This window comes from Pyrgilauda ruficollis, unplaced genomic scaffold (genome assembly GCF_017590135.1).
Source record: "Pyrgilauda ruficollis isolate IOZ18807 unplaced genomic scaffold, ASM1759013v1 scaffold27, whole genome shotgun sequence".
NCBI classification, from domain to species: domain Eukaryota; kingdom Metazoa; phylum Chordata; class Aves; order Passeriformes; family Passeridae; genus Pyrgilauda; species Pyrgilauda ruficollis.
This window is the reverse complement of record NW_024524044.1, coordinates 6944437-7016525: the sequence shown is the minus strand read 5'-3', so window position 1 is coordinate 7016525 and position 72089 is coordinate 6944437. Positions and strand designations below refer to the sequence as shown.

The window sequence follows — 72089 nt, the reverse complement described above, 5'->3', positions numbered from 1 at the left end:
GAAGAGAAAAACTGACATGTCATGGTTGACAACAGCACTGCTTGTCCCCTGCTGCTTCATCCACATGGTTCAGAGGTGAAATGCAGTAACAACTTTCCTAACATAGTTGAGTCTATTCCATCTTCTTTCCTCTATGTTTAGATGCTCAAAAGCCCTGCTGATCAGGTCCTGGTAAGAAAGGCTTGTCTTACACAAAAACATGCACTAAGAAGGCAGCTTTCAGGCCACCAAAAGTCTTAGATAGTATTTAGGCACAGGAATCTACAGGATGCTGTGGTAAGGGCTTTTTGTCAGACAAGTATATATTTCAGGAGTTCTGCACAGGACAGTACTTGGTTCTGCATTGCTCGATATTTTCATTGCTGGTCTGGAGTCATGCAGGAAATAATTGCTGACAGAGAGTACTGATGCTGCCCAGCACTGGGGAAGGGATCTTTGGTGATGGAGAAAGGAAGACTCATATGCAGTCAAGTGAATCATTTGTCAACATTTAGCCCTGAAACCAAACATTTTTGGCAGAGAAAAAAAATTGAGATCCTGTATGCAACTGTTTCATGTTTGGTTTTAATTTTTATGTAACGAATTTTGCATTGAAAAATGGCTACTTTCAATAGAAATTGTTCATTTACTTAGTCCAGTTCCTCCAAATGTTTGTAGACATTTGAGGGAATGGTGTTATTACCATTCCTTTTCATCCACTAGCTCAGGCACTTGTTCATTGCTTGAGAGACCAAGGATCAAACCTTTCTGCCTGAAGGGATCTGAACTCACATCTGCCACACACCAATAAATTACTAGCAGTCTGTTAGTGCTGCTGTGCTTGGTGTAAACTATTTAAAATTCAGTGAACCATGGTGTGAGGGGGTGAATTATTTCCCTAACTGGCTTGATCTGCTGGGCACTCTCACAGGATGTTGGACATTTCCATTCCAGTCCGTGCTCCAGTGAGTCTTTCAATATCAATATGAAACACCATATGACCAACAAGACAGAGGAAGGACACCTCAGAGTAGAATGATGCTATTTGCACTAACATGGTATGGATTTAGGAAAGCTTCCTACATATAGTGGTTCAGATCTGCTCAAGAATAAACGAGAAATGAACAGGAGCCTTGGTCTTGCTGAGGATTTTGCTAGCCCTTAGAAACTGGATAAAAGAAATCAATGGCTAAAATATCATTAATTCTAGTTCCTCATTGTATTGCTTGTCATTTAAGTGTCTGAAAATCAAATATTCAGTTATGCCCAATGTAATGCTTCAGTAAACACATGACTATTTCTCACTTGTTTTCTAATTTGGCATAGACAAAGCAAACAAAAAAAGAAAATTTTTTTGAACTAAATGAATTTTCATTGATTACTTTATTCAGCTGATGAAGAGAAAATAAATGTTCAGTGATCTTTAATTGGATTCATTTTAGGGTATAAGATCCTTAGTACTGGATTCAATTGTCACCTAAAAACTTTATCAAGCCTTTAATGTGCACTTACTGAAGCCTGAATAATTGTTTTGGTGGTGACTGAAAACTTATTAGGTGATTTTAATTACTAAGAGGACAATCAATCTACATTCCCTGCAGCTATAACTGCAAATTTCTATTTAGTGCCCATTTACCTCATTTTCTTTTTGGGTAATGGAAAATTGACTAGCATGAGTTTTTCCTCTACTGGTAAAAATACCTATATTTCATTTTGGGGTTTACTTTGATTTGCCTTACATAAGCAAGAAGAGTACCTAAATGCAGTGCATTACCCAATATCAGTTTAAGGAACAACATTCGGCAATATCTTTCTATTTGCTTGTTCAAAGCTTTGTTTTGAGCAAGCAGGTTCACTGGCTGGATGGCTTCTTGCATAGTTGATTTTTGCAACCAGATAATCTAACATCAAAAGGGTGTTGCTCACTGTGACCTATCTGGGCAGGGAGAAAAATGTTTTTTCAGTTGTAGATTCTGAAAAGCTTATCCCCTTTACCAATTAGTTATCTACAGCTGAGGATGTCAACAGGAAAAGGATGGGAAGGCTGGAACTCATCATAAATCTCTCTGACAAAGTGATATGTGCTGTATGACTGTAAAGCAAATGTAAACTGAAAGTCTGATTTTTTTTTTTCAGTTCTACTTCAAGTCAATCTGCTATAAATTAAATCAGAGCCCAAGATAATCCAACTCTTTCCCTACATAATAACCTTGTTGCCACGTATTCTTTCATCTCCCTATTCTGCAACCACTTTCATAAGTGCCTGACTGAATTCAGTGGGACCACTCTTGCCTAAATTCCTTTCTTTTGTAATCCTCAACTAAACCAGGATCAAAAGATCATACCACTAACTCCCTCTGCAGTACTATCTCACTGCCTGGAAATAACATATCCAAATCTTCTGTCTAAGCTGATTCCTGCTAGTTATTTGACATGTCCATTTTTTGTCAGATCATGTAGCATTTAGACCTACCAACCAAGTAATTTCATCTGAGCAAGTTTCCCTGTTCCCACTGTTGTTAATGAGGGAGAGTAGCAGTGAAAGTCTTTCCACCTGGACACTTTCTCTGGGCTATGATAATAAAGAGGATCTAGCTGATTTGCTTAGACCTTTAAATAACTAATAGTAGTTGAGCTGAATTCCATATGGCATTTGAATTGATGAAGCCTATTTCTAATCAGAATTACGGTTTAGAAATTTTGCTGTTCTTCAGGCTTCATGATCTGGCCATTTTTACATTCCTATATATTAATGAAAATAATTCACTAATACCTGGCATGGCTACCTTTAAATGATATGCAGGACAAAACTTTTGATTTTATGGATGACAATAATTTAAACAATTCCAAAGGCTATAACTTATTCCTTCTGTCCAGGGGATTACTTGCTCAGTAATGAATGAATAAAGTATAAAATGAACACAAGGATGTTTCATTTTTCCATCCTGGTAAATGTCTATTGCCAATTTTATATGTCTTGCACCTTTATTTTTATCAAATCAACATATAAAATCTGTTGAAAGGCAGAAATAGATCAAAGGCCACTTTGGCTTAGGAGTCTCATCAACACATTTCTGGCTTCATTTTATTACAGAGAATACTTTGACAAGCAGGAGATTGCAAAACCTTGTTAAAAGTTTTGTGGAGTTTTGAAATGTTACAAAGGTTAGTCACTAAGATTCATTCCTTGTTGGTACTATTTGCCTTTCCAAGGAATTATTACTTTAAAATCCTTCTATAGTAAAAAAAATGCGGTTACTGATGTTCCTTTCTTGTGAGCAGCAGAAGAGGAAAAAAAAATATGAAGAATCAAGATAAATATGCAGAAAACTATTCTGCAGATTCTGATCTTTCTGTATTAATGGCCAACTTTTTAGAGGATACTTTATATACTGCACTAGCATACACTTTTTCATTTGTACTTTTACTGGCTGTAACATCACAGTTTTTCCAGTTTCATCTCACTGATTTTCATTTCCAGATCTTGCAGCTGAGCTTATTTGAGAGTAAGAGAGGAGGAAAGAGAAAAGATAGTATAGAAAGAAATTAGCCTGGGAGAAATTGCAGGAACATAATCTGAAAATATAATCCAAGCTGTCACCATGATTAATATTTCTGACCTTCTTCTCATCTTCTACTCATCAAGGCTCCTTTTACCTGTGGTCTTGAAGCTAGCAATATCACTTTGATTTTACTTTACCTCCAGGGCTTTTACCCTTTTGCTCCATCCATCCAAAATTTTGCCTTGCTCTTTTTTGCTCTTATACTCTCCCCCTTTCCATGACCCACAGGCTATTCTGGCAAGTTTGTTCTTCAACACCATCCACCTGAGAGAGAAAGGTGGATTGAGTTAACCACTCACTGTCACCAGAGGCTCTCTGCTCAGCTCAGCCTCAGGTGATTATTTCCCTACTTATGCACAAAACCCACACCACTTTCCCAGACAACATTTCTGCAGAAAGTTGACCCTCAAAGTCTCACCCTGCTCTGAGTAAATGTATTCCTATCAACTAAAATGCACTCAAGACTAAACACAAAGCTGAACACAGCCTTGGGGGGGTTAAATCTAATTTCTCTGATTTTTATCTAATTAATTCTACTTTGGTAAATAAGGAAGATGATAGAGAAAGAAAGATTCCAATCAAATGTAAGTAAGTTGCAGATCTGCTCTACAGATAAAACCAAAATCAGTTTTATGGAAAAACAATAGCAAAGTTCAGACCTGCTCTAAGCACAGCACAAGAATACAGAATAGCTTGACTGATGGAATATTTCCTAATGCAAATTTTAAAGTTTGGTTGGTTGTAGCATTTATGTTAGAATGATATGTCAGAGCTTTGACATAAAGGAATCTCAACTGATTATTGCACTCCAAACAGCAGAGTGGAGAAATGTAATCTGAAGGATTTACTTTTGAAATTTACTACTTTTAGTTTTCTTAAGTTATTTCAACATTTAAAGCATGAAACTCAGCAATATGCCAGCCTGTCCTCCATCAGCTGTTGTACCCTAGAATAATTTCTGATTAAGCATGCTACTACACAGTGAAAAATGTGGATGATCCAAAAATTTCATCTACTTGCATCCATAATTAGTAGTAAGGAACTAATCTCTTAAAATAATTCAACCTATAGATAGACATAAACACTTACCAGAATTCAGTATTGCTACCAATCACTACAGGAGATTAGGAAAAAAAAGAGTGGAATAACTTACCTAAAGAACAGAAAATATGACAAAAATAAACTTCTGTTGGTACTATGTGCTTCACACAATCAATTTTTGCTTTGTCTCTGAGAGATTTTCTTCCTGAAAAATCTGAAGTGTAGCGAGTGCTAGGTTATGTCCTACAGCTGAATCAGCTGTGTCACCAATTCATCTGGAAGATTCACCAATTCAATCTGGAAGATTGTTCACATCATTTATTTGCTTGCTAAAATAGCTAAAAACCAAGTTTTTACTTGAAGGGATTATCTACAGATGTTCCCTCTGATACAAGACGTGTATGTGTTTCCCAGGAGCCCTCTCATGACTTAAACAGGGCTGTATCGAAAGCTGTGCATTGAAATCTGAGTGCTCAGCCATAGATTGTCATGTCATTCTGGCTGGAAGAAAATGCTACCAGCTGTGCTGAATAACACTGCAACTGAATACCAAGTAGTAGAAGAAAACAGGAATTAGGTTTTCCTTTTTTTGTTGTTTTGGGTTTGGTTTTGGAATTGATTTTTTTCTAATAGAAGTCCAGCCAAAACAAATTTCTTACATCTTCCTGTATTAAAGAGCTTTCCTTGACACTAGAACAACATATAACTGGACTGATTCCATAATGTAGTATTTTCCTTGTGTTCCAGGAAGATACTCTATTCTGTGAAATCATGGCACATTTCATGCAGCACATCCATCTCTCTCCATACTTCTGTGTCCCAGTGGGTACACTGAACTCAGCCCTAGCTGGCATCCTCTGACAGGGTGGGGGCCAGCAGATTAAATCAGGAAGAGAAAATTAGGGATAGGATTCTTTTGAGTAGTTCAAGTCTTGACTTTGAATATGGCTTCCTGTTAGCCTGGATGAGGGGAAGCAGAGAAGCTGTTTTCCAGCCCTCCTCATGTAACTGCCCAAACTCTTGCCTAGTCAATGGAGAAAAAAATTAGCCAATCTACCTTGTTGACGTGGTGCTTAGGGACATGATTTTGTGGCGGAGCTAAGATTATTAGGTTTATGGTTGGACTTGATTATCTTAAAGATCATTTCCAACCTAAATGATCCTGTGATTCTGTGAAAAGGTTCTCTCTCCTCCAATGAGTTACACAACAGAACAGAGCAAGTCCTTTTGCTTAGATTTGCAAACTACCCCTCTCACAAAGAGTACAAGTAATTCAAATGGAAATACTAGACCTTCATCTGCCCAGCAGTCCATTTGAAGGGCTCTGCCTTACAAAGATAACTGGAAAATATCAAAGGGGATGATGGTAGCACTTGAAAAACGCATTACTTGACGTCTCCCCAAGGAAAGAATACCTTTGGTCAGGCTGAGGAAGATTGTGTCCATGTGTCTCCAGTTCCACATGACCTTCACCTCTGAGGCATGGGATACTCAGGGTGAGAGCAATCATTCCCTGTATCCCTCAGGAGGTACCACTAGACGGGGAGGATCCCATGCCGTGACAGCAAAATTTCAGAGAGAGAGGGGAGTCAAACTCAATACTAGGGAAAGTGCATATGGTTACAAAAACCTTCATATGTTTTTAGGAAATAAAAACTAAAAAACAAAAAACCTTTTTTTTTTTTAAGCAAGAATAATCTTTATAAAGAAAGGAAAATGCTTCTTTCAACTTCCCTATCCTTCTCCAAGTAAGTCTTAAACCAGCATCTTTTTACCTCTTAGCTGGTCTCCCTTTGCCCTGGCATTGCCATGCTTTTCAGTATACATTAAAGGATGAGAAAAATATATAAAATGTAGGAGAAAGGAACTTCAGCCTGTAAAACCTGCCTGGCAGAAACACCTAGAGACAAACTTTAGGAAAGTAGAAGAGTACCTGTCTGGACAAGAAGAAGAAGAAGAAGAAGAAGAAGAAGAAGAAGAGAAAAGAAGTTGTTAATGGTTTGCTTCACACTAGCGCTGACACCTCTGGCCAAAACAGAGCTGAAGAGGTGCCTCTGTTTTAGCAGGTTATCCATCTTTTCACTTTGAGTGTGCAGCTGCATGCATGTTTGGCTACAAATGCATGGTCATGTTTTGATTCCTTTACATTTTTCATTCCAGGCCTCTTGACTAGTTATTTGAAGCAAATATGTTTATGGTTGTCATAACTCCTGGAAGCAAAATGTCCTCTGACAGCTAAAATCTTTTAGAACTCACAGAGCAGGAAATGGCAACACTTCACACTTTCTGACTAAATTACAATGAATGAAAAAGTAATAATCCTTTCAAAAAGTGCAAAAATCAAGTGTACACACTACAGAAGTTAAAACTCTCTCCATTAATATGATTTTCAATTTCTTCTCTCTAGTGATCTGAAATTATCACTCACTTAGCTTTCATGTTCAGATAAATAAAAATCCTGGTGTTCACCACACACCTCACAATGTCAAGGGAGACCTGCAGGCCAATGGAAACTGAGAAAAAGACCTCTCTTTGACAAAAAAGGGACAAAAGAGCCTAAATTACCTTCAATAGAACTAAAACGTATTTATGAGAGAAGAAGCTTTTGAGCTGCTTTCATTCAGCATGACAAGACAATTGGGAACTGTAAGTTTCAGCTGCCCTTGGATTGTAGCCCTTGGCTCTGCTCTCGTGTAAAATGAGGTAGTCTCATGCCAGTAAGGTTAAAAATGTCAGTCCAATCACTTGTGCCTTAATGATTTCTGATGCATAATCTATAGGTCTGAAATGCTCCATACTGCGTGTTTCTTCCTCTATCCTTTGCTCTCTCCTCAGAGGGTGGGAACTTGGAGGTGGAGGCTGGAGAGAGTGGAATTATACAGATAGGCTGGCAGATGAAAAGAAGAAAACTTAAGGGGCATGAAAACAAATCACAGTGGTCTTATGGAGCAATGTCCATTTTTTTCCTATGGAAATCATGAAGCCCACATAAAGTGAAGCCAATTAATCAAAGCTGCACAGAATACATTAAAATTTGGGTCTGAAGACAGCAAAGGCTCATATGAATGCACATTGGTTTTGGGTTAAATGGAACAAAAAATCAAGGGACTTGTTTAAAGAATTTCTGTGTTTGAAATGCTCATCCAAACTTCCCCAAACTCTTCAGTCTTCACGTTCAGCTCTTGGGTGTTGTGAAAAAAATGTCCCTTAGATGATGTGGGTTTTTTTCTGAGAAGGTTATGAGATCTGCTTTGCCTTTCTACTACAGGTGGTGGAAATGTTGGTCATTCCTCTCCTGGCAAACCAAATCCAGCAGAATGCCATCACCCTTTCTTGCTTCTTTAATATGATGATGAAGGATTCTCATAAAGGTTTCTTCTGCCACTTAGATTATAGCTTTACTACCATAACCCAAATCCAATGACTCTGTGAATCGTGCTTCATTCTCTTATCTGCTAATCAGAAAATGCCTTAATAAACCCCCAGTTCTTTAAATCATGCTATTTTATTAATATCATACAGTAATTATTCTTATGAGATTTGGGTGACTTTTCTTCACTGAATAATATGAGCAGATGAGATATTTGAGGTATCAAGCAGTTTGTATCTATTAGATTCTAGAAGACGAACTCTTCAGTTCCTTCAAGTAAAGAGTTGAATTTCAGCTTATTCATTGGAAACAAGTATTCCAACTAGTAGCTAACTAAATCTATAGTTGAGCAAAACCTGTTTGACAGTAGCTGAATAAAATACTTATGCTCCCTCAGCAATGATAAATCCAGCTCTGTCTCTATTGGTGATGTGAGAAGTACTTGGAAACAAAACACTGAGGGGGAGAGCTGACTGAACAGAGTATTTCATCCAGCATGAATTAGTAGATCACTGAATTTTTTTGGGTTTTTTGCAAGGAAAAAAATAATTTCTTTTTTGCATTCAGTTAGAACTGAATTATTCACTTTCTCTTCTCCATTAAATGGGGAAAAAAATCACATGGAAGGTATTATTTAATGAGATTAAAGCTTTAAAAAAAGAGGATATTTTTTAAAAATTACCAAGGGATAAACATTGGTCCGGCATAAGTGAAGTCAGGCACATCAGGGGGAAGAAATGTAATATGTGAGGACTTGAAGAAGTGAGGATTTGAAGAAGTCATGTATAGCATAAGACTGAAGTGAGGTGTTCTGGGATTCCATAAATTCCTGAGCATTTTGTAAATAGTCTGAGAAAAGACAGAAATGTCATGATAACTGAAGAAGAAGCAGTTACCAAAAGCTGTACAGATGTAAGGAAAACCAAGACAAAGACATCAGTGTTTTCAATGGGTTGATGATCTTATTACAGACTCTAATTTGTGTTTTGTTAGAATAACCTGGCCACCCATTTCAATATTTTCAATGTGTGTGAAGATATAACTTTGTTACAATTTAGGTATGACAAATAGCTACTTTCCTCACATTATATGTTGCTATCTGCTAATACAACACAAAAGACAGGATCTTTAATTTTTAAAAGGCATTCCATGTAACTAATTTGTTTTATTATTTATCACAAATTGTAAGAACCTCTTCTGCAGTACCACTGTTTAACTGGGTACCCCAAAGGCCACACCTGCCTATTGACTCATAGTTCTCCTATGTGAAATTTTCAGAAGGAACAATTCCCCTGCTGAGATACTGATGATCACACAGATGACTGGAGTTAGAAAATAATTCCAAGTTAAACTTTACCCTGAATGCAATTTCTCTATCTAAGTCACTTCTGATTTCCTTTCATTCCCCAGCTTTACCTGACACTCAAGCAGTATGATTATCTATATTGTTGTACACTTTTAAAGCTCGGTAAAGTCATGAGACTCTCCTCTAGCTGAAGTGAGCATTGGATCAGGATTCACATGGGTCAGCATAACATCACCAAGGGATTATTTTCTTATATGGAGACTTCTATTTCATGATCTGCCAAGAGAAATGAAGAATAGCACTTATGGGGTAAAGTTTTCCCTGCAAAGGAGATTAATACTTCTGTAGAAAATGGTGCTAATAACACCAAGGTTGTGCATTCAGTCCCTGTCTGAGCCATTTACTTAAGAGCTGGACTTGATGATTCTTCCCTTCCATCTCAAAATATTATGTGAATCTGTGAATCCGCTGAGACTTTCTTTTTAATGGAGACAGCACATCTAATCCAGCATAAATAACATGAAGCAAACATACTCAGTTTACAGTCTTCAGTTAACAGTCTTGCCCTCTCTGCGTTTATTGCACGCCCCTATAACAAAGTGGAGATGGAAAATACCCAAAGTGCTAAATGGTACTGGGAAGGCTCTGGGATTGACTGGTGGGCTGCACACAGTATCTGTGCGTAAAAGAGGCCAAAGGCTGACAGCTAGAGGAATGGCACCCAATCAGCCATAAATGTTTCTCTTCTTTCTTGATTTCAAATGGTTCCTTATTCTCAAAACAGTTGTATGCTCTTGCTACTGGGAGTGCATGATGCTCTCTGTGAATTCTAAAGCTGGCCTGACTTGCTGCCCCAAAAGAATGGGCAGTGCAAACAGATAAAAGGGAGGCAAAGTGCGTGGCCAGAAATCACCAGAAGGCTGGACACAGGATTCAGGTTGTCTCAATCCTACACCACTGCCCAATACATTGCACTGGTTTGCCTTTCAACATTTACGCTCCCAAATCTTCAGCCTTTAAAAAAATACTGTTTATCTAACAAATTACCAAAGTGTAGGCTGCACGATCCTTAGTCCCTTTACGTACACTTCCCCCTAGTGTTAGAAGGTAGCAACTCAGCATGTTCCCAGGAGCTATTAGCTTGTCTGATGGTCACACTTACTGTGAACATCAAATACCTCTCTGCAGTAAAATAACATCAAAATAAATAGCACCTTAAGTGTTACAGAAAAAAAAAATCCTATCACTTTCTGTCCTTCAAGAGATACTGCAAGTCATGAGAGGAATCACAAAGTCAAATAAAAGATTCAGAGCCATAACATATTCATTAAATTCTGTCAGGTATTTGTGCTCTACAGCTGTGTATTAATATTGGACCTGACTTTCAATCATTACCTAAGACAGTACTGCTGATATTAGGAGTATTACAAAGTAGAATATGTTTTTGTCTGGGTGTGTGAAAGGACATACTGACAAGTAATGCCTTTCAGCATGATTACTGTGTCAAGACAAATTCAGAGGGCATGCTCTGAAAGTCTCTTATTCTAGCCATGGTCAAGGAAGTCAATGAGTTTGTTAAGCCATATATTGGCTTAAAATTTGAAATACTGTAAGAGGATAGTTATGCTAAATTATAAACATGGAGGAAAAAGAAATCCTTGTTAACCAGACTGCACATTTGAAGAAATTTGAATATTGTGAATGGAGCCATTAAGCTAAAGGAACATCCATCTGAAAGCAGAAAAATCTTCTAGTAGGTTAAAAAAAATCATCCAAGAAGAACAAAATTTTCATAATATATATAAAAAAAATAAGTCTTCATGCCTGAACAAGTGGGTGTATTTTGTCTGGTCACTTCCTGAAGACGTTTCTCCTTGGTAATCGTATTTCAATTAACTAACATGAGAAAAGTATCACCTTAGCTACTCTAAACACTATCTTGATGCAGCTTGTCCTATCTTTTTATGTGTTAATAAAAAAAAGGGTTCTAGATAAACCCTTTAAAAACTGTCCATGGGTGCCTTTGTAAGCAATATGAAGGCTCCTGAAACTTGCCACAGTAACATTAGCATGAATTTTCCAATGTCCTCGTGCTTCTTCCTAAACAACCTTTTCAGCTCCTATTTGGATCCCCCATCACCTTTCATCCCTGCAGACGAAGGAGCTGATGCAAATGAGTGCAAACTGTTACTGTTCTGATTAGCTAGTGCTTGCTCCAATTACTTCATAGAGGGCTAACATCCAAAGGAGAACAAAAGCACAAGAGATTTAGCTTCCCTATTCACAGGGCTGTGCTATGTTATATTCAGGAACCTGAACACAACAGGCGACTAACACAGTCACAGAAAATGCCTTCTGGGATTCTTTTAATGAATAAAGCTGTGACCCTGTAATTCTCCCTACTTGGATGCGCTTGCTGCAGCTTTAACATTTTGGTAAGTCACATACACACCATTTATTTGGTTCACAGTTCCAACTGGGCAATGAAACACACAGGACCAGGTCCCAAGTTCAGATGATTTAGCTCTTGAAAAGCTGAAGTAGGCAACAACTTGATACAGATGATCTGAAGAAAGACTGACCAACCTTTCTTGGACTGCTAAGTTTTGCAAAAAATTGAATTCAGAGAAACTGAGTCTTCTAGGATTGAATGAAGCAAATAATTTTGTTTACAAAAATGAGGGAAGAGAGTTGAAATATTCCTTTTTAAGAATTCCTTTGTTAAACATCTTGACACCAACATGTGTCATAGTTGGATTCCTTAAAAAAAAAAATAAAGCCAATAGCTGAAACCTTGTTATCTCCCTGTCACTTTTCCAGATTTTTCCTTTAATCTCAGAGCCAAAATGCAATCCATTGCTTTAACTGCACATCTCCTCCTGTTTCTTGCTTTCTTCCTTTCATGTGGCCCTCTAGACTTCTTTTGGTACATCCAAACAGGTATTCTGTAGTTTTGTTTTTGTGAATTAAAAAATAAAGATTTCTCTTGAATACTGCAATTGAAGAAGGTTGCTTAGAGAAAGGTGGCAGAATTAGAAAGACTCATAGGTGACATTTTTATTTTCATTTTCATATTTATACATGAAGCTGGAAAGGAACTAGTTGACTAACAGACAAACTCAAGGAACATGAAGATGTTTGTTCCCTTCTAAGCCAATTTTACGAATGATGTCCAAAAATGCTGCTATCACATCATAGCTTTCTCTCCTTATGCAAATTGTGTGGCATTTTACTTCTTGAGCAATTATCTTCAGAGAGGTATGACTTAGAATAAAACACTCAGCAATACGACCCAAAGCAAAACTTAGTGACCCACTGCACATACACATTGACAGTCTGCCAAGAAAACTCCCACAAGTAAATCTCCTGCAGAGTTCAAGTCTCTCATTTTAAGTTTAGTAATTAATCAAAAACAAATTGTGTGGGATTCATGCATACTATCCAAAGTCCTTTAGCAGTTGTGTGTTGAAGCCTTGCTCCCCACCCTTTGCTCTGTGTAGTAAACAGAGTGAAAGAGCTTCGGGAGATGATTCCCATGTCCTGTCTTCCTTACTTTCTACAGGTTAATATTTCTCTACACTGAATGAAAAAATATTTAAGAGTAAAAACTTCAGTTCCCAGTCTAATTGTTAGATGGCTACTTTAGGGCCAGTGAACCCTTTCGTTAGCTCAGACTTGACAGTGGCTGTGTGAGACAGGGCAGACACTACCCAGAAAGGCAGCATCTCTGCCCTGAGAGGCAGCAGTGAGTCTGCTCATTGTACAAGTGGTCAGTCTAGCTGGGGAGTTAAGTCACAACACACCTTAAAAATCCCAAATACACAAATAAATAATTAACTGATAAATTCAACTGACAAGGTGTTTTTGATGACTAGGGTTGCCATCTGGCTAACTTGCTCTTTTTTTGCATGTGGGTTTTGGGGTAACGGATCAACTATTGGTTTTTAACCACCTAAAAATGAGTTTGAATAGAAAAAAAATATAGAAAAATCTTCACAATACTCCGCTTGTGACGTGAGTAAGAAAGTTTATAATACAATTTTCTTGTCTGTTAATCTGAACTGAGGAGAAGAGAGTGTTGCCCTGTTAATATAATTACTATTCAGATCTTCTTTTCCAGTTATCCATGAAAGTTTTGGCCTTTACTGTAACTGCCTCACTTTTATGTGATGTACTCTGAATGTTTAATTTGTGAACTGCTGCACATAATTGAGGTCATCAAAACTCCAAAATACATTTGATGCATCTCAGAAAAGCTGGTTTTTTATCTTTTCTCTTTATTTTTAATTGCATTCAGGAGAGGTTCAGAGAAGCTAGCTGTCAGTCTGTTTTTATCAAACTTGTTCAGATGATGTCTACAGCTGTATTTTGCTTAAGACATTAGTATGCCAAAAGTAAGGGATGCATCTGTGTAACAGGGTATAAAAGTAGGTCAATATACAAAGGCATCCTCTCAGTGACAGTTTTATGTCTTAAAGCAGTAGAGCATCCCAGGCTACTGGTGTTTTGAATTCTAATATTGAATTTTCAAGTAAAGATATGAAATTATTTTATGGTCCTTTAGTATTTGTAGTTTTATTCATAGAAATCTGTCCATGGAAATTTCCGTTCTAATATCTTTCCTAAAAGGTCAAAGTTAGCAGAGTCACTGAATTGTCTTATTCCTTTGTTCCTCTCAAGCAAAGTTCTTGCACATTGGCATTGTACTGAGTCATGCTCTGCCTACAATATCCAAGAGGTGAAAAAGGCAAGTTTAAGTATGTCTGCAAAAACTGTCAGAAGTATAATTTTGGGCAGTTAATGAGTAGCTTAATATTCACTAATGTAAACTCATATGGATGTTTGAAAAGGAAATATAAGGCTCCCAGTCAATGAATCTGTTCCTAAGGCCTGAAATAGCTTCAGCAATACAAATACTTAAAACCTGGGGCCAATGGACAACCAAAAGGTTAATTCTTACTAAAGATTGATGGGTTTGATTTAACTCTTTATTTTTCCCCCTTGAAAATTTGCAGTGCAGTCTCTTCTCAATACCTATGGCTTATTTGGAAGCATTACTAAGGGACTAGATTTTTAATTTGTTGACTGAAATTATTCATTTTAATTATACATTATGCTAACCAAGCCTGTTGGTATTGTTCTTGTTTTCTGCCTGTGACCAAATTTTTTTCATGTTGAATAATGAATAATGAATGACAGGCACAAGTCCAAGATTTTAATCACTAGCAGAAAAATAACACTGAAATATTTGAGGGATTCTCAGCCATTTGCACACAATAGACTCTATTCACAGTGATATTTATGCATAAAGGACCACATGGACCCAATAAAAAGCCACAAACTTAGGGCAGCACCACATATTATTGGAAAACTGCAGTCTCAGCTACTTCTTAGGAAAAATATGTTTTTTGACGTATTTAGGGAGTGTTAGTCTTCTTGGCCACTGCTACCTTTTGGATCTTTTCAGACCAGTGAATAGTATGAATGAAAATAGCAGTAATAGAATATTATTCTTCTTCCTTCAAACCTCTCATTTAAAAGTGGTTTTCTTCCACAGTAAGAGAAAACTAAAACCTTAAGAAGAAGTTATTTTCACTTTAATGGTTCTTCATTACATTGCATGTGGGTCATGCAACTAGCATGATCTGTTCTCATTCATTGTCTGTAGTACAGTAAGTTCCCAAGGCTTGGAACAGAGAATGATGCCAGGGAGCAAGGCATAGCACAGAAACAGAAGACAATGGTTCCTCTGTAGAGATTACAATATAGAAAGGAATGTAATTGTAAAAATATCCTTTACAAAGTATGATACAGTCAGGCATGGCAAAATGAAATAACAAAAACTCTTAGCAGCTCAGGCAGCATAAAATCATGCAGACATCAAGTTTTGAGTTCTGTGTTCTACTGCACACCAATAGCTTTTGATATATTGAAAAAAAAAAATTAAAAAAAAGAAACCTTCAGTAGTTAGATATTCCCCTAGTAAGAATCTTAAAACTCTAATGCATAGAAATTTTACTGAAAAAACCCAAACAAACAAACAAACAAAGAAAAAAACAAACTCAAAAAACATTAATAAACCATACTACAGGACATAATGTGGTCTTTTTCACGAAAAGAAATGTAGAAAGGTGGACACTCCATTACTGGCACAATGATGCCACAGAAAACTGAGAGTCCAGCTATGAGCAGTCAACATGAAAAAATGTCTAGAAAATATTTTAGGTAAGCTGATTTGTTTAAATTTACACTGATAATAATTTGTACTGTCAAGACACAAGAAACTCCTTTGTGAATTACACACAGGGCAACATGCCATGCCCTATATAGCGACCTACTCAGATTGAGAGAGTACAATGAAATAAATTCATATAAGAGAAGACCAGGAAGGCAGGAAGGCAGCAAGTTGTTTCTTTCCAGAAAAGAAGGAATAGGCAAACATTATGCTATTAAATCCTCGTGGCTCAGCTTGTTGAGAAATGGAGGAACAGGCTGTGGAATAACCTTCCCAAGAAATACATTTAACTCTGATACTACAAGAGGTGAAAGTGGAAAAAGATTAAAAAGCAGAGGCCAATAATAAAAAGTTTTCTTGCCTGCTGTTCAGTGATGAGAACATACTCTGGTAGATTGAAAGTCCATGAATTCCAAATATATTTTTCCTGCAGAATCATGTACATCTTATGCTGAATCTGACAGTAATAACTGATCAACAGAATAAATGCAGCAAAGTAATTAAATTGTTTGTAAATTTGAGTTCCTTCTGAAAATGGAAAATGGAATACGAGCAGAGTCTGAGCAGTCTAGAATTTGGGCAGTGCATCTGAGGCTGAACGATTTCTTACTGAATATTTTGCTGACTATGCTTTTGGGTGGAAAATTAGAAAAAAAACTAACACTGGAAGGGACCTTGGGTGGTCATTTAATTTTCCCTGTGTCATGCTCAAAGGCAGGTTTCACAGTAACTTGTTCCTCATAGACATTGGTTTAATCTGTTCTTTAAAAGCCTCAACAGTGATTTCACAACCTCCTTACACATTCTATTGAGTTCTTAACTCTCCTGCCTGTTAGAAGATTTCACTGAGTGTCAGTCACAAATTTTCTTTGGTCCACTTCATGTTTCTCAGATTTTATTCCATCTGCAATACGTATGAGGGCAGTTTATTTGCTTACCTTCTGCAAAAATATTGTTAAATATTTGAGATTATAGCTATGTCTCCTGAGTTAGTCACTGCTCCATATTAAACAAATCTACCTCCTTCATTCTTTGCACACAAATTTTGTTTTCCTCATTTTTCTGATGTTTGGCTCTAAAATTTGATCTACCTTTTCCATCTTTGTCTTGACATGCAACACCCCACATGGACATGATATTCCCTTAGAGGTGCTATTTACTACTGGCTATAATGAAAGAAATGCTAAATAGGATCTACCCTGCTTCTTATTTATGTATCTTACTAAAAATCTCTTTTTCCTAAGAGGTCTCTGATTCTTTTCCTGTCTTGATTTTGTGCCATCAATTATTCCTATGCACAGATAATATTTTCCACCTCTTCCTGTTTAGCAGCCTCCCACTTTTCAAGAATGTATTCTGAATTTATTGATATCATGTGGAATTTTAGAGCTCTACTCAAAAGTAGAGGACTTTCCCAGCCTGAATTCATCTGCAGATTTAATAGAAAACTCTAATTCCCACTTCCAGCACTTTAATTAAAATATTGAATAGACTCACAACAAAGCTTCATGGAACTCTACTCAGTGTAAAATTTGCCAGTCTGGCAAGTGTTGGTAGCTGCTCTCTGATGACTGAAATAATTTTATTTTAGACAAATTGTCAGAATCTGACCATAATAGGAAGAATTATTAAACAAATGTATTGAGGATGATACTAGCCCAAAATTTTAAAGATATGGGAAGAAAGTTTCAGCAAGGAACACGAGATTTTACTTACAATGTTCTGTAATTCTCATTTTACCCCCGTAAGGTGTATTATTTGCATTACAGTTAATACACAGCATTTTGAAATACAATGTCTGAAATGCCATTAAATAATCTTAATTTTTATGCATTTGTGCATAGTATATATGATAACCAGATATTTTTGACTATTGGCCTTTTCTTTGGTGGGTGCAAATTTGCTGAGAACAATGGCCAGTGGCTCTCCCGTTGCTGTCTTCTCTGTCACACGTGTCCCCTGCACCCCAGACTGCAGCTCTGACTGGTCATTTGGAAGGCTGCAATAACTTTATGCAGCAGGAATGTCATGTTTTGTACGGAGTGATTTCTACACAGCCACAACCCTTACCCAGCTCTCTAACTCATATGGGAATCTCTCTGCCTTGTTACAGTTTGACAAACTGAAGGATGCAAAATGGATGGACCCAAAAATGGTGGACATAAAAAGCATGAGTGAAAGTCTTTCAGTGTCAGTTGAGAACATTCAGCCCAGAAGTTCTTTCCATACTTTCCACAGGTTCCAAAGTGCAGTGCTCAGTACCCCTCTGCTCCCCAGTGTAACAGCCCACTCAGAGCATCAGAACTTTGAACCTCAAAACTTTATGCTCAGAAAAGGCAACACAGAGAAATGCAACTCAGAGAAGTGTGGTTTTTTGAGTGTGTATTATCCCTCTTCCATGAGGTTTTTGTTCTTCCTAGGAGAGAGTATGGCTGAACAAAATTGATCAGGATCAGGTTAATCTATTACAAGTCCTACCCAACTGCTCCCTCCTTTCCTTCACATGGCTTCCTTTGCTGCAGCATCTGACAACCAGATATCCTTTTTAAGGATACCTGTCTGACACTACTCCTCCCAGACAAGTACTGTTGCTCCCACTGACAGATGGGAGCTGAGATAACTATCTGGAAATGGGCTTAGGTGTTGCAATGCTGAAAGTTCCAAGGCTCTTGCAAGGTGCCTGAATCTCAGGCAGGAATTTGTTGCCCAGAAATGCCTGAGCATTGTGTGGGGAAGTCAATCTCCAAACAGGATTGACAATAGCTCATTACACTGAACAGTGTATCTTAGGAGGTACCTAAGACAGCTATTAGGAAATGCTAAAATGAATACTCCAACTTTCTTTCTCCAGGCTCATGGTAAGGACACAAAGTCCCTCCAAAATAAAGTATCTATGTCAGAAAAGCATTTTGCATCTGGAGTTTCAAGAGACTATAATATCACAGATAAGACAAGGGAGACATGGACTTTACATCCTCCTCAACAAAGGGACCTCAGAGGTCTGGGATGAGTACCTGATAGAGCAGGACTGGACTGCAGTAGCCTGGGAAACTTAGAAACTGAAATCTGAACTTCTGAGGGCTTACCTAAAAGTTTTGTGGCTCACACTCTTAGATTAATATTGAGGATAAAAGAACCTTGTGCAAGTGTCAGTGGCACTGATGTGACTTGGTGTTTCTGTATGTATGTGAGTGGCCCAATGCTACACAGCACAACCAGAAAGGATTGAAGTGAGTGCTGTAAGGCCAGCAAGAGTCCACCACCCTGACTGAGGTCTGTTATACCAGATAGCTTTTTCTGGGCAGATTGTAAGAGCAGTCAACACAGGAACAGGCAGGGTCCTGGGCTATGTGGCACCAGAGATGGAGAGAATGAGGAATTTCACAGGTCTCACTTAATAAGATTGCTCTCTGTTAATGGGGTTGGTTTGCTTCCAGATGCTTTTGAATATAATCCTAATTAACTAAATAACAAAAGGTGCATATGTGAAACAGAAAGGTGAATAATATCAGCACAGTTCATGCAGCACCAATTAATGTGAACACTGCATCCACAACGCATGGCTTAACACTGGCTGAAGATAGGCACACCTCTGAAAACTCATGCTGGTGATCTATCTCCAGGTAATTCCCCTACTTAATTATCAATATAAAGTACAGTGAGATATATGAAAGTACTTCTCATGTCCAAATAGATTCTTGGTGGCTAGATGAAGGTTAAAACTCCTGTTGGCTAATTGCCTCAATTTAATACTGTTAGCAGATGCATTTATAGTCTTTAAACCCCTTTTATTATGCCTAAGTAATTGCACCAATTTGGCAACCATCTACTTAATTTTAAACAGCTTTAACAGAATGCCTACAGTTGAAAACAATTCCTGTCAACGCTTACATAAATTGGCTCATTTTAACTGCCTTTTTCTTTGTATAAGGGGGCAATTTGAACAATTACTCTGCATGGAAAACAGCTTTTGTCACTGCTAAATTGAGCCACTTGAACTGTTATTTACATGTGTTATAAAATTTTATTTACTGCCAAACGAATTTTCCTGCAATTGAATTTTCATTGTGATTCTCAGATTTTGTTTAGACTGAAATAGTTAATTTATTGACTTCCATTATGTGTGTGAGTCCTAATCTCAATTGTTCAAACTTTATTATTCTGATTATATTACCACTATTAAACTTTTAAAATTTCAAAAACGAGTGATTGGCGTTTTTCACATGTGCTCATAGTTGGCAAAAAAGTGATCAAAACCTGACTTATTAAAGTACAATTAGTCTCTATCCAGCATTACTCAGGTTAAAAAACACAAAACAAAATAAAATAAACTTTATTCACTTCCAGTATTAAAAGGACTTTTATCAAAAGATGAGAGAGTCACTGACTGAATTTTCATCATCTTCCATCTCAAAGCCCAGCTCCTCTCAGAATTTTGTAGCTGTTTCTATTACACAGCATATCCTTATATGCCAAAGTAACAGCAGATGCAGCAACTAACCCCAGAAAAGATGCAAAATATCCACTGCTGATTAGCAACTATCTGGTCCATAAGACAGCCCCAGCACTGTTGACATCAGTTATGTCACTGATATCTCCCAGTTTCATGAATTCAAGCAGTTGTCAGAAGTGCCAGCTTTGGTGAGTTCAGGCTTATTTGACCAGATAAAGATGTGACACAAGCTGTGTTTCCTGCTCTGCCCTTTCAGCCTGCTTTATGGGTCGGTAGAGAACTCACCTGAGATGAATGGTTTGGCCTCTGACCATTTGCAAAGTCCTCTGACAGAAGGAATCAGCTCGTGTAACTCACAGAGGGGCTGTACACGTGGGCTTGCCCGCATTAGGAGTGATGAGCATTTGTCTGATGAGCAGTTATTTTTGTCTGACCTCAGGGCTGCTGGTGAATTGATAATTCACAAAGTGAAAGGTCTTAATGAAGAGAGGGACTGCAATGGCTGTTTGACATTTTAAAATACCAACTAGTCTCCACCACAGCAATGCAGAATGATCCTACTTGGTTGAGTGGGGCTGGGATTTCCTGGGCATTTCAGCAACCTCACCCCCACTGTAACAAGGACTTCACTGCTTTTTCTGGATGATGATGGCACAAAAGTTTGATGTGCCTTGGGCTAGTGGGTGAATCTAGTGGGGCACCTCTAGTTCCCCTTCAATCTGATTTTCTCTGATGGTTCTTCAGATTATTATTCTATCTCCAACCTCTGTGTCACACCCTGTCTCTTTCAATTTTTCCTCAGGTCAAGCAGTGCATTACCCACTTTGCTCTGGGTGGGCTGTAAGCCCACCCAGCACACACATGCTGCACCTCCTCTGCTTCTGGTTGGCAGTTCCTCGGTTTGTTTCTCACAGACCTGCGGGCTGTTTCATTGGTTTTCTGATCACACACACACACACAATGTTTTCACTCATATTATAGGTGCAGCTTGTGGAGGGTATTGTCAAGGTCTTTTGTCCTCATCTTCTTGAGGCTGCTGTCTCAGGATTCCACTGCAAATTAACTACAGATCTCTGTTTGTTTTCTTCAGTGCTATGGTATGAATGATTCTCTTTTGCTAATGGCAGAGCTGCTGCAGGCAGAAGAATCTGTTGTGTTTACTTAACAGCAGTGGTAGCAAATAGCTATTATTCTGGACAATTTTACATTCCTTTAATGCCATTACTTCTTTTGCTTCCAGAATCCCAAATGGTTTTTATTTTGGTTCCAAGAACTTCTTTGACCTTCTTTTGACTTCTTTTTTTGTTGTTGATTTTGCAACTGTGGCATCAGAAAGTCATGCCGTCTCTTCCTTGCAGTATAAATTGCTACACCTTTTCCCCAGTGTGTGCCTCACTCACTAGTAGGTATTGAGAGACAGGTGGTTATATATACAGAAATCTAATGACTTGGTCAGCACATCTGGGTATTTTCAAATGAATCAGAATTATATAAGTGTGTTGTTTTTTGTTAAGTCTCTGTTTACTAACAGATCAGGCCTCTTTAGCTGTATTACTATTAATTAAAAAAATATTCTCTTTATAGTCATAGTCTGTATAGTCCACAGAAGCCACCCTCCACCAAAGAGGGAAGCTAGTTGGAATGGTAGACCAGTGCATTAATTCTGAGTCCTTTTGCAGTTCTAGACTTCTTCCTATTTTGCTTATATTCTGATGTGTACTTGGTGATCCTTCCTATACATCACAAATCTGCTGTCCATCTGCAGATAATGTGCAGCATACATACAGATCCTCTAAAAATAGGATATCATCCTGTAATTCAAAGACTGAACCATGATATCCCTGAGCAAGCAGGGGGTGTGTGGGTACTCTTGACATTAGCCACTTTGGAGTGCTTAGTTTTGTAGCTTGACACTGTCAGAGTATTTCTTTGTCTTGTATGATTAGATCTAATGTAGATAAGACTCTTGAGGTGTTTTTATTATGAGATGCTGTGCTTATTTAAAATCTTTAAATCTTTTGTGGCTTATATATTTGTAGCAGGTGCACCATTTTTAATCTTGGCAACTGAGCATGGAGCCCTTGTCAGAGTCATGAGGCTGCAATTCAAAAACTGCAGATAGCTGAGAGATGGGAAATGAAGGACTTTGATTATTGAATGGTTTCTCCTTAAGCGTTTCACTTTGGAGCATCTATATTTAAAAGCCACTTTAGTCAACCAGGTAATCAAAGAATATATTGGAAAATTCAGATAGGCACTGAAAAGCCCAAAGTACAGGCCAAAAATGTTACAGGAATAGAAGTCCTCTCTAAGTCCTCTTCATAGTAGCCTTAAATGGTAAATGTTTTTACATCTGCATGAATGGATTTTAATTAAATGTATTCATAAATAGAATACTGAGATGACACATTTTGTTGCAAATACAATCTGTCAGCAAACAGCATCTGGAAGAGATGGTGCTCTGTCAGCTAAAGCAGATAAAGGAAGCTGAGCCCACCTCTGTTCTCTGAAAACGATCCTCATGGACCCTTATTTCTCAGACTTACAATGCAGGATTGATCTCTGATCATAGAGCCACCCTCACTATTTCCAGTAACAAATTTATGACACTCACCCCATGTCAAAAACTGCTCCAAGAGACCGTCCATCTAAGCATCCAACATCAGAGGTAGGAAGTCTATTCTTCCTTCATTGCCCACTTAGAAATATCTTCATGCATCTTCATAAAAGAAGAGGAAGATCTATGCCAAGAAAAAAACAATGCAGGCATCTGTTGTGGGCCTACTTGCATTTTAACATCATGGGCACCTGTTAAAGCATAGGATAATTTTGAATAATAAATTTTAACAAAGAAAGAGTGGCACAAAAGAAGGACAGGCTGTGTGCCAGTACCATCACTGATGGCCATACAGTGCACACACAGCCACCTGCCATGTATGATGGGGTTGTTTTATGCTGTGCCAAAAGCAAATTGTTTTCAATATTTTTTTAATATTCTTTCATGCAATAATTTTCTTTTACTGACTGCTTTAAATTATCTCCAAAATGTAGAGCCAAGCACTGAGGGTCATTAATTCTGAAGCACAAATACTGCAGTGAGATTTTTCCTCAGTTTACATATCTGAGACAAAGTCATTCCACATATCAGTGGCTGTAGATGTATACTCACCTTGGTGTCTGGTGTCATCAGAAGTGCACATTATCAAAGCAAGTCTTGCAAACTGAGGTCTCTGAACCCCACTGCCCTGCAATAATAGAACACCACATATGCATGAGTATGGGAGAAGGGAAGAAAAGCATAAACAGGTATCCAGCTGGAATCTGGCAGGGTTTTGTCACAGGTACTAAGAAACCACCAGTAACATAAGGGATTTAGGGCTTACTTTGGTAATAAAATAGCTGCAGCTTTTGCTAGGTGTGCTTAATTAGTGCAAGGTGACACAAGCAATAGGTATATATTTTCCAGGAGACATCTAGGCACACCAACAGTTTCATGTGATACTAAATCTGAGAGGAAGTTGTCTAGACTCAGTGTTGCACTCCTGCATTAAGAAAAAACAAGGCACTTTTTGGAATCTGACGACTTGTCAGCAGTTCCTTTCTTTCCAAGACAGTGAGTTTACTTATTATCAGTGCTCACCTCTTCTTAAAAACAGTTGCTCTCTCCTAAACCCTTTCAGATTTTATTCAGCTTCCCAGCTTTTTGGAATTTGTTTCTTAACAAAAAAAAAAAAAAAAAAGCAATAACAAAAGTTAATTTTTGTAAATTCAAACGCACCATACATCCAGACCTTAAAAAGATTGCCATATATTTTTGAAAACTTACACAGACTAATAAAAGCCAAAGCCAAATACACAGAGAAGGAATGGGAGATCCTATTCTGTTGTCAGTGTCAGGAGAGATGAAACATAATCCCTAAGACTGTCATGTATTTTAATGAAGAGCAGTTCTCAACACTTATAATGCTTGACTGCTAGTCCTTTATTAGTCTTTTCTTATCCACCTGGCATGTTAATTACTTGTAGCATTGCTTTGTTTCTTAAAAAATTTCAGCTTCTCTGTCTCAGAACATATTCTTAAACAAAAAGAAGCAGAAAAAAGCAAAACTGGGGACACTGAGAACACTAGGAGCACATAAGAGTGGTTATGTGTGGTTATGTTGTCTTCATCCTTGAAGTCTGGCACAGTGCAACTTAGTGCTAGAGTAAAATGCTATGTGCTGTAACTTTGATATGCATCACTGCTTAGGCCCTGCATTGCAGGGCTACTGACCACATGAAAATGCTGAACTCAGCTATAAATCCAGTATTTATGAAAACTCAGCTGCAGAATCTATTCTTATTCCTAGATATCTGGGCATATCCTTGGGGAAATGGTATTTTTTAATATCCTTTGTTCATCTGGTGAGCTGCCAATTAAGCTTCTGGTTCCTATTAGCAATTGCTAAGTGGCATATGTGATGTTTCTCATGGAAAAGATTGCAGCAAACACAGCCTGAACAGAGTGGTTCCTTTCCACAAATTTTACATTCCACCAGAAGCCACAGATTTGCAATCATATATTCCTGTTGTCTTTCATTAAAGGTAAAAAAAAGATGTAGTGGAACAAAACTTTCTTTGGGCATTAACAGAAGGGTGCAGCACAGATGAGCTTAGGGGTTTGAAGGGGTTCAGTCCAATGGTGGCATCAGCATAATCAGAGGCACATCAGTTTCTTAATGCTTACAAAATGGCACAACTTCCATGCAGAGAGTTGTCATTTCCATTTCAGAGATGGAGAACACCCGCACAGTGAGCCTTAGCTGGATTCCACCCTAGCCTGAGTGTATGTCCAAACTAAGCTCATCTCAAAATCAGGCAACTGTCCTTTTATATGTAGTGCAAGCTGTGCAGGAAACATACCCAACTGCTTTAAATGCACACCAGACAGGACAAGACAGCTCTGAACACCTCCAGAGAGCAATTTAGAGAGCCTAAATCAGGAGTTTGCATCTCTCACTTCTCAGTGTACGCAGAGACTCAAAGGCCACTTGTCCCTGCACAGCTGAGCAGGCAGCCAGCTTGAGCGGATCAATAGCCAGCACTTAGCACAGGCTCTCAGCCCTGCTCCTGCCTTCTGAAACACAGCAGAGCTGCTGCCTGTCTTCCTGCACAGCAGTCTACTCCCCAGGGACCCTGCCAAGCAAGAGCAAGCCCTGAATCTGGGCTGTCCACAGCCTGGAATGGTTGCTGCTCTCAAGCTCCCTGGTCCAGGGAGGGTGGCCATGCACCAGAAGAGAAAGGATTCGTGTGGGAACACTCCTCCATTTCCCTGCCCAGTCCAGGCCACTATAAAAGCTGGGGAACATAAAATTTGTACTGGGAGACTGGTAGCTTGAGAAAATCTGATTTTTACCTAGAGGATTATGCTCTTATTAGAAGATGGCAAAGTCATGCAATATCTTTGGGTTATTTCTACTTTTGTCATACAGGCATCAGACGCACAAAGAATCCTGTGGGTTCTTTGCACTCACTGGCAAGCACATGCATCAAAAACCCTTTCACATCCACTTGTTTCTGCCTGGTAGTTTGACAATATTCCTCAAGGTGCAACATGAATTCATTAGGTGTATATTTGCAGTATCTAGGACTCTGTGACTAAATATGTTCTTTCTTTTTCTCTGTTGTGGTACAGCAAGACCAGTAAGGGCAAACAAATCTAAGGACAATAGAGAAACTTGGCTTTACAATCAACAGTAGATGAGGTAAAGGCCCCCTCTTGCCTTAGGACTCTAAATTTACTAAATCAGCAGCTATTATAAAACTAGTGAGTGGAGACAGGCTTTTCCTATTCTGAAAACTGTGGTTCTACTACTGATGCAATTATCCCAATAAATAGGCACAAAACAGGAAACCAGTACTATGCTCCTTTTCCCCAGAATTCCACAGCATTGTGTTCTTCCCTTTACCATAGAGTAGAAAGCAATTCAGCTCTTTCAGAGGCTACGTTGGCTTTGTTTTCTTTTTTACACACTGCCACAGAAAAACATCAATTTTTAGCAGAAGATGCTCTCTGTTTAACTTGTAGCTATGGTGTTTCTCTGGAAATATTTCCTGAATGCAATAGAGCATTTGACTTGGCTTTTTAGAAGCTCCACTGAAGATGGAATTTAAAAGAAAGTCACTTTGATTAAGCCAACAGTTACTTTCTTATGATTACTGCTGTTAAACAGAAAAAAAAAAAAAAATCCAGCTGTGATTATCACAGAGGAGCACAGATGGATAACCAACCACTTCTTAAAAAGCAAAGATCCGAATTAAAATTTTCTGGGCAAATCTTCAGCATCAGGTGAAAAGTAATCTGGTTGCTTTTCACGGGAAAATCAGTGTATTTTAATTTGGGGGGATTATAACTATATCGATCAATTGATAGATATTTAGAAGTCTACAGAACGGCAAAAACTTACCAGAGAACCTGACTGACTTATCTAATTATATAAAAATGCATTTTTAACTTTAATAACTACTTTAATATTACAATAAGACCGGAGAACTTCATTTATCCTTGTAGTTCTGTAATGGTATTTGTTTACATAATTAATGGAAAATCTGTGAACTTTGGTGTACACATTTTTGAAATCAGATTTCTCCCTTTTTATAACATCAACTTAGTGATGCTGACTCCTCAAAGCAGACAGAAGAGTTACTTACTCACAGGACTTTAAAATAGAATATCATGTCTGTTGTTACTGACATTGCCAGTTAATCTCAGCCAAAATTAACAGTGGTATATAATTGTATTTTGTGTATTGGAGTTCAAGTTTTTGGAAACCTGGAAGGCTCAAGTCTGATCTTCTAACCTTAATTGTTCTATAAAATATTAGATTATATGAATTAATTATAAAGAGCGGCTTAGCTCTATACCTACAGACTGATGTACAGATTAAAGAAAAAAGGGGCATGGTGATACTTCAATAAAAGTCAAAATTCCAGCAGTATTTTGGACAATGACAGACTGGCTGATTTTATATCATAGTCTGAGTACTGGATATACCCACCAGGAGAATAGTTTTTTCTTCCTAGTTAATTAGCTGTGAAAGACAGGAAACATATTTTTATATACATGGAAGACTAACTGAGGATGTTTCCCAGATGGAAGCTTCTCAAATTCCCTGATGCCTCTTAGTTACTGGCAACTTGTCCATTTTCCATTTTAGAACAATTTCATGTCTTCCCACTCACAGCAAAGAACTGATCTCATTTTGACACAGATTATTAAAGATGTAGTGGATGAAATCCTGGCTTTATTGAAGTCAGCAGACATTTTGCCAGTGATTTAAGCAGAGTCAGGATATTACCTGGCTGTCTATAATGCCTGGAGCTTTACAGTAAAACTAAAGTTGTTCATTTCTCCCACTACAGAAAAATCTGCTCCCCCACTGAACAGTACAGGCCTTTGAACCATACAGTAGCTTTTGAGATAAAGCCTCCCATGACAGGAGAGAGGCATATAGGTTTTTAAGGTCCCTCCCACAACACACCATTAGTTTGTGGAACTTAACCTTATCAGGCATTTTGCTGAACTTAAGGAAATTACTGAAAAATTATCAAGTTAGTTAAAACATAATAGTTTCAGTAAAATGTGAAAAGGTAGGAAGATTCTAAGTTTTCAGGCTGTGGATTACAAAGAATATTTTCAAGTGTTATTTGATCACAGTATAATGCTATGATGATGATATGGTTCTCATTATTATTCCTAAAAATATATTTTTGGCTCCTACCCTGATAAAAGCATAAGTAGATAGGAAACCTCTTGGCCTGTAGGGGAAATAATCATGTAAAGGCAGTTGGAAAATGGTTGACTGAAGCAACAAAAGAAATTACTCTGAAGACAGCTGGGATCTCATCACAGTCTGCAACCTCCTCGTGAGGAGAAGAGAAGGAGCAGGCACTGATCTTTTCTTTGTGGTGATCAGTGGCAGGACCCAAGGGAATGGCCTGAAGTTGTGTCAGGGGAGGTTTAGGCTGGATGTTAGAAAAGGTTCTTCACCCAGAGGGTGTCTGGGCACTGAACAGGCTCCCCAGGGCAGTGGTCACAGCATCAGCCTGACAGAGCTCACGGAGTGCTGGGCAATGCTCTCAGGCACTGGGTGTGATTACTTGGGATGGTGCTGTGCAGGGCAGGAGTTGGACTGGATGATCCTTGTGGGGCCCTTTCAGCTCAACATATTCTGTTATTTTGTGATTCTTCTGTCTCTTAATGGAGACAATATCTCCAGCAAGATCTTTAGGAAAAAGCTTGCTGAGACACTGAGACCTGGCTCCCATGACCAGGTAACTTTAAAGGCTGAATACAAGTTAGTATTTCCCTCTGTCTTGTTAATACCTGCTCAGGGTGCCTATTATGCTCAACCTCATACAGGCAGATAACAGAGTGCTGATGTCATCTTTCAGTATAAGGACAAAAGCCTGCTTGGAATGGTCAGAGGACACATTAATCAGTACTGGAATGGCTGTTCAGCCCAGCTAGCATCTTACATGTTCCACGGCCATAGTGACTGTGCTGTATCTCAGAAGCTGCTGCTGCTGCACATGAACACATAAATCACCCCGTTCACTCCATCTGTGCAGGCAGACAGTTGTTGCTGTGCCATATGTTCAAAGACTCTGGCTGGATTTTACTGTGCCTGCCATCTAACCAGCCTGTGCACATATAGTACCTCTCTGGGATGATGGAGACCTCTCCAGAAGTATTGCTGCCATGTCCTCCAAGATCCTGAATGTCGTCTATTCAGAGAATTTGCAGCTCTCTGGTGTAGAAAGCTGAATTTTAAAAAAAGCAAGGGAATTTAACAGAAAAATTAATCTTTGTCCAGCTTCTTACGCAGCTTTATCATGATACAATAAGAAGGAAAGTTGTAGCTTGAATACATCAGTGATTGTAGTCTGCAAAATCACAATAAAGAACATAACCAACATTTTATTTGCATGTATGCAACATGTGGTAGAGATATGCTAAATTACAGTTTTGTCTGAAATAGCATGAGCAGAGACAGTACTGATCCATCCCAGACCTGTGGGGTCTTTCATCCTGTTGCACCCGAAGTGCCAGCAGTGTCTGCCTGGACTTACTCTGTGAAGTCTGTCTCACAATCAGTGACATACTACACCAAACTTGTGTGTCTCTGTCACAGTGCAAACAAAGCCACTCCATTGAAAGCTGTTCCCTTTCTTTGGGTACTGCATGATCCTAGTCTGTGTCGCAAGGCATAGCTTAATTTTATAAAGGTATTAGCTAAAAGCACCATTCTAAGATTATGTATTAAAACAAAAGTCTAGTGTTTTCAAGGAACAGTGAAAAGCTAAGTTCCTTCTTTCCCTGCATTTATCCAATTCAGTTAAGATAGGAATAGGCTTTCCATGGAGTAAACAATGTTCAACTATTTCTCAGTAGCTCCCAAATGGAGTGATGGTTGCTGTTCTTTTCACTGAATAGGCAGCATTTCAGCAAACTTACTGCTCTGACCAATAACAAACATGGCATGCACTCTAACACATGGCCAAGCATGTTCCAGGAAAGCCTACAGGAAAAAAACAAAATAAAGAAATAATCTTACCAGTGATTTATGTTGGTTTAAATAGATTTATCTTGTTGCAATCCCTTGAATTCTGCCCAGGGTCTGTCACACACACAAAGACAATGGAAAATATCACTATTACTCTCAGGGGAGAATGATGAAGGTACATCAGCTGGTGGCAAGCAGAACATGTGAATGATTCTGGATAACCAATATATCTTTCTGCCACTTAACCCTCCTAGCCTGCAAATATACAGCTGTAGTATCCATCCTGAATGCTTACTCCATACATCCTCAAAAGCAGGATGAAATTTGCTTTGAGCAACTACTGTATTCTGACACCAATATATCTATATCTCAAAATACCTTAGTTTATTTTTCCTCTCCTGAAAGGAGAATGGGGAACACATTGCATTGCTTGCTGTTTTTGGCATAGTGCATTTATGAGGAGAATTTCTTCAAATTAGGTTTTACATTATAATTCTTAAATATTCAGTTTGTAAAAGAGATTAGAAAAGAAAAACAAGCAATAAAACTAGCAGTGTGCTTAATTTCTCTGTAACTGCAAAAGAATATACACTGAGTTTTCTTTAATTCATTGTCTCTACATGTAACCTCAGATAAAGTAAACTAGTGATAAAAAAATATTTTTGGTACATACATATCCCCCTGTCACCCCAAAGCTACCTATTTCAGCAATATCTAGGCCAGCAGTTTAATAAACACAGCAAGACACAAATGTCTCCAGGTGGCAAAGAAATTTCTCCCAGAGACAGAAAGGAGTTCTTGGCTATATCAACTCCAAGGCACAGGTATGTTAAAAGGATCATCACTTGTTGCAGAAGAGATTGAATCAAGATTAGGAACCTGTGCAGGTAATATAAAAACCGGTCCGTCACTCTTAAACCCTTCCCAACCAAGAACAATGCTCTAGGGAGTCCAGAAGCTGTTAGGTTTCCCAATGTCCTGTTTCAAAAGATGACAATGTAAGCAGGAAAGGGATGCCTTGACATCTGAAAGTGACTTTTAAAATAGCTTTATATCGTAAGATTAAATCTTTAAAAGTAACTTTATTTCATAATATTATCTCATATCTCTTAATGTGAAAGCAAAAAAAAAAAAAAGCTTATTTGCTAAACACAAGGCAGAAGACACATTTGCAAAATGCAAAGCCACAAATGTGCGGAAATGAAAGTAAATGAACATTTATCTGTAATAGGTTTCCATACTTGAGTAAGGAATTTAGCAAGTTATCTAATGCTGATGGGTTTTTACCAAAACAGCTCTTCACATTGTGCTGTGAAAAGCTTCAACTTCAGACCAAAACTCATTAACACATTATATCATATATTGAAATAACAAGTGCATCAGCTATCATACTATATAGGCATGTGTACACATGTGTGTGTGTGTACTTACACATGGATGTTGTACATATATTCTGCTACTTTCTATTGAGAGCAGATACAACAGTGAACCAACTACTTTACAACAACCTTCAGGGTGAGCTGTTCATGGCTTTGAGGGACAAGGAGGCAACAAAGTGGTTTTCCTCAGTTCTCCTGCCTTTCCCTTCCTTTCCCTTCATCCTGTTCATATACAGCCCCTGCTCAATATCAATATCTTCAGAGAAATCCACCATGCATCTCACTTCATCAAGAAGGTTGCCTCTTGCCAACTGCCTCTCTCTCAGGAGGCAGCTGATAGTTCCATTCCCAGAAGGAAGGAAAAAGATCTAGGATTAATTACTCTCTAGCTAAGTGCAGAAAACAGATTTTCCATTACACATTTATCATATCAGAACATACCAAAAAGTCTAACATCTTGCACTTTAAATGGAAAGCCAGGGATGTTGTTCTAAAAAGCCAGAATTTAATTTCAGACGCACCAGAGCAGAGGGAGACGGAAGGAGAGAAAGGTAACTGCATTATTTCTCAGCTGAGTTTAGATGCAATATGGTAGGACAGAAATGAGAGCTTTACTCATGTATTGCTCAAGTGGATCTCCTAACTCTTTGTAAAAGTCACAGCAGAATTGAGTCTTGTGGGTAATCTAAAGCCAGTGTACTATTTTCATTGAAAGTAGCAGGAATCTTTCTGCTGATCTGCTGCCTCAGCAGCCCAGCTCTGCCTCACTGCTTCTGTCAGGTTGCAGCTGGCAGGCAGAGGTTAACCAAGGAGGCAGTAAACCAGCTCACTCCTGGCTCAGCAGCTCACAGATTGCTAACTAACACAACGCCAGGACTGTGACCTGCTGCAGCTGCAGTGCGGGGCTGCAGCCCATCCCAGCACCTGTGCTGCGAGGAGATAACCCTGGCACAGAAGTGGCATCAAGAGATGGGCTAAGGAGATTCCTCAGCTGCAACAGCTCCACTGCCATCAAAACCACCTCAGTGGCTGAGAGGCCAGGAAGATGCAGCCCCGTGTGCTCCAGCAGTAATGGAGGGGCATGGGAGGAAGGGGAGGCAGCAGTAAGTGAAGCAGACAAATGAGCATCATTAGGGAGCAGCACAAAAAAAGGAAGCCAGATGAAAGGGATGTGGGAAACAGTCACATAAATCTTCACCCCCTTTGTGTATCATATTAATTTGCATGGTTGTTATTTTTGTGAGGAGATATTTTTTTCCTGAGGAGCAATCTGTCAGTTTTCATTAGTCCCTGGACCAGCAAGCCTCAGTCAGCAATGATGACCTCCAACTCTCCTCCCCAAAAGATGCCATTCCCACTCCAGGTTTCACACAGCATGTTTTCTTTTTGCAATGTTTGGTAGTGCAGACTGGCTGCACTTGATGTAAAATAAGGGACTTAATCCTCAGTATATCTGTGACTCCACTGACTTCACTGATTTATACCAGCTCAGCATCAGGCATTAAATTTTATTGCACTGAAAACTAATGGCAAAAATTTTACAGTGCCAAATTAAAATCCTCTGTTTAAGACTTAAAGTACAGCAATTAAATGTCATTAAAAATATCCACAAAAATTATTAATACCTTTTGTTCTGTGCAGTGTGAAAATATCTCTTACAGTTCCCTCATCTTTCATCTCATTTTAAAGACATTGATTTATTAGTTTACAGCTCAAGTAAATTGAGAAATTCTGATGCTCAGATTTCTTACATGTGACTTTGGAGTCTCATTTCTCAAATGTATTGCACAGTTATTTTGACAGTTATGCCAGATTTAATTAGCAATCAGTTTCCCAACAGTTTGACTACTGCAGCATTATTTTGTTTGTGTTTTCCTCTTTTATGCTTAGTTCAACATAGACTGAACTACAACTTTGAACTTTGTTTTGGTAAGGCAGTGTGGCAGCTTGACTTTCTTTTAAATGAAAATCAATTAATACACACCTGTTAGAAAATTAGTAGAAAAACAAAGTTCTTGTGAATGTTAATCACTCCCTTCAATAAAACCTGCCTTGTTTCTCAATTCTTTTAGTTTGTTGATGTTTGTTTATAGAACTCTATAAACCCACTCATAAAATATTTCCAGATGATCATATAAACATAAAGGAAAAAAGGGCTTCAGTGACCTTACTATAATGTGATTTCAAAGAAATACTCCAAGCAATGAAATTGCAAATTTGTATGGCATTAATTGCTAATCTCTTTAGCAATATCTTTAAAATATAAGTCATGAGCGAGTTCCATTCTCTTTCTGCATTCCTACATTTCCAAAGCACAGTATTTTCAGAGAGAATGGTTGGTGCTAGCATGATAGATCTTTCTGAGTAGTCTTTATTAAATATTGCTTTCTTGAAGCACTAAAGGTATCATTCCATCCCCACTTACAGGCCATTCAGCTCTGATTTTTGCTTAATTGATGCAAATGAAGCATGTAATAGTGTTTTGTCAAATGCATGAAAAATAGCTTTAGGACTCCCTAGTTATCAGAGAAATGAGAATAAAGAGAATTCAAGAAGTTAAAGAAGGTTAAGAATACATTAGATTATTTCATTCTTCCACTGATCATAATGCCTTCCAATTAATTTTCTGCCTCTAAGCCTGAATGGGTCCTGCACCTGGGAAGGAATAAACCCAGATTACCAGTACTGGCTGGAGAACAACCTGCTGGAAAGCAACTCTGCAGAGAGGGGTCAGGAGGTTCTGTTGGACACCAAACTGCCAATGCCACAGCAATGTGTCCTTGTAGCCAGGGTGGCCAATGGAATCCCAGGGTGCATTAGGAAGAGCATTGACAGACACCAAGGGAGGCGATCCTGCCTCCTGACTCAGCCCTGGTGAGGCCACAGAGTTCAAGCCTGGGCTTCTCAGGACAAGAGAAATGGGGCCCCTGGAGCAGGTCCAGCAGAGAGCAACAAAGATAATTAAGGGACAGGAGTGCCGCTTTGCTTCCCCAGCTAGCTGATGTTGAGAGTGAGGGGCGGCAGTTTTCCCCCTGGAGCTCCTTGAATCCCAGTTGTCAGTTGTTTCGGCGCAGAATAAAACACAGGCAGCACACAGGGGCCCCAGGGAAACTTTATTTGATGGTGTTTCTTCCCCTCTTTCTTCCTGGGCCCCGATTCGGGGGCCGACAAAGACTTATATCTCAGGGGAAAGTCAGGGGCAGACCCAACTTCCAACAAATCAGGAGAGTTGGGAGTAAAAACCCAGGCGGGGGATAACAGGAGTGAACCAATAAACTTCCAAGGAAGAAAAACAGTCTTAGGAAATGGGTAAAATTTGGAGAAATAGAAACTAGAAACTAGCTGACGACATTTCTGGGAAAAGGGTGGAGACAAAAGAAATACCAGCACCAAGGAAAACTACTAAATCACAAATCAAACCATAGACCCACTGATAAAACAAAAAGCACGATACAACACAGGAGCATGTCTATTAAGAGGAAAGGCTGAAGGAGCTGGGCCTGTTCAGTCTCTAGAACAGTCAGCTGAGAGGTGGCCTCATCAAATGCCTATAAATATCTGAATATCTGAAGGGAGGGTGCCAAGAGAATGGAGCCAGGCTCTTCTCAGTAGTGCTGAGCGACAGAATAGAGGCAACAGGCAGAAACTGATGCGCTTGAATATGAGGAAGAACTTTTCTGTGTGGGTGACCAAACACCAGAACAGTTGCCCTGAGAGGCTGTGGAGTCTCCCTCACTGGAGATATTCAAGAAGTGTCCAAACAATCTCATGCAATGTGCTCTGGGATGACCCTGCTTGAGCAGGGAGGCTGCACCAGATGATCCACTGTGGTCCCTTCCAACCTGACCCATGCTGTGTGATATGCTAACTTAACTTTTCACAGATAAAACACCTTTACTTTCTAGACCATGCAGCAAACAGACTAGGGAGATTAGCAGCAATATGAATGGTATGTAGAATAAGTCATGTGCATTTGCTGATGCTCATGGGCAAAACATAAGACACTTTTGGATGTTAGGCACTTATTAAGTCGTCATTATATTAACTAAAATAGTATCTTCAAACAGAGGTATTTTATGTTCTATCCATTTTTTTTTGTCACTCAGTGCATTTACAAAAGAGATAGCTGCTAACCCAAAAAGTTGAAACTCACAACTAATAACATTTAAGAAGTTCAATACAGGTTGGGTCATAAACAATGAAAAAATCTCAGAGTGCAGAGAAGACTGTGCAAAGCCAAAGAAAGAGGGTCTGAGGTGACAAAAAAGTTAAAAGGCTCACTGCCTGGAATATCTGGCTTCCTCACAAGCAAAACTAACAAAATCAAACTCTCAAGTCCTGGAAATAGAAGACAGCCCTCCTGAGAAATTTATATGAAGAGCATATATTCTCTTCCATTCCATTTCATGGGGGACTTGCTTTACAGTGACAGTAATTCATCTTTCTCAAAGATGATGCAATTTTTCAAGTCAAATGAAACCTACTTTTTGACCAACCCATTTCTCCACTCCTCAGGAGGTCCTCAAGAAAACCAGTGGAGTTTTCTGTCTAGCACAAGGGGATAAATCATCTGATAAATAGGTGCATGATAAAAATTGTTTCCTTCACTCAGCATGGAAGCTGAGGTTGTAGAAACATGAAAGTTGTCTTAATGTGGCAGTCATCAGATAAACAGTCAGACCCAGAGTGCTCACGGCATTTTCCAGTTGCTGCATACCAAGAAAATGGGCAGAGTGATAGTTTGGGAGCTGAACTCTGGGGTGCTGAGGAATGATCCAAAATGGTATGTACTGTCAGATGTGGAGTGGTATTACAGGCTCTTAATTCATCTGATCTGAAAGCTGAATTAAGTGGCACAATGTATAATAAATACCAAAATTAACATGGACTATCTTGATAGATTCTTTCTGGAGCACTTAAAGACCACCATAAATACACCAAAAATGCTCTCAGATAATTCACATTAATTTCTACAGAGGAGAGGCTGCGTAGGGCTCTTTCTTTCTTGTGACTGATGACCTCTCCTTCCAAATTTCTGGTTAATTTTGACCTTAATCAAGTAGGCAGGTAGCCAACTGCATGTACAGCTGCATGTACAACTACATGTAAAGTACACGGATTTACATTTTTATATCCCATCAAAGTTGTTGAATGTGTGTTTGGGGTTGCAAATGGATCAAGACCTAGGGTGTGGATTTAGATTAAAGGTTTAAAAATAAAGCTAAAGCCTAAGCCTTCAAAATAAAATTTACTGCTTTCTAAGGACTGGAAAGGAATAATGACTGTCTTCCTAAAAGTCTCATCTTAGCTATTTTTTGAAGAATACACTTACATATTGTCCAACAGATGTCAAGAAATCCTCCTTGTCTATGTCTGATATACATTCAACCACTTCATGCACTAATACATACATATACATATATATATATATATATATATATATATATACATTTCCGTGCTGTGTTATGAACTATAGAGGCATCAGATCACCTCTTTCTTAGCCAGAAAGTTGCATTTCTGGATACAGAAGCAGCAGTTTACTCTGTGAGATCTACTCATCCCTAGAGTTTCTGTGTCCCTGTGTGAGCAGAAAGGAGAAGCTGACACACCATATGTCACCACTAGACTTCACCACACCTGCCAAAAATAAAGAAAAAAATATAGATATTTGGGTGTTTTAAAACACTCTATTCAAGTCCTACTGCTATAAACTTTGGGAAGAAAAAAAAAAAAAAAGATGAAGGAAGGTACAAGATGCTGCATAAATGGTCTTGACTGCCTTAAGATCTACTCCAATCTCTTTTTCAAAAGACTAGAGGACAACTTCTCCGTGGCATATAAGGAGGATAACCTTGCTTAGGTAATGTTATCAACATTACACGGAACAGGCTGTTCAAAAATATGGGAGATCTTTTATTCTTGGATCTTTGCAACACAGTTCTTGTACCAATATGGCTGTACCATGTCCAAATCAAGTGACATGCTGCAAACTTGGATTTCTTGGCCTTTAATTGGTAAATAACTTTAAATACCAGAAGTGCACATGCCTGGTTTTACATTGAGGGATGGATTAGGGAAATATATTGACTTGCTTTCCACTAGAGTGAAAATACTTTCCCTGAAATCTATAGATAACAATGAGCAAAGAGTCAGGCAATGCTTAACAAATCCACTTACTTCAAGTGCACTTATCTGTAAATAACTTTTCCAGACAAAGTATACTGCCTACATAGATGCATCATAGTGCTTCAGTTTTTGAAACTCAGAGGTAGACAAGCTACCCTCCTTGGGGACCATTTTGCAAAATTATATGCACTAGGTGCAATCTGGTCCAACTCAGAGAAGAAACAAAAGCATTTTCTAAATTACTGCCTTTGAGTCCCAGGAACAAATTGCATCTATTAGCAAGGATTTGGTGTTCAAAGATTACAGAGATTTCTTCAACTCAGTGGAGCTTTTACTCCACCACAGGATGCGCTGGAAACATGAAAAGCCCATGAAAAGTAGACCCATCCAGCACAGCAGCTCTCCAACCAAAATACTAAAAGGCTGCACACCTTGTCTACACTATCATGGCCCTGGAGAGATATTGGGAAAATCTATACAGAGATGGCTAACCCTTCTCAATATTTTATTTCAGTGCAAATCCTAATGCTTCTGCTGGCTGACAGTCACCTCCAGAGGGACCAAGGCCACCAGCGCATTCCAGCAGCAACTGGACAAAGTCTGTTCCATGGGAGGTCACAGGACTGCCTGTCCACTCTATTAAAAGTTGTACTCCTTCAAAATTTCTTAGACACAATAAATGATCTCATCCTTCATCAGAATGAGTGCACTCCCAGGTGCCTGCAAGGAGGATTACCTAATCATGTCACAAAGAGTCTGGCACCTAACTGATAATGGAGAAACTGTACAGCAGGGCAGTAGTCTTCCTTATCTTGCTCTCTCCTTTCCAAGTGGAGAGCAGATACTCACAGATGGCTGCCTTGAGCTGCACATCTCCTGTCCTTTTTCATTTCCAAGCCATCAGGCCTGCACGGCTCAGCAAGCACTGAGCCTTGAGCAGGGTGCTGGCCACCCCCCTCAGCTGCCACAGGACTATGGCAGCATCAAGCATCAGCTTTCTGCCCTTCCCCTGTTCAGCAGCCACACCTGAAAAGGCAAGAAAGTCAGTATTGCCAGGGCCAGAAAAATACAACCACACAAGCAGAGAAAAGGTTGGGATAAGTGAGGGGCTTGGACACTGCATGCAGCACTCAAGGGCTGCCACTGTCTGCTGCTTGGCTCTGCCACAGCAGAACTGGGGCCTGGTGAGGGGACTATGATGGTAGCACACCACAAACTCATGTTTCCTCACACTGCCCATACAACTTGGACTGCATTTCCTCTTCAGTTTTTCTTGTTGGCCCAGTTCCAGATTCCCTTTTCTTCTTGGGGTCCTGTATGTGATGCTGCTATGAAGACAGTGTCCTCAAGAAATGGGACATGATGCCTTCTTTCAAGATGATTTTAGCACTGAGAAGATTCTTTGGATTACACCCATTTTGTCAGGAAGCAAAGTGTAGAGAGAATGGAAATAAACATCAGCTCCTGAAAAGGGTTAAAGCCAGGATGGACAACTGTCAGGTCACTTGTCTGAGTGGCAGGAGAAAATGCCTGTCGTGGCAGGGGGCCAACTGAGAAAGGCACAGCTCACTGCTTGTGAGGGTACCACCATTGCCAGTATGCCACAAGTAATCTGGAAAGGCTTCTGCTTAAAGCTGAAAACTCAACAGAATCCAGTCTGCAGTCTGGAGTCCTTGTATCTGCTGAGGGAACAGAGTATGACTCCTCACCGATGTTCCATTTCTTCTGCAGTGGAGGAAAACAAAAGTAGTTTACCCTGTCCCATGCCCTGAGGCTTTTGGATGACCATATCTTCTGAGAGGCTGGAATACTGTGTTGTTTTAGTTTACTAGTGATGGGTAGTCTATGATGACATGAATCATTTGATTTGCATAGTGCAACACCATCTCTTGCCAGGGATAAAATTTGATCATATCACATTTGACGTCACATGATGTTTGTTCTTATTCATTGCCCCACATATCTTAAAACCATCTTTCTCCAGAAGTAAGGAGGATGTAAGGACACCTCAAGGATGTAAGGACACCTCACACTTACTTGATTTCAATATCTTGTCCTCCACCAACCACTCCGTGCTGTTGACCTCTGGCTCTAGACTGGATTCACAAGCACTTCCCATAAAAGAGTATGTCTGATTCTTAAGTCCCAACCATAAACATAAAATGAAGATATACTAAGGCTCTGGTCAGTGTACCCTGGGATCTATGAAGGGAAATGTACAAATGTGTCCTGCTCTTTGAAGGCATTTGAGTAAGACAAATCCATAGGAACGAATGCTGCACAGGTGTACTGTATAGATGAATACTTACTGACTCCAAGGCATGAACTGGCCTGGAAACCACAGTGCAGAAAACAGCCAGAAGTCAGCCCTTCTCCCAAACTCCACTCCATTACAGGCTTCCAAGTGATGATATTGTGGTCTGAGTTAGGCAGAGTTTGCTGTGCTGGCTCTTGCAGGATCACAGTGTGCGTGATACTGACCAGGCTGGGGCACAGCCAGAGGCAGAAGAGGCCTGCTGGAGACATGAGCCAAAAGTACAATCTGTTCTGTTTCACAAACTTTAAAATTTTGAGGTTACCATACACAATTCTTGTAAATGTTCCATCACCTGCTCGAAAGTCTTGTGACAGCTGCTACGTACACCCTGTCCTAAAGCACAGAACGAAGACATTCAATTTAACATGCTGCTCAGGTGACCAAAAAACACCACCTTACAAAACAGCTTATTCAGGAACAAATTATGTATGTGTCACTGCTCTCTGCAATTAATGTAGAAGTTTTATAGTGCATTTTTTAAAAAACTTGACTTTGAGGGCTTTTTGTAATATCATTTAACTAAAATTTTATGTTCATGATTGCTTCCTACAACACATAATGTAAATGGAGAAGAAATATGGGGGGAGTTACATTGCTAGCAGGAAAAAAATTATAAATAAAATGTGCTGGAAGTAAAACAGATAGTCAGCACCTGGTGGTCCTTTATAACCACGTGTGACAGTTAGAACTGATCCTACACTTGGAGAAGGAAAAAAAGGAAGTGAAACTTGTCTGTATCACTGTTACACTTGGGCTGCTTTAGGGTTCTTGACATTGTAGGGAGTGGGATTTCTAGCTATGCCTAAACTGAAGGCCAGTCCTAGCTCCTCAGCCGTCCACATCCCCCAGCGCTGCTCTTTTCCCAGAGCCTGGAGGACGTTGTGCATGTAGGTCAGACTACCAGCACCACACATCCTGGGTGGGCACAGGAGGGTACTCACCACCTCCCAAGCAGAGCCAGAGCACAACAGCAGCCTCTGCTGCTCTGTCTTGCACCTTCTCAGAGTGCTGAGAAGCAGAAAGCAGTGTGGTCACTCCTTGTCTCTGCACGCCCTCCCTGCTTCTGAAACAGCGAGTGTGGATCCACGCAAGGATCATGTATTGCTGCCCGAGCACGTGGACACTCCCTGCACACAGGCTCCCTGGCTGGCATGTTTGTGACTCTCCAAACAATTTTGTTGCAATGATGTCTCCAGTGGTCTTGATCACTGTAACCCTTTCTAGCAATATAGTCTCAGAACTAAGATGCCACAGCTGTCAGTCATCAGCAATTCATCTTTCCCACAAAGCTATTGGATGTGACAGTAAATGCTCACCTTCAGCTAAGCCCATTCTGAAAAATTACTTGAAGGCAAATTGTTGAAAAACAGACAGGCTGCTGCAAACAGGAACAGTGAGACCAGTGCCTGTGCTGATTTGCCTAAGGTATGGATACAAGGTCACATAGTAGGAGAAATGAGGAAAAAATCAGCATATGATGCATAATGGGATCATTTTAATAACAAAATTGCTGATTTTCACCTCTTATTCCCAAAGATCCATTTGGCCAACCTGGAACCTGAGCTCCTCCTCCATGGGCTGTTCTTAGGTTGCACTGGTACTTTTTGATACCACACACAGGAAGGTCACTTCATTGGTCACCTCCCAAGGAAATAGTAAACTGAGCAAAGCAAGGGAAGGATAGGAGCCAGCACTGCTTTTATACCAACTGCAATAAACCTGCAAAGAAGTTGTGTCCATTCCCACAAACCTTCTGCAGCAAGGGGTGAGAGAAGGGGTTCAGATTAAGGAGTGATTCAGTGAAGGGGAGCTCTTATGCCAGAAGCATGATTTCCCATGCCAGGATGATAGTTCTGAAGGATGAGGCAATATTGCCAAAAAGCATGACAACAGGGAGGATACTGAGACCACTGGTGCAGAAGTTCCTCTTCTCATGTGTTGTATGCGCAGTGAGTACAATTCCAGTGTATTCTACAATGGCTCTACTCCTTCAAAAGTCCATGAGCAACAAGAGCATTTTAAATTTGCCACATTTGCAACCGAGTGCTGTTTTTTCATCATACAAATTGTCACTAGATGCATTACATGTCAGGTTTTGGAAGGTCATATGCACCACCCCCTTTCAGAAGAACCCACTACTTATTTATGTACTGAGCACTCAGCACTTAGCCAAATTATTTTCATGTTACCACAGAACAATGAGCCTCTGTAGCAACACTTCTGCAGGTGAGACTGCAAATATTATCAGCAAGTGCTATAACGTTTACCATGCCTGTAGTAGCATTCCTATAACACTCAAGATTTTATCAAGTCTGTGCCGTGTGCTCTTAGCAGCTTATCAGAGTCACTACCCTAAAAGCATTCTGAAATAGAAGTGAAAAAAAAGTTGCTATTTCTACAGTTCATGTACTGAAGTGCAAGAACTGCATACATGACTTACAGCCCTTTCAATACTATAGCAATCAATGGATTTACAGCATCTTCAGAACACCATGCCTGAACTTCTCCCTCACAGATCTGCAAGTGTCCATGAAACTGGCCACTGAGTGTGTCTACTGTTTCTTGACATGAACTTTCCATATGTAATAGAATTTCCTTATTCACAGACAAGTTCCCACCAGAGTGCTTTTTAAGTGAAGTACTTGGAAGAAGGTATCTCTAAGATGTTAGAGAAGCATCAAAATTTAAATAGTGAATTGCTTCTTTAATCAGTTTCCAAAGGACTAATCCTTTTCAGATTAGTATCCTTTTCAGATACCAGCTATTTTATGTTGTATACCTGAAAATTCTAAAGGTTCAGGAATGGACAGAGTAGTCCACAAACACCATTCCATTTACAGTAACAATGCTTAGGAAATCCATGAATTTTGGGGGTTAATAACATCAGAGAAGATGCACATGATCTCACCTGCTCTCTATTTCACTGTTTAAGAAAGAAAAATACACACTACAATTCCAGACTCTTTCCTTTCCCAATAAAGGCGGACAAGATTTTCTAGAATATTTTCTTTTTCAATTCCAAAAGAATATTCATATGATTAATTCACATTAGTGACTGGAAAAACTAAGTAACTACAGATGCATAACGTTGTAAACAACTTTTCTCCAGAGTATCTGAAAGTGCTCTGAATATCAGCATTTTGCTCAAATATAAGAAGCACTTAATTATAGTTTTAATTGATTAATTGATTTGATTGAATGTACTTAACTACATGTGTTCAGAGGGAAGACATTCTGTGTGAATAATTATATGCTACATTCAAAAAAACCAGTCATTTGTTTCCACTGCACAATTTATTCAGTTTCAAATTAGAAAAAAAAGTACTATGTATTGGACAATTTGCATGCATAAACTCAAAACATTTCATCTCAAAAAATTATTGATTTCTTCCAGTCTTGTATTAAGGCGTTCAGGAATTTCACCTAGGCAGACAAATATCTGGATTAAAAAAAAAAAAAAAAAAACCAAAAAACAAAACAAACCAATCAAAACAGACAGACAAGTTACAAGACAGATTTACTTCTGTTAACAAATATGACCACAGTGAGTCCTGGTAGTAGACAGTTGCATTCCTTATCTTTTCAGTGTGTATAGCTGATAGGAGTCAAAGTGACTGGGGAAGAGTTATCTTCAGCAAAGTTTCTTCAACAGTTTCGTGATTTGGAGTGCTGAATAAGCCATTGTAATGTTATGTCTGCCGGGATAGATGAAACAAAATTAAAAACTCAAGTCTGTTTGCAGACTGTAGAAGCACAACAGAACACTAGCAGGTTAATACACATACAAAAACCCCAACCAAACAAAACCCAGAAACCCACAGGTTGTCATTCACACATAACTGAAGTTCAGAATGTCAACCTCCAGGTGGCCTTTTATTTTTGTATGTTTTTAAATCATGTGCATTTTGTATTTTTCAAATACAATGACTGACAACAAGTTCTCTAAGCCATAGATAGATAAGGAACTGTTGAAAAAGCAAACATTTAAGATGACCATAAAACAAACTGTAAAATCCAGACTAGAATGAAATGCTGAGTGAGAACAAAGGCAAATACACAAACAGAAGGAAGGAGAAGGGCAAGCATCTGACAATATATTAAGAAGCCATTTAGGTAGGTGGTAGGAGTCCAAGGTCTCTGAAAGACATGCAACATTGGACTAAAATTTGATAGCTGAAATTGGCACCCCTCCTGATGCAATCCAATGCACTGAGGTGAAAACTGCAGCAGTTCACAAACTGATTCATGAGCAGATTAGATTTTTTTGCCTCAAGGCAGTAACATCTGTCAGGAAGGCAGGAAGGATGTCAGGGGGCAGCAGCAGCTCTAGCCCTCAAAGTGAAATTTGTTGCCATATTTGTCTTAAGTTCAAGACAGCACTCCATGAATATCCTTGCAGACCAGCTTAGGCTCTGAGACTGCAGAAAAGATCAACCCACTGTACTTATATCAAAACTAATAGCTATAATTATCTTCCACAGTCTCTCAGGACACAGTAACTGGCAGACTTACACCTACACCTCCTGATGAGAACAGTTAGCTAGGCTGCAGTTCACACTGAAATGCCAGTGTCATCTCATTCAACTGCACTGATATCAGTCAAAAACACGGAGGAAGAAGTCAGCTGCCAGTCTTCTCCTTAACAGACTAGTAGTTTCATCACTTTAATAAGCTAGCATAACAGTCTTTCTTTATTTATGGTACTTTCCAGCCATTTGGTCTCTCTAGCTTCTCACCCAACCTCTTTTCTCAAGGTCTTCTCAAATAACGAACACATGGTGCTCCAACAATGCCCACAGTCTGAAATGGTATACACAGTGGGCTCCCATTTTTTATTTTGTTTTTGGCAAATATTCAAGAACGTGGCTAGTCTTTCTAGGCACAACATTACACTGGAAGATACCTGACCAAGTCTCAGTTAGGATTTGAGCCTTTTTTGTCACTATTCCCAGAACTTTTACAAGTAAGGGATCTATACTGTTCTGCATTAATGATCATTCTTTCATGCAAATTTTATCATGCTTTTTGCTGCATGCTTTTCTCCTCCAGGCATCCAGATAAATGGACTGGGATCAAAATCGATTTTCTCCATGAGTCTTCCAGAAATTAAGCTGTTTTTACTAGTTTCCAGTCACAATCCCACTTTTAAGAATCTGCACTGCAGCCCTGCCAATTTGATGAGGATCAAGAACAGCATTTCAAAAACCTCAATCACATTCACTTCCTTATCTCCTGAAGTCGAATCTTCCCCAGTGCAGCAGCACCTTCTGTGCATCTCCCTCACTCAGAGGTAACAACTGCACCCCAAGCTACAGCAAACATGGGTCTGGTCTCCTTCTAACTAATATACCCAAGTCATCTACACCACCTGCAGGAGAAGCCCTCGCTGCCTAACACATCTCTGCACACAGATGAACTCTCCCCCAGCTCACTGAAGTCCAGGTGCCACAGTACAGTCTCCTCACCATCTCCACTACCTGGTTCTCTCTGTGTAGGATGGAAATTTCCCCTGCTGCTGAGAGAAAGTGGCTGTCTTCCCATTCCCACTCTCACAGTCCCTACAGAGCTGCCCAGCTCTTCTATCAAGTCTGATTTCCTCACAGAGCAGCTATAAATATCTAGCCAAGCTAGATCCCATCCCATCCAGCACCACTTCTTTCAGCAGCATGCAGAGAAGGGTGGCACAGAGGCAGCATGCCCCCAGACAATTGCTGCTGCTGCCAGCTTCATCCCTTCCTCCTGCCCTGTGGAGGGAAGGGAGTGGGAGAAAATGACAGAGGAAAGGGACAGGAAAGTGGAAGATAGGAGAGAGAGAAAAGGCAAAAAGCAAAGGCAGATGGAAGACAAGTTCATGGGGATAGATCTTCACTGACTACAGGATACATTCATTGCATTTCCACTTGGAAAAAGCACCTATCCCTCAGTTCCAGGAACAGCCACATGCTCATAAAACCTGCTTACCATATAAAACCATGTATGAAATAAATCATCAACATTTTTTAGGATCACCTAATAACTGGAAGGCCTTCATACACAGCTACTGTTTTTTTCAAAAGTAACACAGGTTTCTTGTAAAGGATTCAATTACTCCAGGCTTTAAATACACTTTTCCATGATCCCTGTCAAATTAACTTCTCATGGAACTAAATATTTCTACAAGCTTTTTTCTTAATTAGATATATTTCTATGTTGAAACAAATACAGTGGCATACAATATTTGCAAAGCATCGTTCAATGTAAATTGAAATCTATTGAGATCTTCAATAATGTAGTGGAGATAGATGTTCAAACCTGATCTGATCCAAAGTACAAACCATACACTGATGACACTAGAAGCTGCTTACCTATGTTATCCTTCTCTTTACAGGAAATAGAATAGCAACAGATTTCTCTGTCTTGAATAGCTGCAAGGTTTCTACAGAAACAAAAACAGTAAGTACTGTTATAACCCCATAAACACTCAGAACAGAAATTTCCATTAAATTATGTTTTCTGCTTTTTACTCAGTAGGTTCAATTCTATTCTCAGATGTTAAATTCTTAAAATATGCCACTGCACACAGAAAACCACACATTTCTTAAACTATAAGGATTAAAAGGTTATAAAGTCATTTCACAAAAATTTTAATTTCTTATTAGGTCAGCGTACTAGTGAGAAAAAAACCCACAGAAATCCATAAGCTAAAAATAATGTTCTGTGGTCGCAACCAAGTATTACCCATGTCTTATCATTCATCTTTTACTCTTTTCACTTAGAATTCTGAGTTTTTTTATCCAGTAAATCATAATAAAATATCAGTGCTCAAATGATCACACCATTTATCTTCAGGATGTTTACTATATCATACTTAATATATCACATCTGATACATCCTACTGAAGGAAGGAAGAAACTGATCCTTAATCAACTTCTTTCTGGGAATTCTCCAACCCCTCTCAGAGCTCCTGAACACTTTGTTGTTTTTTCATTTACTTATCCTCACACAATTGACACAGACATGCACCAAAAAATTTCCTGAAGCAGGTGGGAAGTAAACGCACTGAGAAGTCTGAAGACCATACATGAGCAGTAAAGAAGAGAACTAAACCTGGCCTCTTCAGGGATCTGCTTGGAAAAGTCCCATGTAGTTAGGCCCTGTAGCAAAGAACGGCTAAAGAAAGCCAGTTAATATTCAAAGTTCATCTCCAAATTCTAAGAATAACCTATCCTAACTATCCTGGAAAAAAAAGCCAAAATACATTAAGTAGATTAACAATAAGCTCTTGGCAAAATCCAGTCATTAAAAGGAAGCATACAGAAGGTTGAAGCAGAGACAGGTAGCCTGAGAGGAATACAGAAACATTGTCCAAGAATGCAGAGACACTGGCAGGTCAGCCAAGGCCCAGATGAAGTTGGATCTCCTGAGGGATGTCGAAGAAAACTAGAAAGTGACAAATGGAAGACAGGAGAAAATGTGCACCCACTGCTCAATGAGACATGGGACCTGGTTACCCAGGACATGAAAATGCTGCCTTTGCTAACAATATTAGCCTTCAGAAACCCCAGGCCCCAGAGATCATGACTAATAGCAAAGAAGTGGTACCCTTGATGGAAGAGGATCTGATCAGGGAATAAATAAGCCGACTTGATATGGAGAAGTCCATCAGCCCTGGTGGGAAGCACCTACAAGTGATAAAGGAAGTGGCTGATGTCATTGTGAGGCCACTTTGAACAACCATGTTGACTGGGAGAGGTGCCTAAGAGCACAGAAAGGTAAATATCATTCTTTAGAAAAAGGAGGATCTAGGGAAGTACATGACAGTCAGCCCCACCTTGATTCCTGGGAAGGTGATGATGCAACTAATCTTAGAAACTATTCCCAGGCATGTGACAGACAAGAGTAGTCAGCATGGATTCACACAAGGGAAATAATGTTTGACCAACTCAATAACCTCCTACAATGAAATCTACAGTTTGGTAGATGACAGGAGAGCAACAGATATTGTGCACCTTGACTTGATTAAGGCTTTGACAGTGCCTTCCATAATATCCACACAGACAAGGTGAGGAAGTATGGGTTGGATGCACAAGTGGCAAGGTGGACTGAAGACAGGCTGAACACTGGGTGATCAGTGGCATGAAGGCAAGCTGGAACTCAGCGACTACCAGCGTACACCAGAACCAATACTGGTCCAATCCTGTTCTGCATCTTTATTTGTTGCAAAGCACAATTTGCTGATGACAGAAAACTGGGAGGAGTGGCTGATACACCAGAGGGTCATGCCGCCACCCAGAAAGACCTCCACAAGCTGGAGAAAAGAGCTAGCAGGGGACCTCATGCAGTTCAGCAAAGGAAAGTGCAAAGTCCTGCACCTGGGAAGAAACAACCCTAGGCACCAGGACATGTCAGATGCCAACTGTCTGGAAAAGCAGCTTTGCAGAAAAGGACCTGGGAGTCTTGGCAGGTCACCAGGTTGAACACGATCAAGCAGTGTGGTAAAAATGCTAATGGCATTCTGGGGTGCATTAGGAGTGCTGCCAGCAGGCTGAAGGTGATCTTTCCCTTTTACTCAGCACCAGTAAGGCTGTACCTGACCAGCTGTGGACCATCAGTACAAGAGGGATATGAACCTATGGAAGAGGGTCCAATAAAGAACAACTAAAATAATGAGCAACTCACAGACTAAGAAAGGCTGAAGAGGGGACAGTTTAGCCTAGAGAAGAAAAGGCTTAAGGAACTTCTTATTAACATATACAAAACTCTGAAGGGAGCCTGTAAAGAAGATGCAGCTCAGTGATGGGACAAGAGCCATGAACTGAAACACAGGAAGCTCTCTCTGAACACACAGAAACACTTTTTACCTCTGAGAGTGACCAAGCACTAGCAAAGGCTGCCCAGAGAGGCTGCAGTCTTTTTTCTCAGAGACATTCAAAAGCTGTCTGGACATGGTCCAGAGCAATCAGCTTCAACGGGCAAAAGTCTCTGCAAAAGCAGGTAGATGACTTCAAGGTTCCTTCCAACCTCAGCCATTCTGTGAGCCCTGTTTAGTAGCCCTGTCTTTGGATCACCCTTACTATAGCAAAACTTCACTTTCTACTAATTAAAATTATGTGACTTGTGAATCCTATTTTACAAAATTAGTGTTATACTGGTAATTTTTACAAAATTGTGTATTTCTTCACAATTACATTTACTATGCATCCATCTCTTAGTTTCCGTAATCCCTAAGTTATGCTTTGGCATAAATATGGCAAAAATACCATTTGATTTGCCTAAATTTACCAACACTAGATTGATATGGTTCTGTTCTAATGCCATTCAAGCATTAAATTGACACTGCATTGTACTGCGAGAAGTCAAAATGAGCCTTTCACTACCCCTAGCAGCTCTCTCCTCAGTGATGGGAAAAGAGGATTATCTGAAATAACTTTGCACAATGAAACAACAATCAAGAGAGATTCAAATCTACTGTGGTCAGTTATCAGCCTAGATCACTACATCAGGCAGCAGCAGAGCTTGAAGTGGAATATCTGAGAATGCAAAATAGCATCTTTTATAGCCAGTTATTGTCATAGACTACCAATCATTTGACTTACATATCAAACTTCACAGTGTCTCAGCATTTAACAAAAGCCAGCTACTTACAATTTCTCAATTAACTGCTTCTCATCCAGTGCACCTGGGAGGTCTCGTTTATTTCCAAGAACTAACACCTGAAAGAAATAATTCATATACCTATTAAATCCAGGAGCAATGAAATTTTATTTTTTTCTGTAACTTTTTGATGGCATTATTCTGGATCTTGCAGCTATTTAGAATGTAACAGAGGACATATTCAAAATGACCAATGACTGTGGGAACATCATGGAAATCCTGCTCCTAGTCAGGACCAGATGCTAGATGCATACCCTCTGAAAACTGGATCAAATTATTTCTGGGCGTGCTAGTATCAAAAGTCTTCTCTGGAAGTGAATCCCTCCATTCTGGGTGGCATTACAGGATGGTGTCAGATTAAATGCAAAGAAATGTGGAAGGCAGCACACATCGGGTGCACTCAAGCCACCAAAGGATATTCAGCTCAGAGGACCAGACTGATGTTAATCAAAAGACCCAGACAAAATTCTCTCTATGCTTTTTTGCTCCCTTGTTTCTTAACACTGATGCACTGAACAGCTCAGCCTCTGAACCAAGTATCACCTAAGCACCAGCCACCTCTCTGTCCAATTTGAGCAACCATGGTAGAAATCTGAAAGGCAGCCATTAGGAATTAAGTCCCAGAAATGCAGAAAATTTACTGAATAGATGCTGGAACTTTGGAGCTCCTATTTAAGGCTTCAAGTATAAATGAAGGTCAGATAAATGGGTTGAGCACATTCTAACATAAAGTAAGCAATGGAAGGTTTTTCTAGTTATAATTGCATCATTGTTTTCCAGATGTGCTACAATTCTCAGACTGTCCCACTATATCCCATGAATTTGGAACACATTAAACTCATTACTTGCAGTAATTTAGAGTCCAGATTAATAAAGCTGCTCTAAAATCTATACTGCCAAATCCGGAGCACAATAAATTGAAGGAAGTTCAATACTAATTACTACATATGAAATAAAAGTAAGTAAAAAATACGTCACTGCATCTTGGAAATTACTGCGTGGGTCAGCCTGGGCATTCGGAATGTGATATTATAACATATAAGAGGCAAGGAACTTAATTAAATACTACTGAAGATATGAGACCAATCGTTTCAGCAAGGAAAAGTGAGAAGCAAAAGAGCATGCAAAGAGAGTGCAAAGGACAGGCAATGTCACTCCCCATGAACAGCATAACTGTTGATTTCTGTAGGATTTGTTCAATAGATAATTAACATATAAAATCACAACAAGAAGAGCAAACCTCATAAAAAAGATGGTGAATCACTTGAAAAACTCTCCTTTGAGAATAGTGGGAGGAAAGGAGGGAGAGAGAGAGGAAGACTGACTGCATGCTGGAGGTACCATTTTTATACAGGCCAAGTCCCAGGTATCCATGGGGTGTAGATGCCATTCCCATAACTGATGGCATGTGTACAAACACTTCCTTTCCCACAGTTTGCCATGGTAGCAACATCCAGATATGTAGCATGTTCAGATGCTAAGTAAACCTTCAGCTCCATTAGGCTGGAATTAGCTCCTGCCTGCTGCGGCATCTGTGCTTATCTCAAATTCCTGCTGTGGTGGCATGTCTTATGGGAAGTTTCTTCTGTGGCTTTGACAGTGTTTTGACACACTTCAAGTACATTCTTTAAGTCCTTACACCGTCCACTCACCCTCACGTAACTTTGATTACTTGTAGTGGCCAAGTGTCTAAATTACTGCTTACAAAAAATGGGGCCAAGGAAGAGCCATCAAGTTGTAACTTCTTCCTCATTTGTATGTAGGACTGTTTTCTTTCTTATAATCAAGGTATGAACTCTTGTTTGGTGACATCAACATAAAGACCAGTGACAACCTGATGGATTCCTAAATTGGCAGATTACGTTTAAATAAATAACATTAGTCTCCATCTTCATATTTCTCATTAGAATTTCAGCTGAATACACTATTCTTTGACACTTCCAACTGGAGAACAGATGCATATTTGCATTTTTTCCACACAATTTAGTTTGAAATACTAAGTCAAGAAAAAGTCAGGACAAATAAAGAAAGCTCCTACTCAATCTCTGGAGGCAGAGGACACTACCTGATGTTACTGTCTGCCCACCTGCAGAAATACTGATCTCACATGCCCTAAGATAACTGCCAGAAACATTCCTGGGTCACTGGCTGAAACCCAGCCAACAAGGGACTGACTGGAAGTAATTACTGTCTGATAATGCCACATGTGAAAACACAATTTTTCGAAATCTTTTCTGACCATTAGACAAGAAAATGTACAAACACAAAGCAGCACTCCTAAGTTGCTGAGTGCTATGAAAAAAAATCACAGTAATTTTTCTAAGAGTGCTCAATGCATCAAGGCTGCATCATATATAACCTAGTATTTTTAAGAGACCAGAGAAACCAACTCAGGAGGATTTAGGCCACACTGTCAACATTCAGGCAAGAATAATAATGAAAATACTTACTGGAATTCCATGCAATTGTGGCTTATCTATCAAACTGTGAAGCTCATTCTTTGAAGCTTCTACTTTTTCTAAGTCTGCTGCATCCACCATGTAACTGCAACAAAGAATAATTATTTATGGTATTGACCATTTCCTGCAGAAATTTGCATCAAAACATCTGAAATGTGACAAACATGTTGATATTGACAAGAGCATTAGAAAAATCCCAAGTTTTATAAGCCCTGCATTTATTGATATAGGAAGATATTGATATAAGAAGATAAGAGATTTGGGCTGTTAAATACAGCCTGTGGGGAAAAAATGGCCTGGAGTATGCAATTACTTACATGTCTGGGTTGCTGCACGGGCAAAACACACTACTTTTATTGTATTGGGTCTTCTTATGTGATGGAGGCGGGCAGAAAAAAAAATCTATTTTCTTCATGTATAATATAATGCAATACCTAATTATATAATAATATATATTACAAAGTACATTTTCTATGGACATGCAAAAGAAAACTTACACAACTGCATTGACCCCTCTGCAATAACGCTCCCACATGCTTCGAAACCTTGGCTGTCCTCCAATGTCCCACACCTGAAAAGGTAAGAACACTCCAGCCTCAAAATACTTTTGAATTACATAGCCCTAACCCAACAGAATAAATTAACTCTTACATGCAGCATGCAGGCTGCATTGCCAATTCCAAAATTTTATTAAAAGGCCTTCTTGGCCCCTTCTAGCTAATGGAGGAGAATATGTCAGGCCTGTGACACTAAAAGCACCAAATGCTCTTTTGCAGAATGTTACCCTTTCCCACTCACTGAAAGAAAAGTCTTACTCAGATACTGAAGTGAATTATTGCAAATGCACAGTCTCAAAACAAAAAAGAGTATTATCATTGTACAAAATAGTTATGCAGGTTAATATTTAATGTGGCTAGGGAGACCTGAGTTAAGAAGGTATCAGATTTTCAACAGGATAAAGACAGATAGTAAATAAACAAAGAGTTGATCAGAGAGCAGACTGAATCCACATAAGGGATGATACTCCCCACTCCAAGGAGTTCCAACACCTCCACAGTTCTCCCACTGGTTCAACAAATGTGCTTTAAAAGACACATGGATTAATTAATCAGAACCAGAAAGGAAACAGTAGTATAGGTAGGCCTGAAGTGATTAAGTAATGTTTCTTCAAGAAAGAAAGCTCTAATTCTGCTTATTATATTACAAAAGCTCAAATCCTATAAATACTTACACATGGTACTAAGGCCCAGCAACCCCATGGAATTCCTAATTTTTTTAAAACATTTACACACTATTTTTCTGTAGAGTTAGCTATTCTTTCAAAAAAAATTGGTATTTTTGGTGGATGACAGTATCTTGTTTCAAAACTGTTTCTCAGATCAAAGTACCAGGTAACCTATATACATCATGCAGGTCAGGGCTACATGATAATGTATCTGTTACAGCTACATCCAAAGACAGTTGTGTTACAAGTGACACACAGATTAAGAGTGATGAACACTGAAAAATAAAAGTAATGGATTTGTTCCTCTGCCAAGGACAAAGAGAAGTAATTATTTCTTATTTTAAGCAGATTTAGCTATCAAAACAATATATACTGTATACCAGATCTAGGAGGCATATATATTACAGAAGAAACTAAATTTGGAAGTAATATATACACAGCAACAAATTTTTTTAAGAGTCGTCCTCACAATTACACTATAAATCCAAATTAAGCCTTCTATGGCAACAAAGCTTTTCACAAAAGAGCAAGGCTTCACAGACCCATGGGATAAGGCCTTTTTCAATTAATGTCCACTATTTTATAATTTCACAGCCTGCAAATCATTTTTATGTATCAATTTCTATATCATTTTCAGTATCTTATATTCGTATTTTAGAAAGAAGTATTTCCCAATTCACCATTAAAAATCATCCCCTGATTGATATCTTAACACTACTTCCAACATAAAATTATTGTATCACCTAAATGTAGAGTGCTTTTTGATCCCCTGAATAAGATCAAAAAATTTTACACATGAAAGAGCTTCTGACCATGAAGTGGGTATCAATTAATATCTGTACTGACTTTTGAAGCGCTGTATCAAAGGTCTTAGCAAAATAAACCTTTACACTTTAAAAGCTTGAATGTAATGAGTATTCAGCATTATGGTTAGGTGACAAAACTTACACCAACACTAATTACTCCAATAACTCATCAAGACCTTGAAACTATCCAAAGCCATCTGGTGCACATCTGTGTGTCTTGAAAAAGAATCTATATTATCTTCTTGGTAAACCAGAGGAAGAAAAAGAAAAGGGAAAGATGATAGGGCAGGCTAGTAGTCAGGTTAGATTTTTGGAATGCTGATAGCCATGAAAATTTACAAGATGATGTAGCATGGACTAATCACGAAATAAGTAATAGAAGATAAAAAATCCTGTGTTTGTCCTTGCCTGATATCTTGCAGTATTAAACTGCACTGCAGAACAAGATTACTCTCATTAGGAGAAAAAGTCACCTTGAAACAATGGAAAGATAAGTCATTTCCAGTCAGTTTCCCTAATCAGGCTTACAGCTATTCATTAAAGTACAACATGAAGGACACCATATAGACTAGGTATTTTTAAAAGTGCTTTAGAACCAATTTTACATCAATATAGTAATAATTCTGTGAAATATGAAAAAAAAATGCATTAAATTTAAAAAATCCTTACCTCTTTCCTGAAATCAAAATGGTTTCAATAATAACTTTCTAATACTCTTTATTACATTGAATAGCCAATGAAAGAGTTAACTACTTAATTCAAAACACAAATTGCTGCACCAAACCATTTTCACAGTACACAAATGAACAGACAGAACTGTGAGAATACAAGAGGTACCTAGGAAGGAAAGGGGAGAGGTCTAAGTGTTAAAGAACTTCTCTTGCATGAGCCTTGCATGTTTTGTATATCAACTATTTTTGCATCCCAGTATTTAATACACAGGTTAAATGTTCTGGGTATGAATGGGGATAGGCAGGAGACTAAACCTTAACAGCTGAACATACAGCTAGCTATAAAAAGAAGTTTACTTGGTCTGGTTGTTTTTAAAAAGAGGCTAGTCTTCAAATTTCTCCCATGGCTTTTACTGGCCCCTCAGGAATAAAAGTTTCATAATATTTAAAAGGTAATTTTACCCCAGTTGATAAAATTGTGATTTTAAGAATCAGCAAAAGATTACAGAATGACTAAACTGAGAGAAAGTTTCTTTGATACCTGGTACCATTGCCTCACAGGAGATTAATACCTCAAGGATTTGTTGCTCAGGCTCAATCTCAAAGACACGTATCTTATTGGTACTGCATTTTGATCTGTTTTATTAATTCCTATCTATTTCTATAGTGTAGTAACTCTTATTGTGCTTGCAGGTCTACACTGTCATTAATTAGTGCAATGTTTTAATCTGTAAACTAGATCACCAGGATGGAACCACTGTTTACCATGTACTTATCTGAGACATATCGAATTCTTCTAAAAGAGGAAACTTTGGATTTATCTCTTTCCAATTTTTTCAGGAGGATCTAAGGTTCCATCTTAAGACCACTATTAGCTATTAGCTGTGTTTAAGGAGCAGATCCTTTTCTTTTGCACAGAGCTCTATCATGACAGTTGAGCAAAAATGCACATGAATAGGTTCAAAGATTTTTTAAAGCTTTCAGTTACAGGAAAGTTCATTAACACTCTAGCTGTGCTTCTTCAAATTAGCTCACATTGTGGGAAGGCTTGATGGCTCATGAGAAAGTTGCAGGAAGAGTGTTTTCTAGATGTCATGTTACATGGCTTTTTTCAGACATGCTGGGTAGGAGATTTCTTGTGGACAGAGAATACAATGACAAATTTCTATCTTGCTGTCAGTGTGTGGGTTCAGTACCTACAATCTCACAGTAGTCAGCAAAGTCTAGACAGCCTTTCAGCTGATCAGATGTAATATCTTGTTTAGGATGACAGAATTATGCTGTAGGCTTGACAGCACTGACTACAGCTCCTCTGACTATTATTAGAAGAGCTTAAGCCTCACTGCATTCATATAGCTGTCTACATGCAGACATCTTAACCTGCAAGATGAATCCAACACTACAAATACTGGAACTCAGAAATGTATCTTTCCTCTTGGAAGCAGAAAGTATTATCCATAAAACCTAACCTAAACAAACAGTTGAGGAATTCGTTAAGCAGAGAGCAGTATTTGGACAGAATAAGGCAGCACCAGTAACATCCACCACCACAGTGTACATGAGAAGTGTAAGATGTGACCAATGAGCTCACACACACAGAGCAGTCATCGCATTCACAGACAACTCAGCGTGTAATAGGGAGCAACTGGAAAGCATGGGACAACTTCCATCACCTCAAATTTAGGCCTTTAATCCAGGTGACCAAAATTTCTCTTTGGCTACTGAAGTGCTCAGAGGGCACCAACAGCATGAAATTGTTCTGTTTCTTTCACCCACCTTGCCTACCTGGTGAAGCATTCTTGCAAAGCACCCACTGCTCCCCAGCAAGATCAGACAACTGGCTCAGAGTGGGTTACTCACCACATGGCTAAGATCATGAGGGACACATCCTAAACAATCACCTATTCTAGACTGGAATCTTCAACCAAAAATATCCATCTTTTTTTGCCTAATAAACAGAAGAATAAAAAACCTAATAAACTTTTTAATAAATTGTCCTGTATATACAAATCTACACAGCCTGACCTGTAGTGCCTACCAGCCATGTAACTTAATATGGAAGTTAGAATATCTAACTACTTTAGAATACTTACTAATTATTATTATATATATTGGAAATGCCTTCATAGTTTCTCTTAGAGTAAAAAAAAAAAAAAAAAGTGCAGCATGGTTACATTTTCTGCAGGTAATATTTCTCAGAACAGTATGTTCTTTGAAATCAGTCTTGGCCCTTTAAAGAACTCTGTTCTCCCTCCTCACTGGTGATGAAGTCCAACTTTTAAACATAACATTTAGGCATTTTAATCACATCAGAGAAAATAAAAAAGCTATATGCACATTTCAATGTTCATAATTTAATCATAATATTTTCACTGAAGAACTGGAAATAGACTTGCAACACTAATGTTCACAAATTATCTTCAACTCTTGACAAGCACGGAGGCATTTTAATGGGAGGGAGTACTTCCAAGTCATCAGGGGCTATTTGCCATTTTATCAGAGACAAAAAATACAGTGCTAGAAGGATCAACAGGTGGATTTTAAACACAAAAGCAAAGTCCTTGTACTTCTTTAACTTCCTAAGGGTCCTACCAGTACATTTCTCTAGCCTGCCAAGGTCCTTCTGGATGGCAGCAGAACCCTCTGCTGCACCAGCCACTCTTCCCAGTTTTGGACTACCAGCAAACTTGTTGAAAGTGCACTCTGTCCCACCACCCAGGTCACTAATGAACACACTAAACAACCCCTGGGATTTAGCACTAGTAACAGGGCTTCCTGCTGTGGATCACAGCCCTTCTGAACCACCAGTACAGCTCTTCCTTAGGGACAACTACCATTAAACACTGGGACATCCAGAAAAAAGTATTTTTTTACAGAAATAACCACTTTGACTTGAAATCAGGCCAGACACAGCACAGCTTCTTCAGAGTGATCCAAGTCATATAGAATAGCCAGTAAGTGCTGAAACACTGCTGGAGCTCCACTCTGAGCACACACACAGGCTTGTATTACAGCATGACATTTGAAATGACGATATGACAGGTAAGATAACCTGAATAGCAGGAGGAAGCATTACAAAGCAGGAGGATTCTGCTTCTACGAGGATGCATAGAGACCTAAAAACACTACTGTCCAGAGCAGGAGTGCTGCAACAAAGGAAGCTGGCAGAGGAATGCACATCCTTCTCCTTCCTCTCTGCCACATCACAGCAAAGTGCAAGCAGCAAGAATCTCAGCCTTGCTCTCCCGCAGCCAGGCTGTGCAGGGTGTGGTGGAGGGACACCGGCATCTAGCGGTGACAGCCGGGGTGACCACAGCCCACCCTGCCAGCTCCAGCCCCCTGAGCATGTGCTCTCCACTCCCTCCGGACCACTATGGCCGGGAAGTGCAGAATCTGCCTGGCCATGCTATTTTAAGAAAAACAAATGCAAGAGGAAGGGAAATGAATCTGTGGCATTATCTGTGTGCACACGTCTGTGGTGCTCTATTTCCTTTTAACTGAGACTGTTCTAAGACCAGCACTGCAAGAACCAAAGGCTGCTTAGCTGGAGGTTCCCAATCACTTTAAATACCAGTTCACGATTCAAGTCTTCTGAGATTCTTGAAATTTGGCTTGTTAAAGTAAATTTTATTAATTGCTGTCTAGCTTGTTGAACAGTAAATCTCACTTAAGCAAAAGGACTGCTAATACTAAGCAGATCCAAAAAGTGGAAAACTGTGAAAATCAAATTACTCACCAAGCAGCAAAACTTGCTTGGAATTAAAATCTCAATTCAGTCAGATATTTTTGACAGGGGAAAAAAAAGATAGCCATCGGTTTTGTAATGGACTTCTAGTTCTAGCTAATAGAATAGTTCTAGCAGATCCCTACACTGTAGTTCATAAAATACTTTGATGCTAGAAATCATCCTGTACTTGAATACCTCAACCACAACCTCAAAATATAAAGCTCCTTGCTTAGATTTCAAACACTGTGTGGTAAAATCCTTCCTTTATTGCCTTCTCTTCTTGGAAATAACAGGTGACCAGTTATTAAACATATTGATAAGTCAAAATTTGATAATTCATGGTTAAAGCAGACAGCCTTACATTTCTAAACAGGTTTAGCTTCAATTCAAGAACATCTGAAACTGGCATCTTACTACAAAATGTTCTGGTTTGAGTAAATAATCAGTGTTTTTCTTTCAGTGTGGTTCAGATAAATATGCATACAAACATGCATGCCAGTGACCATACATTTACACATTAATATTGCAGACTAAAAATGAAAATAAATCTACCAGCTTTTGGAAATGACTGCCAAAATCAGAAGAAAGGAAAGAAGACCATGAGTTTCAGTTCCTTCTGCCTTCTGGAATTGTATGAAATCTGCAGATGGAACTGAAGTAAAGAAACCAGGCAGCGACACTGCACTAAAACAGTACTTCCTTCTTAGTGGCCTACCTCAAAATAGAGCAAAAAACAGATAAAGGATTAGTATCACCTAATTGCTGGGTTTGCAATTTACTTTTCCAAAAGTGATCAATCTTAATACTTCTAGAACGCAAATTTTTCACTTGATGACTTTTTGACCCAGATGACTTCTCAGCTTCAACTTTATAGTAAGTTTAATTGATTCTGTTTTGCAGTGTCCCCTGAAACCTTCAAAAAAGGTTAGACACAATGTCAGGTTTTGCTTAGTATAAAATATAAACATCATTCCTGTCATGTTTAAAGAACTTCATGGGTTTAGTAAAACAACACTTTATCCACTAATTTTAATAGCTGACAGTTGACTATCATAATATTTCTATGAGAAGGGTTACCTGTTTTGTATAGCTCATAAAAGGTTTCTAGCAAGAGGCACCGGCTCATCATTCTTGAGTCATCAACTTATTACAAGATTATGTCATTTTTCTCAAAGTAAAATAATTTTGGAAAACTTATCAAGCAATAACCTACCTAGATACAGGAATAGTGGCATTCAAGTAGTTTATCCTGACAAACTTTTAAGGAAATAAGCATCTAAGAGTCATATTACCCATTCCTTGCACTGAATGCTGTTGTAGCAGAGAGACTGTGAGAATGAGTCAAGATACCATCCTATGCAGACTGGCTTCCAAATTAAGTATGGTTTTTGAAACTAATAAACATAATTAATTATGTTACCATTATCTCCTTACTCTTAAAAGTTCTATTATAGCAACTATATATAAAATTACTTTTGAACTTGAAGAGTAAAACAAGGCACAGTTCCACAGCAACTTACCCACACCCTCTCTGCACAACTTAATCTTCCAACATCATTTGCTCAGACAACCCTGGTCAGCTCCTGCTTGAACTATCCTGGCTCAAAAAAATACTTTATCTTGACGACTGCTTACTAGTAAAAGATTTTTGCCTGGTTTAATGAACCATCAACAACTTTTCTATTTTCTTCTACATCTGACAATTCTGCAGCAGCATCAGTACACCCCTTCAACTATGCCTATGTTTTCTATCAATCATGGCCTCACTGCTTCTGTGCAAAAGAAAAAAAAACAACAGGAAATTCCTATTCCTGTGGATTATTTGTCAACTATGGTTGAATGCAGTAACTTTTTTATTGACTGTGGCACCTCTGGAACTTCATCAGTGGTTTAGGAGTCATACCAAACCAGAGGAAGAGTAACTATAGAACTGAGGGAGAAAAGAACTTACATATTATGGAAAAGGAGGGAAAAGTCAAGATAAAGACAAAAATCTAGATTCCCTTGATTCAGCTAGAAGTTGTGAATTTCATCAAGACTAATCAACCAAGCTCCCTTCATAATCAAACAACACACAGTGCCTTACTGCTATCAGAGTGATTTATCTCTATTTTGATGCCTATGTGTCTCTACAGCTGTAAGAGATGGCTCTCTGATAACTGAATTAAACTAGATGTTCTATTTCAGCATAGCTAACGTGTGAGCTAAACCACATTCTCCACTGAGATACCCAAGTCAGGAGTCAAGTTGCTCCAGATTTCACTCAGAAGTGGGAGGAGGGGAGAAGGGGAAGAGAGAAGATAGATACACTCCAACTCAGTGACCTCAGTATCCCCACATTTTATGACCTTCCTAAATCAAAAAAGTGCAACAAAGCTTCTGCCTGGCATGGAATACAATGAAATCAAACAGATTAATATAACAGAGAAATATATTACTATTGCTTTAAAAAAAAGTTAGCGTGGAGCTAGAAAAACAGATAAGGGACCCTATAATCTTAAAAGAAATTTCCTGTCTTTCATATTTCCAGTTGAAATTACTCTATTATTTATTCATTCTGTACCAATTCAAACATGCACACCTACCTTTATGGTAACATTGCCTTTTGTTATTTTTCTCATATTGAAGCCTACTGTAGGAATCATATCTTCTGTGAACTGCCCCGACTAGAATATAAAATCAAAATTATATTTATTATAAAACAGTTGATACGTACAAGAAAGGTTCTCATTTTCAATCTAAAAAGTGTTATTTTACAATACTGCAAATTATCACATTCATTTTCAGCAAGAGCACTGGCCAGCACTTCAATTACTGCATTGTCACATCATGGAAGACTGTTCATTTCAGTCCCTTTAAACGATCTTTTATTCTCTTCAGCAACAAAGATCACCCCAGAAACCACGAGACTTCAGACAATTCTTTATCTGATCCTTTGTCAGCAAAGCCAAAATACAGAACTGTAGATGATTTGAGTTGAAAGAAACCTTCAAAGGTCACCTAGTTCTACCCTCAATATGATAAAGTATTATAAAACTGGCTACACAATGATTTTTCCTGTAGCTTCGCTCTCCTGTTATCAGTAGTTTAACTCCAAATATAAAAACAGTGAAAGACTTCCCATGCAGAGAGAACTATGTGCGGACTTGCTCCTTCTGTGTAGGTGACAGCAGAGGAATCATGCTGCAGAGCTAAGAGAATGCAATTAAGACAGAGAAGTACAAGGTGCTAACTGAAGTGTACCATAAACACCAAACACAAACCCCCAGCACAAAAGTGCTTCCTCCTCCCCCAGTTCAGAGAAATATTTTCACAACAGAGACACTTCTCATCAAACCAATGGGAATCTTACAGACTTCTACACACTACAGAAGACACCTTTTGAGGATAAAGAGAGAACTCAGATCTGAGTAGGAAACTCATCACTCATTCTTCCCTTTGAAAATGGATCATTAACAAGCTATTGTGTCTCCTGGACATGATACAGTAACACAGGCAGTCCATTACTTATGTCCATACAGAGGCCCAGGCGCTCTCTGAAACAGGACACAGCAATCCTGGTTTTCCAATCATCCAGCAAGGAAAGCAGCACCTTCTGGGTCTGCTACTGCCCTTCCGCATCTATCTGCCTATATTTACCTACAAACTGATGTGCCCCAGGTTGTTTGGGTTTTTTTGGACGAAAATATGGGTATATGGACAAGGCAGGATGCAGTCATGTTCCATGAGTTCCCTCTTATCTGAGAAATGGAGGATCAGAGCTTGAGGGTGCACTGGAACAGCAAAGTGTCTCCCCGTCTTCCTTCCACAGCTATTCCCGGGACCTGTACAATTTTTGAAACTTTTCTCTTTCCTGTTTGTGGTGGAGTGAGAACACACTCTGCCACCAGTTTGCATTTACAGTTAAAGGTTAACAGTTTTTAATCAGGGACTTTAAAAGCTGTATAACTTTTGAGTTACATGATTGTCTCACAAGATTTTGGAATTAGATCCACCAGGAAAGAAACAACTTCCATCAGTTTTTTGTTCAACCTTACTTACGGGAATCTTCTTGCTAAATTCTATACTATACATCTTTTGTCTTTTTTTTTTTTTTCTTCCCTGCTTCAGTAACTTTTCAACAGCAATAGGAAAAAAAAGTGAAAACAAAAGCCCTTGCAGTTTCATACAGATATACATACCCAGCACTGACAGAAGTTTTTAGCTGGATGTAGTAAGACAAACCCCACCAGCAAACCCTCTTGTGTATCAGGTACTGGTCTGCCCAGGAAAATGGTGGTCACCATCCCTGGAAGCATTCAGGAATGGACTGGATGTGGCACTTTGTGCTATGGCTTAGTTGACAGGGTGGTGTTTGGCCAAATGTTGGACTTTATGATGTTTGAGTTCTTTTCCAATCTTAATGATTCTATAATTATGTGATTTTTTAAAAAATATGTAGTACCTATATTTGTGGAGGACTGATATATAAACACACATGAACACAAACACTGAAAATGTAGCATCATTACTCAAGGACAGGAATGCCTGGAAAACCAGCCAGCTGACTCAAGGGGCTGTAAAAAGTCAGAATTCTACTTTTGTCAGCAAATTATACACCACATGTAATATGCTAAACTGGAAGACAAAAAATAAATAAAGAAACCAAACCACCATAACTCCTCTAATACTGCGGATAGAATGTAAAGAATTATCATCCTCTTCATTGGTCTTCAGTTTTTTCCTCTAAAAATTCCACATTCTGGTTGAATGGAATCAGATACAAAGAAAATATTATGTCTACAGGTTTTTTATTTTCCCACATAGTGAAGAAAAGAACGGAATAGCTTCAACTCTTGGACTACACGTTAGTCCAAGAGCTGTTTACTGTGTTGTAATGACCTGACCACCATAAAGTAAAAAGTCTGTACTACTGTGCTTGCTAAGGAAGGTTTACATGACCTAAAATTGCCTATTTTTGTGAATATTTAAGAAGTGCAAAAAATTTTATTGTCTATTTCAATAAAAAACAGATTACCTCCTGACACAAATGAAAAAGAACTGATGCTATGAAGTTTGTAATGTCCTCTAAAAGTTTCTGAATATTGAACTGATAATGAACACTGTAATTACCCCCTACCATACTGACAACCACAGACCAAATTCTACTCTATTATATTAATGCACATTCACAGTACAAGGCAGTGACTTTATCCAAGGTTTCCGTTGGTAACTAAGGACTAAATATGGCTCAAACTCTGAAGAGCAGACTGTCTCAAAGGGTGTATATTCAGTCTTACCATGATAGGATCTTTGAGTGCTCTTGCAATGTGAAAAAAATTGTAATTTCCAATGTTTTTTCTCTATCCAGTGTAGCTTGCATTTTAAGTAGCCACTATTTTGCAACAGCTATTTTCATCGTCACACTCTAGCCACGTATTCAGAGTCCCCAGTCTATTTGCCCTTCGCATGTCAACGGTACTCAAGAGAAAACTATTATTAATATAAGTTTATTAGTTTATAGTTATTAAATATATAGTTATTATGTACAACATTAGTTAGCCTTATCCTAATTTTTTTTCAAAATTCTCCAACCACTTTTCTTCGGTGATTATCATGGCACATCATCTCCAGACTGGAGGATCCAAAATCTACAAAACCTGCAGTGTGTGACCCTCCCTAAGTCACAAAACATGAATGCCTTGTAGAATACTCTTAAGAAATAACATTTGCAGGGAAAATCAGACCTGCAGTAACAGGAGAGCTCTGGTGTTGAAGAGAACATCCCAGAGACAAACGCCTACGGTGCCATTCCATTGGTGGAACAGTACAAGGGAGTGGACACTTACAAAGTCTGGCACCGCACACTACTGAAGTCTCTGAAATGCTGTGTTCTTCTTTGCTCTGTTCATGAAAACAATCCACGAAGCAATGTAATTTGTCATGCCTTTTTCCCACTCCTCAGCAAGGCCCTCTCTTGGGAAATGAACACTTCCAATGGGCATAAAATGCACCGAGGCCTATCTCAACAAGATTACCTGAGTGCCTGACAAACCAACTAAAATATCAGCTACAGGTGTATTCCACTGATTGCTGATGTCACCCAAAACACACTTTCACTGAGCACTCACCATTCTTTTTTCTCCTGCTCTCTCTCCACTTCTTCATTCACAATAATGCATAATCTCTTATTTTTCCTTTAATCCATAATCATATTCAAAAACAAGTAACAGATGTCATATACTCAGATTTTCATTGACTCAATCTCTCTGACTTTAACCCATGTACCTCCCAGTTTGGGTTTTAGCTTTCCACGATAAGGACTTTAGAACATCTAGAAATTTTCATCTCAGTAGCTGAAGCTGCGATACACCTCACAAGAGATACCACCTTGCAGAAATGCTTCACTAAGCTTCATGATTAGTAGTAAGCAAATATAACATACATACATATTTATTTCCATCCTCTGATGGAAAGCAAATCTTTGGGATGGACACAAATGCAGTTTGGAGGGCACAGCAAACAAAGAGGAGAAATGTATTTCAGCATGGTGACAAAAGAGAAAATGTCATGGTAGGTGTCAGCATTAGAGAGGCTGCAAGGCCATCATCAGAGGGGGAACAGAATGCTGGAATCAGACTTGAATGCTGGGGAAGAACTATGGAGGATTTGTGGGAGGCATTAGTACTGCTGCAACTGCTGGGAGGAGAGAATTCAGTAAGGGACAACTCGCGGCCTTCAGGGACGCACGGCGTATTATTCTGGGATACACGGAACATGGAAAGCCAGCCTGAACCACGGCAAGAGCCCATGCCCACAAATCTGCTCCAAGATGGGCACTGCGCAGCCAGACCCAGCTTCCTCCTCCCTCTGAAAACACTCACACACACCTTAGCTTCCTGCTGTGAAATTCTCGAGGTTGCAAACGATGCAAAAGCTGCCTCCTGCTCTCTCCCGCCCGGCCCCGCTTCGTCCCTCCCTCCCTCCGCATCCCTCCGCATCGCCGCGGGACCTCACGGCAGGCGGTGGCATCACCGCAGCAGCGAAGCCCGCACTTGTTGCCGGGGGAAAGGCGGCGGGGCGGCGGCCCCGGGCGGGCGGGCGGCCCCTCCAGCCCCGCCGGGCGGCCGCGCCCGCCGCAGCCCCGCGGCCCTGCCCGCCGGTGGGCTCCACACCGGACCGGACCGCACCGCCCTGCCCCGGGCCGGGGGCCGCGTACCGCCAGCACGGTGAGCAGCGTGGTCTTGCCCGAGTACTGCAGCCCCACCAGGGTCAGCTCCATCTCCTCCTTCCAGAACAGCGAGCGCAGCCACTCCAGCAGCCGCGCCACCAGCGACAGCATCCCGCCCAGCGCCCCCGACCTGCGGCAGGCGCCCAGCCCCAGCGGCACCGCTTCGCTGCTGGGCATGGGAGCGCCGGAGGAGCCGAGGCGAGCTGAGGCGAGGCGAGGCGAGGCGAGGCGGCGGCGGGGCTCGGGCCGGGCTGGCGGCGGCGGGGCTGCGCGGGGAGCCGAGCGCAGGCAGGGCCTCACGTGACGGCGCCGCCGCCCTTCTCCCGCCGCCACCCGCTGCAGACAGGGGAGGGGACTGGGCTGGGCTGGGCCGGGCCGGGCCGAGCCGAGCCGAGCCGGGCCGAGCTGGGCTGTGCCGGGCCCGGCGGGGAGCGGCCGGCACTGGCCGGGGCCGGGCGGCCCTGAGTGCCTAGTGAGGGGATGCAGGCGCGGGGCGGGAGCGGGAGGGGCAGGGCGGCTCCGGACACCGCGGGGATCCGCTGCGGGAACAGCTGGTCCCTGGGTGTGGAAGGATGGCACGGCCCGGCGCGGTCCTGCTGCCGTGGGCGGGCTTTGCAGCATCCCCCACGCAGCGAAGGGGGGCCGAGGCCGCGCTGGCAGCGCTGCCTTAGGAGAGTTGGTGGGCTTGGGCTGCGTGACAGCATCGATTTTGTACGTTCATCACGTCTGGTGGTGGCAGTTCTCACACCCCTAGGCTAGGACTCCACTGTTCCCAGGAAACTCTGCTTAAATTCTCCATTGTGTAGTGACAGGCTTCCAGATCCAGGACATACCATGGTTTTATTTGGTTTCTCCTGTGATAAGTTTTGGAAAATCACCCGTACTATGACTCCTTGCCTCGAGAGATGCTTGTGATGGTGGTTTTGTGTTGTGATCAATTATGAGACATGCCACTTCACCAAGAATATTCTGCCTGCACCAAATAAACGACATTCAGTATAGTCTTGCCATAGAGCATTAGAGAAAGGCTTGTTTTACCCATACACGCAGGGCTAACACTTCTGGATCCATCTGCCAGTCACAGAATTTGCAACTGAAATGTGATGCTCTGCAAAGGTTGCAGTGCTGGTGGTATTGGTTGAAAAGGACATTCATACAGGTGTAAAGGCACATACACCTTTACTGTGGATACCTTTTCTATTGAAACCTGGCACAATCATCAAAGCATTTTGAAATTTGGTTTTCTTGGTCTTTTTAGAGACATAATTCAGCAATCTAGAGGATGCAGTTTGTGACAAAACTTCACTGGTTATGCCAGTTGGACCACAGTCTTGAAGCTCCCAAGAGCAGTTGGTTGTGGGCTAGTTGTAGAGGTGAAAAACTTAAATTTTTCATGCCCTGGTTTTAGATACAGTCAAAATGACTTGTAGTGTAATTCTTAAAGTACTGAGTTATTATTCTTGTAAATTTAATTGCACATTTCCAAAATTAAATTGGGCACTGGAGCTGGCCCTGCCACCCAATGGTAGTGTTGGGGAATAATTTTTCATTGCTTCTCTTACATCTGATTGCTTTAGTCCAGATTTTGTATTCAGTGGCAAGTCTCAAGCAATCAAAAGAGGGTGCTTCTTTTTATTATTGTTGTTTTTTTTTTTTCTTCCCCAGTAGCGTCAGGTTTTGTTCTGGCTACAAGAAGTCCAGTTCTCCTAATGCTGTTCTCTAGCATTGGTGTTTTGGGTGGTGTCAGAAATTTGAATGCCACTCTTAAAACTGTGACACTGATCGTGTCTTTGTCAGTTTCAAAGCATGATATAGCTCTTGCAGTTGCTTGAAAATTGGTGGCAGAGTGAAAGGAACCAGGTTAGATCCTGCACAGAGGGAGAGCACAGCAGAACTCTGCTGGTTTACTTGTCTCTGAGCAGCAGCCAGATGGCTATTCCATACATAGGTTCATCCTCACCAGCATCACAAATGTTTCAGCCAGTTTTTTTTTTCCATTTACACTGCAACTAAATGGGGAAATCACTGGGGAAATGAGTGGAAAAGTTGGTGAAGTGATTTATTCTGGTTGGATGTTGGTTGGGAAATAATTCACAGGTAAATCACTAAACTTTCATTTATCTGCTATGTATCTTGCAGTTTTTAAAAATTTGTTTTGACCAAAGTAGTTACTGAATTTTGGGTGAATAGATGAAATGTTTCTGCTGCCTTAAAACTGAAAAATATAAGAATTCCCCCCATCTCCCCTCATCTGGTGATGTGTAAAATAAAGTCAGTCTATTTGTGAGAGTGATTTCTGGGAATGAAGCAGTTCTGATTATGGCATGGGGGACAACTTGCATAAAATTGAGCAGTCTCTGTTTTTGCAAGAAATATTAAATTTTTAAGTAGTGCTTGAGTCTCATAGTGCTCAAAGTATACTTAAAAATAGTGCTGGAGGTTTACTTAACAATACATTGTAGTTATAGTAACAGTCTGAAAAACTACATTTCAGGCATATCCTCGTAAATGAATGGCAGAAGGTGCACAGATAAATTCTAAATTATTAATTCAGTTGTACAATTACAAGTCTTTTATATTGTCTCAGGGGTTTGTCCAAGTTTAAAGTTCTGTTATATTGTTCTAAAATCTTTTTTATCTTTTGCAAAACTATATGATTATAAAAGGCATTCTTTATTTTACAGACTCTTTGGTAATAGAATATTGTATGTAAACATATTGCTGCCTTGCTACAATTAGCAGCTCAGAGGACATTTGTTTTCATAACTAAAAGCGATCCTGTTATCCTGTGTGGCTGTAGACAGACAAGCCACTTAATCTTTCTGAGAAACATTTAACCACTGTTAAAGTATTTTACTCTTCTGTCTTTTCTACTGAGTTTTACACACTGCAGGACCAGTTTAGCAGTGTCATGGGACCATGCAGCGCCCAGCTTGTTGAGTCTTCCAAGTGCTCTGAAGGGATAGCAAAGCAGATTACTCCTTTGCAGAGACTTATTTGTGCTATAAAAATTTATAAAATGTATCTTACATTTCAGGTGACAATAGCAGGGATGCAATAAACACAGGGGCAACAAAATTACTTCAACCAACACTGCATATCCAGATCTTTCACAATTGAGGAGAAACAAGGTATCTGAGACTCAGATTTGTAGTTCAAAGCACTACCAAAGAGATTCAACCACATTATCTATATTTTAAGCATGCATTTTAGTGATAGCTGAAGATCTTAGAAAGATTATGATTGGAAAAGACATCCAAGATCATCAAGTCCAGCCACTGAGTGATCACCACCCTGTAAACTAGATCATAGCACTAAGTGCCACATTTAGTTGTTTCTTGAAAGCTTCCAGGGATGGTGATTCAGCCACCTCCCTGGGCAGATCTTAACGAGAAGGAGCTTTCAGCTGAATTAAATCTCCGGAGAAGGGAGCATGAGAAGAAGTAATGTCTCACTGGTATATTCAGGTTTCTCCTGATATACCAGATTTTTTGGGAAAAAAACCTGTAGAATCAGTTATTTCTGCTAGTGAGGCACCACATTAGGGAATGACTAGTCATCTTTTCTGTTTATAGGCCAGAGTCAAGCAGCTGCATTGCTGAAGGGAACAGAAAACCGTGTTGAACTTCTTAGTGAGATACCCAGCAGTGTCTGCATGTGTCATCTGTGCCCTCTGCTGGCTGCAGCGCCGGAGGCTCTAGTATGTGCCCTAAATTCTCGCCATGCTCTGGTGAGGGAAAAGGTGAAGAAGGATTTCTGTAAGGACTGTTAAAGTGGCAGATTAAGGTTTTTAACTCAAAAATGCTGTGATTTGGATGCCTAAACTTGGTATATGCAGTTCATGCTGAAATAGTACATAAGATTTACAGGCAGCCTAAATCTGTTATTAGTCCAGTGCCCTTAATTACTGGCTGCCCCAGCAATAAGGTACCTTGTGCTCTGTTGTGACATTAACCATGTTATTGTTGTGGGACTGCAGGGTGCCCTTAGCCTCCCTTTAAACGGGTGGTTGTTTTGTCCCTGCCTCAGGAAATCATCGCTTGACCTAGGCAAGCTGTCTCGTGTCTCAACCTGCTAGCAGCCTGAGGGAGCAGTGTGGTCCATGAGACTGCTAACATATGGTATATTTCTTCTGCAGGATCCTGAAGAGTTCTGTTGAATAAATATATTTCCTGATATGAAAACAAAGGCAGAGACAGGTGATTGCATATTGTCTAGAGCCCACATAGATATGGTGCTTAACACCACCCTCTGGAATTGTGTGCACAGAGCCAAAATGTCAGTTGAATATATAAAGTAACAATCCACATTAAATTTCATGCTGTCTGTTTGTGTCTGATTTCTAATCAGTAAAATTTCTTATCAGTTATAAACTAAGCCTTATACAAGTATATGCTGAAAAATGTCATTTAATTACTACTGACCAAGGAGAACTACAATCATTATATCAAGATGGTGGTAACACATTAGTGAACATAATTAAATCCAAATTTATTCCCTTAAGGATGTTAATATTGATAGGTGCCCTTTACATTCTTGCCCTTTACTTTCTTATATATAACAAGGGGACAGCAAATGTGGGAAACTTTTGCAGTCCTGAGCGTCAGTGACTGTGAAGAGAGTAGCTGCAAGAGTATTGGAACAGCTTCATGAAATAACTATTCTGTAAAGACCCTGATACTTGACTGGTACACACAAAAGCTTAGAATTTACCTTGAATACAGCGTGTTTACATCATCATCATGATCATCATGAAAAATATTGTGAAGCAGGATTAATATTCAATTAAATACTTCCAGAAAAACAGACAGGAAGATCTGGAATAGCCACACTTTGGGAATCATTTAGAAGTGGTAAGGGATAAAGTTAGACTAGTAAGCTTTTTAAAGCTGTTTCCAGCCATCTATACAGTGGCTTTCAGTAGCACAGGAGAAAAAATTACAAGAACTAACAACAAAAAAAGTCTTTAGGAAAGATGAAGTCATTAAACAAAGCAGTATTTTTTAAGACACACAGTAAATGGGATTTTTTGTATCAATGTTTGTTTTTTTTAAATTAAACTCATTACTCCGTCTTGAAATCTGAGGCCCTAATTTTGCTGGCTATCTGCCAGTGCAAAAGAGCTGGCACAAGCACAATCTGAAAAAATCTTTCAAGTAAGTTTTAGGTGCATATGCTTAAAGGATGGAATTTAGTTGTCATCTTGAAAAGGTCATCAGTGCTAAAAACTGAACGTGTTTTAAAATTATGTAACTGTCTCTGCTGTCTTGTTGTTTGTACTGAAAAGTGATGGATAGGTACATGTAGAAATCTAATCTGTCTGGAAGTTGTCTAGAACATATTGCACAGGTCTGAAATCTTCTGTACAATTCTTTGATGGTATATATATTTACAACAGGATGTCCCAGTGTGATGCAGGGAATAAAGCAAATTTTGCTGAACTCTTCAAGATTCTAGTCACATCCTAGGCAGTTTACAAAGTGATCTTGCTGGCCTCTCAAAACATCTCTCCATGTTGTCATTTTTACCAGAAAAAAAAAAAAAAAAACCCAACAAAAAAAAAAACAAACCTGTAGGATGATGATTAGACTATGTTTTTATTCTGTTCAGATTCTTTAAGTGCCAGTTGCCATCTCCCTTTGAAGTACAAATATCTTTGTATGTCCCAGAATAAGCAACACAAGAAACTAGATCTAGATTATTCAGATAGAGAAGCAGAATTTCAATTAAAATTCTAGCATAATGTCAAAACATCGAAGGAGGGTATTTAACAGCTTTCACTTAAACAGACCCTTTCATCAAACCCACTTTGCATTTCCCTGTCCCTAAGTATTGCCAGCCTGAGGTTTCTCTAGAAAGGAGAAATACAAAATAATGAATGGCAGTCAAAGTGAACTGTCCGTCTAGTGTTTAATCTTTTCAAAATTACAAGAATGCAAGAAATTAAAACTATAAGGCTAACTTATGATTACAGGCATTACAGTGAATAGAAGAAAATCTCTTTGGAAAAGGGTCCACTTTAGGAGAAAATAAATTCAGCTTTGAACATATGACAGCCGCCAGCAATGCAAGGCATAGCAGCTCTCTCCTTCTTTTTTCCTTTAATCTGTGGAGACTGACTCCATGGTGACTCTTTATCATAGAATATAGGTAAGACAAATATAAGAAGAGAAAAAGAGAAAAATAATATATTTGGAAAATACTGTAATTTAACACACAGCAGACCTAAATCCTGAAGTCTGTAGGATTTAAAGCATGAATTGCAGATACACATAGGTAACATAAATAATCCTGAATGAACATTTGAAAGGTGGTTGGCAAAGCATTGTGCATCAGAGCACAAGGTAGGTAGGTAGCTACTTACACATGCAGCTTAGGATGGCACAGTTCATTGCAGTAGACTGCTTTCCTCTCATCTTCCTTTTACTTTCCTGGTCCTGGCTGTTCTCAAGGGAAAAAAAAGGTATGGAATTGGATGAATAGGTCTAATATATCAGTTAGTGTGTTCCTTTATCTTTACAGTGAGCCTTGGGGAAAGGTTGTCAATATTAAGTAGCAGGTAGATAAAAATGCTGAATGGGAAGAGACTGGTCTGTCCACATTCCCTACTGCTTCACTCTTTCATTTCTGCAGTTCACTTCCTCTGCATCCATTGGGAGGTCCTGGGTATTCTGTTTCAACTCTTCTGTGATTTTATCCTCTCATTCCTCCTTTTTTTTGGTGGTTTCCTGCTTGAATTATCACAAAGGTTCTGCTTGCTATTAGCTGGCTGATAGTCAAAAGTATTCATGGCAAGACTTGCAGACTTTTTGAACCTGCAAGCTGTCTTACCACGAAGTGCCACAAATCCAGTTCCTTTCAGTTTAGCCATGTCAAAGTGTTGTGAAAAAAATGGAATTTCATATAAGTCATACAAGTTTTGCTAAGGCATTACCAGTGATGTTTCCAGTTTTTAGAAACCATTTGATAGTTACCACAAATACAGTGTGAAGGGAGTTCAAATACAGGAGTTATGATACCATGCCTTTTCTTTGCCCAAGATAA

General features: G+C 39.5%; 1 protein-coding gene across 2 annotated transcripts; it reads right to left on the bottom strand.

Annotated features, from left to right (window-relative positions):
• Positions 1 to 42598: 42598 nt before the first annotated feature.
• LOC121355803 (ADP-ribosylation factor-like protein 8B) lies at positions 42599 to 65341 on the bottom strand. Of its 2 annotated transcripts, XM_041471514.1 has the most exons (7): positions 65034 to 65341; positions 60421 to 60501; positions 51904 to 51977; positions 51398 to 51491; positions 48939 to 49006; positions 45659 to 45729; positions 42599 to 43009 (listed from the first exon to the last, which is right to left on the bottom strand). In XM_041471514.1, the coding sequence occupies exons 1-7, from the start codon at positions 65220 to 65222 to the stop codon at positions 42960 to 42962; spliced, it is 627 nt and encodes a 208-aa protein (XP_041327448.1). In that variant the 5' UTR covers positions 65223 to 65341; the 3' UTR covers positions 42599 to 42959. The 2 variants fall into 2 exon arrangements, with proteins under 2 accessions (XP_041327448.1, XP_041327449.1); XM_041471515.1 differs by lacking the exon at positions 45659 to 45729 and having other exon boundaries at positions 42946 to 43009; positions 65034 to 65304.
• Positions 65342 to 72089: the final 6748 nt, after the last annotated feature.

Bases quoted from the DNA above. Each gene is read 5' to 3' on its own strand.
- LOC121355803 (XM_041471514.1), bottom strand. From the start codon at position 65,222: ATGCCCAGCAGCGAAGCGGTGCCGCTGGGGCTGGGCGCCTGCCGCAGG. The intron at 51,492-51,903 runs GTAAGTTTTCTT...TCTTTGTTGCAG, and splicing joins AGAGGGGTCAATGCAGTTGT to TTACATGGTGGATGCAGCAG. The intron at 43,010-45,658 runs GTAAGCAGCTTC...CTATCCCGGCAG, and splicing joins TAAAGAGAAGGATAACATAG to ACATAACATTACAATGGCTT.